Source organism: Ceratotherium simum, chromosome 23, assembly GCF_057802395.1.
Source record: "Ceratotherium simum simum isolate JZ-2026a chromosome 23, ASM5780239v1, whole genome shotgun sequence".
NCBI classification, from domain to species: Eukaryota; Metazoa; Chordata; class Mammalia; order Perissodactyla; family Rhinocerotidae; genus Ceratotherium; species Ceratotherium simum.
The window spans coordinates 38,324,925-38,397,013 of record NC_141922.1 but is presented as its reverse complement, the minus strand read 5'-3'; the positions used below and the strand labels follow the sequence as shown (position 1 = coordinate 38,397,013).

Here is a 72,089-nt window from a genome sequence, read left to right as displayed (position 1 = left end):
ATCTGGACAGCTTCCAAGCTGATGCGCCCCGTGTCTGTTCCGATTGGCGGTGGGCTTGCTATACAGCTTGTTCATTATTTGCATCTCACCGCCCGGACACTGGCATATGCAGTCTTTTTTTTTTTTTTTGTGAGGAAGATCAGCCCTGTGCTAACATCTGCCAATCCTCCTCTTTTTTTGCTGAGGAAGACTGGCCCTGGGCTAACATCCATGCCCATCTTCCTCCACTTTATATGGGACGCCGCCACAGCACGGCTTGCCAAGCGGTGTGTCGGTGCGCGTCCAGGATCCGAACTGGCGAACCCCGGGCCACCGCAGCGGAGCGCGCGCACTTAACCGCTTGCACCACCGGGCGGCCCCTGTGCAGTCTTTTCAGTCAGTTGAGCCGGCTAGGCTGGCTTGGAGCAGGGGATGCTGTAGACGAGAGAGGGAGTGGGACAGTGCAGGAGCTGCCGGCATCTGCTCGCCTGCCGTCCGCATGGACTGGGATGAGGCCCCGGACCTTAGAGAGCCAGAGAGGCTTGGGCAAAGTGTGGCCCAGAGGTGGGGGTGGGCACGTCCCCCCTCTGAATGGAACCAGCATTGCTCGGGCCCCTCAAGGACTGGCTGCCTTGGCAGGTCTCAAGGCCCAAACTTGCACAGCCGTAGGCCTTTCCTGGATGGGCAGTGTCCTAGTGGCAGCGCTGAGACTCCGGCCGCAAGCCGCTTGAGGGCTTGCCCGCAGCAGGGGCAAAGCAGGAGGAGGAAAACACATCCCAAGGGAAACTCTTGACTCCCCCCAGTACCTGTTCTTCCTCCCGTCTGCCCTGTCTCAAGCGGCAGAGGCCAGGATTCTAGGGGTCAGTTTTGCCTCCTCTCCCATACCCATCCCATGCAGCACAATTCAGAGTCTTTTCCAGTCCACCTCCAAAATGTCTCTCAACCTGCCCCCTTTCCACCCGCGCTGCGTCCAGCCATCTTATCCAGGCACTGATATCTCTGACTGGGCCACAGCAATGGCCTTCCACCTTGTTCCCATCCCCCACCTCCACACTTGGCTCTTTCCAAGCCATTCTGCCTGAAATAGCCAGGGTGGTGATAAAACATACATCAAATCACCTTTGAACTTGCTTCATCAGCTTCCCAAAGCGGAAAAGACCAGCCCTTCATTATGGCCCCAGGGGCTCTCCCTGACTGCCCTATTCCTGTGCTTACGCATCCATTCACTCATCCATTCACTGGACACACATTCATTGAAGTCGTCTTTAGACACTGGGGACCCATATACTGTCTTTAGACACTGGGGACACAGCAGTGACAAAACAGACAGAAACCCCTGACCTCATGGAACGAAGTTTTAGTGGAGGGGAGAGGAGACAGTCAATAAACCAATACGTCAGATGTTAGATGGTAAAACTGTGAAGAAAACAGAGCAAGGATGGAACTAGGGAGTGCAGTGGTGCGAGTGGCGTCAAGGAAGGCGTCATTGAGAAGGTGACATTTGAACAAAGGCCTGCAGGAAGTGAGGAGTGAGTCATGGGGACATGCAGGGGAAAACGTGTTCCCGGCAGAAAGAACAGCACTTGTGCCTTAAGTGGGAACACACCGGGATGCCTGGGCTATTTTTAAGGAATACCTTCTCTCCTGTTGGTCACTATCAGATTTTTTAATCATAGCATTTCCACAATTTATAACTAAATATATATGTATCCGATTACTGTGTCTTCTTCCAATAAGCTGTCAGCTCTGTACAATCAGTGATGTGTCTCTCTTGTTGACACCTGAATCACTGGTGTCTAGCACAGGACCTGGTGTCTCGAAGATGCTCAATACATTTGTGTTAAATGAGGCAATGAACCTGGCAACTAACACACTACCAAGGGGCATATGTGAGGGGTCCCTTTGGGGGCTTCCAGAAAATGACTGGGGGATACTTTGAAGCGAGTGAAGTTCTACCTCAGCTTGGGGTTATGTGTGTGTGTGTGTGGGGGAGGGTGAGTCACGGTGAATTGGGCATGTGTGACCCTACTGCGTATACAGGGTGGTGACCTTTGGGATTCCTAGCCATTGTGCTGGTTTATGGGATAAAAGGTAAGGCATGCTTCCTGCTTATTAGCTCTGATAACTTGTTTGAGGTAGTCCTCTTCCCACTGTTCATCCTTTCTAAGGATGGGATAAAACCTTCTAATAGAGCAGACAGACCCTTCCAAGAGACACTCCTTTCTTGTTCCAATAGCTCTCCCACCTGTGGCCATGGGGGCAGTTCTTTATTTATTTTTTGTGAGGAAGATCAGCCCTGAACGAACATCCATGCTAATCCTCCTCTTTTTTGCTGAGGAAGACTGGCTCTGAGCTAACATCTATTGCCAATCCTCCTCTTTTTTTTTTCCCCCCAAAGCCCCAGTAGATAGTTGTATGTCCTAGTTGCACATCCTTCTAGTTGCTGTATGTGGGACGCGGCCTCAGCATGGCCGGAGAAGCGGTGCGTCGGTGCGTGCCTGGGATCCGAACCCGGGCCGCCAGTAGCGGAGCGCGGGCACTTAACCACTAAGCCCGGGGGACGGCCTGGGGCAGTTCTGACTTGTATATTTATGTCACTCCTGCTCTCCCAGCTAGGGGTGTGGAAAACTTGAGAAGCAAATTCTGCCTTACAAGAATTCCTCGCAGACCCTGGAGACAGGTTTATTCTTTTTTACTGTGCAGGTTCTGGCCAATTCTGATCGCAGGAAGGTTAAATACTGATAAAGAGGAGAAGATAAAATCTCACCCGCCTCCTGGGCCTGGAATTTCTCCATTCCTGAGCCCTGGCTGCCCTGGCTGAGAGAGAGACTGCCAGTAGCCTGCTCTATACCCAATTTCCCCTTCTGCCTTGCTCAAAGTACCCGATTTGGGGAAGGGCAGCGACACACACAGCTAAAAGACTATTTCCCAATTCTCTTGAAACTAGGGACAGCCAATGAGGTATAAATGCAAGGAGTTGGATGGGGCTTCCTATAAACTTCTTAAAGGGAGCAGGGAAATGTGATGTCTACCCTCCCCTCCCCAGTTCCTGCCCCTAGAACATTAATGTGATAGCTGGAGCTCTAGCAACTATCTTGGACCTCAAGGCAACTTTGAAAAAGGAAGCCAGCAACTGAAACATTGGCTCTCAGTCTTTAATGTTGGGAAAGGAGAAAGCAGCCCCTGACATCTGGAAACTGGCCTGACACTTTCAGCTAGGCCTTAATGTTGTTGGAAGCTGGCCTAGATGTTCTCTTGTTGGACATAGACAATCTCACAGAACACCAACATCAGACAAGGTCACTCTGTGACTCTAATGAAGTGAGTCAAAATAGACCACTTATAATTTTGTCTAAGCACAGACAAAAACAATCACAAAATACTAAATATCTCCCTCTCCTGGCTAATATGAGTGACAGCTGCTTCTTTTCCAATTAGTACGACTTTAGCCTCCATTTGGTCTGCTTTCCTTAAAGATTTACTAAGATACCAAGTCATAGAATTGTCCTGTTTCCTGACAGCATCCAATCCAGAGCAAACCCCTCCTTCCTGGGACTCCCCCCCCCAACCCCCAATTCACCTAACCAAAACCCAAGTCCTACAAGTCCTTTCAAACACCTTTTGATGGAGCTGGCCCATGGCTGCCCAGGGTGTGCAGTCTCCCTGGCTGCAGCGAGCAATAAAGCCAACTTGTTCAGCTACAGGCACTCGGAAAAATCACTTGGGTATTTAAGATGCTGACCGTGGTTCAGTAAGTCTGGAGTAGACCCCATTTTGTGTTTCTAACAAGTTGCCAGTGACGCTGACATTGCTGAGCCTCAGGCCATGCTTTGAACAGCAAGGCAGTAAAGGTTGGTGGATTCAAATGCTGGAAGGGGTCCCCAGATGAACGCTGGACTGCTTTCCAGAGAAATTATGCCTTATTTGATTTAAGCCACTGCTATTTGGTTCTCTATTACTAGCAACCCAATCCAATAACATTGTCCTCACTTTTAGATGGACATATGGTTTCAGCTGCAGGAGCTATTGATGGGGCCTTGTGGTGGCCAGGCATGTGCAGGCCTAAACCAGGCTTGGGAAATTATTGACCAAATGTGTTGCCTTTGAGGTGAAATTGAGAGCAATTAGAGAAACCAAGTCATTCCACTTAGTGGACTGGAAGAAAATCCTCAAATGGTCCTGTGCTGGGAGAGATATGAGGTCTCAAACTGTCCTGGCATCCGAGGTTGCTGGGCCTGGTCCACCACCCCTCCAGCTCCATTCACACCGTCCCACACCTAACAGCACCAGGACGTTTCATACCTCTTTGCCTTTGCTGTTCCCTTTGCCATGGATGCCCTTCCCACCTTCCTTCGCCTGGCTAACTGCTAACTCATACCCAGCTCAGCTTCCCAATCCCTCAAGGCCAGCTGATTGCCCCTTCTCCCGGCTCCCAGAGAACTCTGTCGTGCTCTCCCCTTGCTCTTTCTCAGGTTACATAGCATTTATTTATTTTGTGTTCATCTTTCCACTGGTCGTCAGCTCCCAGAGGACAGGAACCATGTTTTATTCATCATTGCATCCCCCCGACATAGTACCCAACACTCAACAAAGATGAAACTGAACTGAAAGGTCCAATCCACCACAGCCTGCCCCTTAAGCTCTAACCAACGGAACGAAGGCTATAAAAGAATAGTGAAAGAAACCCTTCACTAACATTTCCCCTTTTTAGGTTATGTGAAATTGGGGGTTCCCAGGGGCTTTAGGTGTGAAGCTGTAGCTCATATCCCCCTCAGAAACTTGGCCTTCAAGAAAAACGTAGGTTTCTGAAAAACCACAGGTGCAAGAATTAGTGTTTAGTAAATGACTATTAAACTGAAAGTTAGGACTCGTCTACATCTGGGCTTCTCGAACTTGAATATGCGTACGAATCACCTGAACAGCAAATGCATTTTAGCCCCCGGGTGAGTCCCACACGCCAAGACCTGCAGCATTGGTATCACCCAGCAACTGCTTAGAAATACAAATTCTTGGAATCCACCCCGGATCTACTGAATCAGAATGTCTAGGGGTGTGACACAGGCATCTGTATAAAACTCCAGGTGATGAAAGCCAGATTCCCGGAAACAATAAAAGAATGGTTAATTACAGTAACAGCTCCCATCTAAACAAGTGGGTTTACACTGTTCTAGGTATTTACTTACTTTCCGATCTCAGAACAACTCTACCTCCACGAAGAGAAGCCATTGAAAATGGAGACTTTGAAAAACTGCAGAATGAGAGAAATGCTTATGACAATCCCTGTGTGATGATGACGACGATGATGATAATAGCAGCATACATGTTGTGTGCACTGGGGCTGTAACTATGTAAAGGTGTGTGGGGAAACATTTGTAAGGAAATAAGCTAAAATGCTCATAGTAGCTGGATGAGGAATTTTTCCCCTTCTCTAAAAAAATTTTTTTTGTATTACTTGTGTAATAGAAAGATACATGTATTCAGTTTAAAAAATATGTTCTTATTTTACACTTTAGGGGACGAAAGGGACTATGGGTTGGGATGGTTTCAGTAGCCTTATGGCCCCTCAAAGAATGAGACCTTAAGCCTTTCTCAAACAGTTGGGGGTTGGGGAGGACAGGCATGTGCAGTGGCAAAGCCATTAGGGTATTTGTTGGAACAATTTTAGTGCAAGAGACAAAAACAGAACTCAAACTGAACTGAGTCAAAATAAACAGGAGAGAGAGAGGGTAAGAAGGAGGAGGAGGAGGGAGGAAGGACGGAAAGCAATTTACTTGGTTCTGTAACTGAAAAACCAGCTGGAGCCGGGAGCTCTGAGGCAGCTTTCAGGACCATCCATCTCTTAGCTTTCCTTCCTCAGCATCAGCTCGTTCTCAGGCAGGCTCTGCCCTGGACTCAAGGCTAGCAGTGCCCGACTCTGACTGGCTCAGCTTGGGTTATGTGTCCCTCCCTGGGACCAGAGAGATGTACTGCTGTGACGGGCCAGGCCTGGGCCATGTGCCCCCCAGGCTCCTGTGGAAGCACCTGAACGGAAAGGGGGGAAGACCTGTTGTCCAAAGGGAAACCAAAGTTCTGTTGTCAGAAGAAGGAGACGCAGGGCAGGAAAAACGGTACGATATCTGCTCCAATCAATCAGGTTATTGGTGCTTAGGAGACTCGCCCGTAGGTGTACCCCAGGCATTTTTCAGACTTGGGCCCGAGAGTTTGGGTAAGACCTAGTGTGACTGCAGGCTTCCGAAGAGAAAAGCTGCCATGGGAGGATGGGGGTGGGGTGGGGGATTCTTACTCACCACACTAAGGTTAACATAGTGCGCACTGTTCTCCGGAGGAAGTGGGAATTTCCACATGGTAAGTTCCCTTCCCTGTACAATGAATTACTATCTTGATGAGAAACCCGTGGGCAGCTGGTTGAGAAGAGAGAGGTATTCTCTGAATGAGAGGGAATTTACCACCTTCCTTTAATGGTGATAGTTCTTCTAGTGTCATGGCAGAGTGTGGATTGATTCATCTACAAATACTTACAAATATGTAGACAGCAGACTGCTAGCCTCTGCAAAACACATGCCTGGAGATCATTTCTGCCGCCACCCAGGATATATCACCTTTGTCACAACCACTTTCTCCGCCACCCCCACACCCTGCAGGCCCAAGTGTGTGGGCCTGGAGTTCCCCAGTTGGAAGCTAGACGAGAGGTCTCTGTGTGCAGAGACTGGGGAGGTGGGGATGGAAGTCGTGGTGGTAACCTGGCTGGCAGTGGCCAAAGTCCCTTCCAGGGCCTGTCCCAGGCCTCTCTCTCCTGGGCCGTCTCTTCTACCCCTGAGTTTCTAACCTGAGCCTCTAAGGTCATTCATATCTCATCCCCTTGCCCTGGGGTGCTCAGATTTGCCTCTTCCCAAGGAGTGGATAGTACAAACACAGGGCCCACTGTTCTAGATCCTGAGTTGGAGCCAAGGAGCTCCATCTGCTGCTTCCTAAGGGAGAATTCTATAATCAGCCCCACAGTCCCCTCCAGAGGGCTCTAGCTGCTATAGCTCCCCATGATAGATATCTGGCTCTTTTCTACCCAAAGGAAAACACGGGCTCTGCCCCAGCCCTGGAATTCTCCATCCTGCACTGGGCTTCACGGGGCTGAGGCGCTGAGGAGGTGGGAATGGTGAGGGCTGGGGAGAGAGGCGATCCCTTCCACAAGCACCAAGGCATTCTGCTGGATGACCAGACCTGCCATCTGGTTCCACGGAGTTCTTAGCCAGTGTGAGGCCATCTATGAAAACTGCCCTGACCTCAGTAGGTCCTCTGACCTCCAATAGGGCCTAAGCAAACTGAATTATGGGTAAAAGTGAAATTTAAAATGACATGAGAAAAAGCCTAGTGGAAACTCTAACAGTGAAAAAAATTTTCAACACTTGCTGAAAAAACCGAAAGAACTCTTAAAATATTTTGCTCTCTATTGGATCATTTCCATCAACATACAAATATGCTGGTATTTTTCCATCTTTTAAAGAGAAAGTTTTCTCTATAATAAATGATTCAACAAATTTATAAATAAAAGAGAAGGAGAAAATCTCCCCTGTAGAAGAATTCCAAATAATACATGTAGCTACTCCCCCGTCCAAGATGTGGCACTTAAATCCCCTCTCCCTGAGGGTAAACTGGACCTAGTGACTGGCTTCCAAAGAGTAGAGTATGGAAGGGGAAAAATAGTAACTTTATAGGGAAGAAACCTGGCGGGCACCATCCTAAGCAAGTGATGAAGGTAACGTCACCAGTGATGAGCCAGGTTGCTATCATGTACCACCTGATGTGATCTAATGAGAAGAGCACTTCACCTCTGGAATGTGCTTCCCCAAAATACATATCCCCAGTTGAATCATAAGAAAACCTCAGATAAACTCAAAATGAGGGACAATCTACAAAATACCTGACTAATACTCTTCAAAACTGTCAAGGTCATGAAAAACAAGGAAAGACAGAGAAATAGTCACAGACTGGAGAAGATTGAGACATGATGACTAAATGCAATGGGCCATCCTGGAACAGAAAGAGGACATTAGTAAGAAACTGGTGAAATCTGATTAGAGATTGTAGCTGGGCTATTAGTATTGTACCAACGTCGATTTCTTAGTTTTGACCAATATGCTAGGGCATTATAAGAAGATAATATTAGGAAAAGCTGGGTGAAGGGTATACCAGAGATCTCTGGCAACCAACCAACCAACCAACCAACCAACCAACCAACCAACCTTTCTCTACAATTTAAAGATTGACAGTATCAAGTGTTGATAAATCTGTGGAGCAACTGGAACACATACATTGCTGGTGAGAATGTAAAATTACATAGTCATTTTGGAAAACATTTTGGTAATTTCTTATAAAATTAAACATACATTATGATATGACCCAATAATTCTACTCTTAGATATCTAACCAAGAGAAGTGAAATTTATGTCCGCATAAAAACTTGTATACAAATGTTCAAAGCATCTTTAATCATAATAGCCAAAAACTAGCGACAACTCATATGTCCAATGACAAGTGAATGGGTAATCAAATTGTAGTATATCTATACAATGGAATACTATTCAATGATATAAAGGAAGGAACTACTGATACATATAGCAACATGGATATATCTCAAAAATATATTGAGCAAAAGAAGCCAGACACAGGAGTACATCTTGTATGATTCAATTTATATGAAATTCTAGAAAAGGCAAAACTAATCTCAGTGACAAAAAGCAGATCAGTGGTTGCCTGGGTCAGGGGATTTGGGTGGTGGTAGTGGGAGGGATTGATTATAAAGGGGCATGAGGGAATTTTGGGGGGTGACGGAAGTGTCATATATATTGATTGTTGTGGTGGTTACATGGATGTATACATTTGTCAAAACTCATTGAACTGTGTACTTCAACGTATTAAATGTAAATTACGCCTCCATAAAGTTGACTTTTTAAAAAGCTTTCTCTTGACTCCACTTACTCTGCCAGCTACGCTTTTGCAAGACTCCTGAAGGAGTTGTGTATACTTACTTGTCTCCAATTCTATCCCACATATCCTCTTTAAGTTCACACCAGTCAGGCTTTTGTTCTCATCATGCCATGGAAACTGCTCTCATCAAGACTACAGTGCCCTCCATGTTGCTAAACCCAGTGGGCAATTCTCATTTCTCAGTCACATCTTACTTGATCTCTCAGGGCTATTCCATATAGTTCATGCCTTCTTCCTTGAAGCACTTTCTTCCTTTGGCTTCCAGGACACACAACATAGTAATCTCTTGGTTTTCCTTCTACCTCTGATTACTCCTCCTCCGTCCTGTTTGCTGGTTCTCCTCATCTTCCCAACCTACTAATGTTGGAGTGCCTTGGGATGCTCTTCTCTGAACTCACTCCTCAGATGATTCCACTGAGCCTCAGGGCTTTAAATTCTATCCATAAGCCAAGAACTCTCAAATCTGTAATTTAGCCCAGGGCTCTCTCTCTAATTCTAAACTCATAATTCCAACTGCCTACTTGACATTCCTATTTGGATGTTGAATAGACATCTCAAATTCGACATGCTCAAACCCTAACTCCTGATCTTCTCCCACAAACTTGCCCACCTGCAGGCTTTCCTATCTCTGAAGACGGCCCTGACGTCTTACCATTTGCTCATATAAAAAGCCTAGAAGACATCCTTGACTATTCTTTTTCTCACACCCCACTGGCTCCACCTTGAAAATAGATCCATAATCTCTCTATTCTTCATCTTCTTCACTGCCACTACCGTGGTCCAGCCACCATCATCTTTCACCTGGATTGTTGGAATAGACTCCTAACTGGTGTTCTAGCTTCCGTTCTTGCCTTCCTACACTCTATTCTCAACACAGCAAGCAGAGTGACCCTGTTAAAATTTAAGTCAGATCATGTCATCCAAAATTCTACAGCTACTCTTCATTTCTCCCAGAATAAAAGCCAATGGCCTGCAACGGCCTGCAAGGCCCTATGTGATCTAGCCTCGCACCAGCTTATCTCTGTGATTTCATCTCCTAATACTCTCCCCCTTGCTCATTCCTCTCCAGACTCACTGGTCTTTTTGCTGTTTCGTGAACATGTCAGGCACATTCCTGCCCACCTGAGGGCCTTTGCTCTAGCTGTTCTGTCTGGAATGCTCTACTGGCCAATTTCCTTACCTCCTTCAGTGTTTTACACACAGACTTCCTCAGATCTCACCCTCTCAATGAGACCTACTCATGAAATTTAATCCTGCAACCTGCCCCACCCCAGCACCTATTTCTTTACCTTGCTCTATTTTTTCCTTTGCTTCCATCGCACTCATCACTTTCTAATACACTATACAATCAGCTTATTTATTTTGTTTACTTTTCATTGTCTGCCTGCTCAAGGGCAGGAATCTGACTGCTTTGTTCACTGCTGTATTCCTAGAACAGTGCCTGGCACATAGAAGCAGCCCAGTAAGTATTTGTTGAATGAATTAATGAAGTTTCTCCACAGAGAGCATACTTCCCACCTCTGGCCTATCAGCCCAGATCTGACCAGGCTGAAACAAGAGACTACAGAGAAAAGGTGGATCTAGAAGGCCTCCACCCCATATTAGGATTGAGAAAACTGGGAGTGGCTCCAGACTCCTCCTTGATTGCTTTTGCTTGTGCCCTTTGATCTCAGGCAGACTTGGGCCTCTGGTTTGTTGGGCTGCAGCTGTGTTCTCAGAGCCACTGCCCACTTTTTAGGGTCAGATCTCATAGGCGAACCCTCCCCTTCCAAGTTAGATGACATTTGTCTATAACTGCACCATCCAGCATGGTAGCCACTAGTCACATGAGGCTACTGAGCACTTGAAATGTGGCCAGTCCAAATGGAGGTGTGTTCAAAGAGTAAAATGTCAAAGACTTAGTACAAACAAGAATGTAAAGTATCTCATTAATAATTTTTAATATTGATTACATGCTACTATTTTGGATATATTAGGTTAAATAAAATATACTATTAAAGTTAAATTCATTTGTTTCTTATTACTTTTTAAAATGTGGCTACTAGCAGATTTAAAATTACATAAGTGGCTTGCATTATATTTCTATGGGACAGTGCTGATCTATGAGGTAAAACTACGCACATTCTAGAAATCAAATCCCATGACCTTGAAAATCCACATTTCCTAAATGCGAACTGATGGTTCCTTTATTTTAAGTAATACTGAGATATAGCTGAATTCCATTAAGACAAAGGCCCCTTCAGGATTTGACTAATTGGGTTAATGGGAACTTTTAAAGAAGCTTTGGCTTTGTTTTCATTCTTCTATCTGGTGATGTTTTGCCTGAGGGGCTGAAAGCCCTCCCAAAGAATATATTCATCTCCTCTGGGGGTTCCTCAGACGTTTACTGAACTGCCACCATGCGCCAGGAACTGGAAGGAGTGGGGAATCGGGAGGTAAACAAGGGCTGCTCCCATGCCCTGTTGGAGAGCCCCCACCCTGATCCTGCAGACAGGGGGCAGCCTAGGGAGCGGGGCGGGTGCCTGGGGCAAAGTTAGGGCACCGATGGCTCCAATTCAGACCCGCAGGATGGCAGCTGGGGGCTGCAGGGGCAGACCTGCATGGGCAGGCACCCCGCAGTGGGACCAGCTCACTTCGTAGGCCAAGGGGCCTTGTGTTCTCAGGACTAAACGCGAGGGGCGTGTTGGCTCTGGAACTGATTTGAGGATGGGAAAGAAGAGGGTGTGAGCGAGTTTCAGGAAAGACCAGCTCCCAGAGCCTGGGAGCACCATGGAGCTGTGACTTCATGAGCAGGCCAGAACCGGGAGAGGGGCACCTCAACAAAGCTGGGAGTCAGGGGGACAGAGAAGACAGAATGAGGAGCTCAGTGATCGAGGGACCTGGTGCCAGGAAGACACAGCGATGGAAGGAGGGGCTGGGTTAGGAAGACTTGATCCTGTCTTCCAAAATTCTGTCATCTTGCCATATTATTTTTATATTATTTTTTAAAAAAGAGAGAGAGATGGACAGGAGGATGCAATATCTCTTGAAAATCTGCCCCTGGATCAAAGCTCTCTGCCCCTGGTCTTTCCTGGCAGTGGTTGTTCCTTTCTGACTCAGGGCTGAAGATCTGGCCTGGGAATTATACTCCTAAGTTTCTTGTGAAAAGTAAAATAGAATTTCATCCTCTGTTTTCTCCCTCTTTCTCACTGTGCCGACTGTAGGAAAAAAAAAAAAAGAATATGAAAAGCAAAAAGGATTCACAAGAAGCTGCAAGGCTAGAAAGTGAATAAGAAGTGAAAACAAAACATTTTTTAATGTTATTTTTAATTTGTTTTAACAGCAACTCAGAAATGCAGGTCAAACATTTACAAGAGGGAAGCGGGTGCAATCGTGCTGGATGCTCCAGGGATGGACTGGGCAGGAGGCAATTTAGTATGAGAACCAGGGAAAACACATCCCCAGCCACCTCGCCACTGGGTTATGGAGAGTGTCCTCAGTGGAGAGGGTGACTGCTGGGGGTCTAGCCAGAAGCGTGCATACACACATCTGCCGAGCAGTAGGGCTGCATGGCAGTTGTGGGGAAGGGAAGGGGGTGGGGAAGCGCTCAGCCTCTCGGGAGGGCTATTCTTCCATCCCAAAGCCATGTCTGCCTGTGAATGTGCTTTCATCAGCTGCAAACTGTATTTATGGCTTCTCGGAATTTTCCGAATGAAGTAAGTTTTTTCCCCACACCATTTTTCTTTGCAACTGAAATCAGATCCCCACAGTCCATGGAGACAAACAAAACAGCATGACATCACTGTCAGGGAGCTGTCATTTCAGACACTGTTGCAGCTTTTTGTTCAAGATCAAATGGATGTGATTTGCCTTGTGGAGGTCACATCTTGCCTTGGCAGAGGAGAGGATGGTCCTCTGAGCTGGGCTTGAGGAATTGGGAGGAGGAGGGCGGCAGGTGCCCTGAGTGGCCTGCAGGGAGAGATTGGACGGTAGGGGCCCCGTGGGAAGGTCTCTCTGCTTCCTCTCCAACTGCAGAGCTTTGCAGGTGCTGCTCCATGCCACAAGTTGTGATGGGGACAGCCCCACCCATCAGGGACACTGGCATCTGTGTCCCTCCTCTCTCTGCCTCCAATGCTCAGGTGAGAGCAGCCAGGTGCAGAGAGCACTGACCCGGAGGTTAGATGGCCTGGACTCAGCTTCTGTCTTCCCTTGCAAAGCTTCCAAGCCTCAGTTTCCTCCTCTGTGAACGTGGGGTGAAAAATCCCAGTTCTGCTACCCTACAGAGATACACTGGGACCAAATAAGAGAATAAGTAGAAGGACCTGCAAAGCACAAGGCCTGCTTCTCCTGTTCTTGCCCTCAGGTCCCTCTTCACACTCAGAGGAAGTGTTCTGTAGCTCATCAAATTGGCTTCCTGCAGGGAGCGTTCAGGGAGATTGGCAGGGTCTGTGGTCAACATCCTCTTGAGCTAATAATTAAGGTATTATTTAATGAAAGCTCAAAGAAGAGCAAAAGCCATTCAGTCATCTGGGAACACAATCAGCCAGCGCCTGAGGGCCTGACCAATTACAAGAGAACAGAAGTTGTCCTGTCTTTCTGCAAATAAATGCTTCTTAAGGTACAGCAGGGGGCTGTCACAGTTCTAGGCAGTGGTTGGCCTAAAGGGGAAATAATCGTATAATTATACTAATACTTGAGAGTCACTGTGCACCAGGCCGGCACTGAGCATTTCACATACGTTATCTCATTTGAGCCTCTGGTTAGTGTTACTATTCTTATTTAACAGATGATGGACCTGAGGCTGGGGAGAGGGGGTGGGCAACCTGCCCAAGGCCACTCCACTATAGTTATAGGCTTGGAATACAAAGCCGGCTTTGTCTGACTTGAAGGCACCATTCTGCCTCCTAGTCACAAATATAAGGTGTTTGTGAAAAGGTGTGCCATGTTTATTTTGTTTTCATATGAATCTGGTAAATAGTGAGGTAGGAAGACCAAGTTGTGTGTTTGTGTGTGTTTCCCTTAGGGTGCTGAAGGTGGGGCATCTCATCTCATACCTTTGTATCCATTCTTGCAACTCAGAAGCATCACGTTGACCCTCTGATACAACTTAGTTTATCCAAATTAAATGAGCCAGAAAAATCATATATCCATACATATTTTAAAAGGCTGACTTTTGAAATAAGTTAAAGGTCTATATTTATTCCACAGCTAGGAATGTTATTTGAGCAGTTGAAGCCAGTGAACCGAAGTTAGGCCACTGTCTGAGTAATTAGGAATCCATTACAGGCAAGAAAGAATTTCAATCAGCAGGAGAGAGGGGGCTCAGCCACATAACCTTGGAATGGGAATAATTTCTTTCTAATAAAAATAAGCCTTTTGATTTAAGAGAAGTTGTATTCTGAGCAGGGTCAGATATTTAGTCTGTACAAAGAGAATGGTAATTTTGGGGGGTAGGAGCTCCCCTTCTATTTATAGCATCTCTGAGTTAGGGCCAGAGAACAAGGTAACTGCTTGCCTTCCAAATCTCTTTCTCTTCCACCTGCTGCTCAAGACTAGGGCAGGGCAGGCCTTGGAAAGGTGTAGGGTTTGTCAAAGGGGAAATAAGAAAAGGCAGAGCTCCTTTGTGTTGGGACTGGGGCTGCCACTTTCCAGAATGAGAATTCCAGAATGGCTGAAAGTTTGTTGACTGACGATCTAGTGCATTCTTATTTCATGTGACCAACATGTACTTTTTGAAGATCATAAGAACTATAGTGGGTTTCTAAGCTCAACCATTAAAACATTTTTGTAATTAGGCAAATTATGATGTCACCACAGCTCTGAGGATCTGACAGCGCCAACATAATTGCAGATATAAAAATCATAAGAGAAAAGCTTTATGCTTCCTAAACAGAAAAAAAGCTCAACTAGAAAGAAAATATAAGTTTCCATAATTCTTATTCCTCCATTCTCATCAAGAGTAGTTCTACTAGAGAACAGAATTTAGCAGACATGGCTACCTATATCCAGATCTTTTCTCATGGAATGCAACAGAAATCATCCTCTTGAGTCTTACAGGGTGTGTATGTGGCATTTTAAAACTTTCTAATTGGTTAAAAAGGTACACTTCCCTTCTCAATTTATACCTGAGATTGGACAGTTCAGGGGTTATGAGCCTGGGCATTTTCCTTCTCCCTGTCACTGGAGATGTCTCTGGGTTCTTTTGATGGCTGAGAGGCTCCTTTATCAAGGAGGGGTTGCCAGCGCTAATGAGATGATGCCTACAAGGTTCTATGGGCTCTTATAAGGCCGCTGCTATGAAAAATCATGGATGGGGGTTGTAATGAATAAAGCAGTTATTAAAGATTCCCTGGCAAAGAAGAATTTGTGTGATAATGTGTAGCTCATTTGCATGTAAAAAGCTAGAGTTCAGTCAATAAATCACATAATTTATTCCACGAAGAGAAAAGAAGAAGTAACTTATACTGACTCCCTATAAAGTACCACGTACTTGCTGATGTGGTGGCTCACTTAACTAGAAGAAGCACCATGTTCTAATGCCACACACAAAACCACTGGAATTAGACAGACTCTTGGTTTGGTCTACTCCATGATATTAGGAAACATACTTAACTCTTTAAGCCTTGTTTTCTTTATGGGGATAACAACAGTATTAACCCTTGTAGGGCCTAGTACACATACATGTGCACACACAGCACCCAAATAAGACAGTTATTATTGTACTCATTATAAGTCTGTGAGGTGGGTATTCTTTCTGTTTTACAGATGAAGACAAAGGTTCAAAAAACCTAAATTATCTGAGCAAGATGAGTCCATATTGAGCAAAGCTAGGATCTATCAACCCCAAGTCTACATGTTTTCCAGTGTAACCACAGCCTCCACTGTCTAGATCCAAAACTTGAACATAAGCTAAAATAACAAATGAATGGGGACGGTTCAAAAAGGTGAAATATACAACTGATATCTGATTGAATATGTCTCCCCTCCCCCAAATCAGGGGCTCTACTAAAATAAAGGAGAATCACCCAAGCCTAACCTTACAGAGTAAAAATTTAGGGATCCTTATATTTTATTTTCTCCTAAACTTGAATCACAGTCTAAAAGAACAGCCTGTGCTGATGGAATTGTACTAACTAGGACTATCCAAAGCAAGTTATAGCTTTTTGCCAGCTTTCTGTGCCAGTGACCTAAAAACTATTTTAAAACCTATTTTTGTTTCTTAGCGGCTGAAGTTTCAGTGAAACAGTCCGGCCAACTCTGACCCAAAGTCTTCAAATTTAGAAATTAATCCCCAAAGAAAGGGAATATTAATTTTTAATGTGACAGAGAATAACCTTCTCATAGCCCAATTACAGGAAGAAATAAGTAACTCCGCAATTCCACACTTCTAAATACTTGCAATTTATAGTGTGAAGATGCAAGAGAATTAGGCTAACAATTATTCTTGAGACTCCAACACGGAATTTGGCTTATGAACACATACAAAAACACATAAGCATTCTGCAGAGCTAACACTGCATACCACACAATTTTATAATTTTATTTATTTATTTTTCCCCCAAAGCCCCAGTAGATAGTTGTATGTCATAGTTGCACATCCTTCCAGTTGCTGTATGTGGGACGCGGCCTCAGCATGGCCGGACAAGCGGTGTGTTGGTGCGCGCCCGGGATCCGAACCCGGGCCGCCAGCAGCGGAGCGCACGCACTTAACCACTAAGCCACAGGGCCGGCCCCCATACCACACAATTTTAAAAGCACATAAAGGAGTAGCGTAAAAAAGAGAAAGGTAAAACAATTGAAATTTGTTAAAATATATTTATTCATAAAATAATATACACACACATTACTTTTTAATGATTCCAGCAAATAAAAAAATCTATCCATTTTATTTATTTATTTTTTTGTGAGGAAGATCAGCCCTGAGCTAATATCCAACGCTAATCCTCCTCTTTTTTGCTGAGGAAGACTGGCCCTGGGCTAACATCCATGCCCATCTTCCTTACTTCATATGGGACACCGCCACAGCATGGCCTGACAAGCGGTGCGTCGGTGCGCGCCTGGGATCTGAACCTGCGAATGCCAGGCCGCCAAAGCACCAAAGCAGAGCGCGCACACTTTTAACGGCTGCGCCACTGGGCCGGCCCCTATCCATTTTTTTTTTTTTTAAATCTCAGGAGTAGATTTACTATGGCACATTTCAGGCTGGAATTACCCTAAAACAAAGCTTATTATTAAATTGATCCTTAGACTAATTTGGACACGAAAAAATAACCCAGATTCAAAACAAAACAAAACCAAAATAAACCTCTAGGAAAAAAAGGGGAGAGAAGAATCTATTGAATACCCCTAAATGAGTGACTCCTAAGCAGATACAACGTCCTGAGTGTGGGGTATTCTCCCATCTTCACACGTTTCTCATTGCCTCTTTAGAGATGCTTCCGAAGATGTGGGAAAGGACACATGGGAACACACACTAATGAGCTCATTTAACACCCCCAAGACATCTCTGACACACTGGAGAACCAGGCAGGGAACGGCCTTGTTCAACACCATCGAACAGGGCATTTTATAACTCCAGGGCTTAAGTTGACAAACGTTCCTGCAATCATCAATCTCCTAACTTGAATTAAAAGTATGCAGCAGACAATGGAATTGAAGCAATAGTTGTTCTAATAAGAAAAAGTACTGTGACTGACCAGTGAAAATGTGGAAATACCATGCCTGCTATGGAAACTCTGGAATCTTCTGCTTGGGTTCCTCACAACATTTCCACAGTGTAAGATGCTTTATAGAGACAGTGCATTATTTGGTGTGGGTTTTGTTTCAGATGTGAAAAGATTTCTCACTTAAAATGTTATCAAGAGAAGAAAATGTTTATCAAGAGAAGATGATAGGTTTGTGGTGATTCTCCTGTTCATAAACAAATGGAGACTGGGGTTACAGGAAAATACATTCTTGGCTTACGACAGTATCAGCTTACTGAACAGGTCAGTGTCTTGGTTAACTATTAAAGTACACAGAATGCAATGTCAAGAAAGTTTATCTTTATGTCTCTAACACCAGATACTTGTATTTTTGAAAAAACATTTAGACTAGCATATGGTGGGTGGTGGGATGGAGACTTGTGAGTAAGGGGCAGTAGTGGAGTAACAGACTATGTCTGGATTCACATAACGGTTCTGCCACTTTCATAATTGTGGGCCCACAGTTATTCAGTCCCTCTTGGTCTTATTCCTCTCCCTAGATGACTTCTAATGTCCCTCCATCTCTGAAATTCTGTGATTATAGTAACTTGTTAATGCTCATTTTTCAGGCTTCCCTCAAATGATTCATCAGAATGCCAGAGTAGAACAATGTAGGACACTTGATTTCCACAGTTCAGAATAATACCGCTTACTCAGCTGAACTTAAACCCTTTTTGGAACAAAGAGAGGCACATAAATAAGGTAAACTGACAACTGCAGGTATGCCAGAAACCATAATCGCATTTTTAATAGGAGGCAGCAAACTATTGTTTCCAATTGCAGAAGGTCAATGCGTTTTCTGCTGTTAGTTTCCAGAAATTGACAGATAGTTTTGTGGTAGTCCTATCAATTCATACTAATAAGAATAACTGTCTAATTATCCATCTCCGTCATGATCCAAAAACAATTTAAGGGGGCTCAAATAATAATTTAAAAAAATGAATAGCATAAATAAAAAGTGAATATTTAAAATAGGAAAATAAAAATAAAGATGAAGATATAAAATAAACCAGGAATGAGGTTCTAATAAATCACCATAATGACCTACATTACAATTGTTTCTGGTGGAACTGAAATTTGGCGTTAAGCTTTTCAACATCCAGTGTGAAAGAGGAATTCTACCTCATCTATTACGTAATTCATAGAGAACATAAGACGAAAGAAAAGCTCAGCAGAAATACAGTTGTTGGTGGTTTTAAGAAGCTAAAGTTCCTCCTCAGGGGTCTTCATAAAGAACTGTGCCAACAGCATCCTCAGCAACTTTCCTCAGAACAGATGCAATGGTTAGGGACACAGGGCTAGTCCTCAAGACAATTCTTACTTCAAGACGACGGCATCACAACTAAGCAGAAGGAGGCATCACAGCACGATGGTTAGAAGAGACTCCAGTCCTACACTGCCTGAGTTCAAATCTCAGCTTGGCCACTTAGCTGTACGACGTTGGGCATTGTTATTCCAACCTACCTCAGGTGCCTTAGTTGCCCTAACTGTAAGGTGGGGATAACAATAGCAACTTGTAAAGATAAACTGAGTTAATAAGCACTGTATAGTGCTCGGTAAAAGCAATTGGGGTGGATACTGTCAAAGAACAGTTCAATATCTAGTTCTACACTAACCTGACTTGAGGTAGATTTTAGAACAGTGCTGTCCCAAAGAACTTTTTGCAAAAATTGAAATGTTCTATATCTATGCTGTCCAATATAATAGCCTCTTGTGACTATTGAACACTAGAAATATAGCTAGTTTTGTTCTAAAACATAAAATGGAGTTGGGTTTTAGGCTTAGATAACTGTGCTAATGATGAAGTGAATTTCTAATTTAATTAACTTAAGACACAAGTGACAAGTGGCTACTGCACTGGACAGCACAGATATAGAACATTTCCATCATTGCAGAAAGTTTGATTGGACAGTGCTGATTTAAAACACCTTCAAAGCAATACTCTCCAAATATTATCAGCTACGTTTTTGATGAATATTAGGCAACAAGGAACTCCAGACTGTATTCCTTGACATCTGGCTGCAGTGTGGTCAAAACTCTGTTGCCAAGTGAATAAAGACCCCTATGCCTTGGGCTGTGGAGCTGTCCCTTTGCTATGTGAAAAGTCCAAGGATGAGTGACTGAACAGAATGCTAGCCTCTCTGTGCTTTAAGGGAAGCCAAGGAGGCATCCATGGCAAGGCCAAGACCCTTGTTTGGAATCTACTTCAGGGCACAAAGGATTTGGCTTGATCCCAAAGTTCTACTTCATCTGGCACAGCTGGAATTGTTTCAGCCTGAACAATTTTAAAGGGTGGTTTAACCAGATGCTGGCCCTTACTTTCCCCTCAGTGTTCTATTAACTTTGAGAAATGCTACTTCCTGGTATATCCTCAAAGATAAAATATTTGGAAAAGGTACACCAAGATGACTAAATAAGAGAAGCTGTAGTATGAGTCCCATACAAAAGTAACAATTGCTGAAATCAATAAAATGATTTCATATAAATCATGTAATATAAAGGCAAAACAAAGGGAAATTGGTAATAAAATGTGTATTTCAATATGTAAATGTTCAGGCACAGTCACACTAGAAGAAACAATGAAGTCATCAGTACCTATACAGAGAATTATGCTGGTGATTCATCAGAAGCACTGCTGTCAATAACAAGATTTTTTGAAACAGGCACAATTCTTGGTCAAGTTTTGAACAAAATAAAGTAGAATCTTCCCTCAATTATCTCATGGTTATACTCTCGGAAAATTCAGTGTATATCAAAACTGTATAAAAAATATTTTGTTTTAAACTGTAAAATGGAGTTGGGTTTTAGGCTTGGATAACTGAACCTTTTTTTTTTTAAGATTTATCTTTCTTTTCTTTTTGTGAGGAAGATCAGCCCTGAGCTGACATCTGTTGCCAATCCTCCTCTTTTTGCTGAGGAAGACTGGCCCTCGGCTAACATCTGTGCCCATCTTCCTCCACTCTATATGGGAGTCCGCCACAGCATGGCCTGACAAGCGGTGCTTTGGTCTGCGCCGGGATCAGAACCTGCGAATCCTGGGCTGCCGCAGCAGAGTGCAAGAACTTAACCGCTATACCACCAGCTGTTCTCTGAACCTTTTTTTTTTTTTTAATGTTTAGCAGAATATTCAAGAATCATGTGAGATGTGGAACAATTCTTTGTTGTGCTAAACTGTCCCATGTGCTGTGGGACATAAAACATCTATGGCCCCTGCCTACTAATCACCAGCATTTCTGAAACCATTGGTCCAAGCCAATCATATTAATTCTACCCACACCCCACCCCCACCGAGGACTGGTTCATTAATCCCGGCCTAATCAACCAGTGCATGGCATTGGTCAGTTTGAGAATAAGGTACATAATATAATGTCGGCCAACGAAATATAGCAGAAGTTTGCTGCGGGCTTCGCAGGAAAGTTTCCTAGAAGAGAACCATGGGAAAGACCGTCTCTTTCTTCTTCTCTACATGGTTATAAATGGATGTGAGGCCTGAAAATTGTGGACTCATCTCAGAAGTAGCTGAAGGATGAAGCCAACAAACAAGAGGGCAGAGCCAAAAGCATAGGGGAACTGAGCTAAATTTGGATTAGGTCACCCTTGGGGTCTACTCCATCTCTGGACTTCCAGTTACATAAATCAATCCATTTCCTCTGGTTTAAGCTACTTTGAATTTAGATTTTGGTTTCTTGCAGCTGAAAGCACTTTGATACATACCTAAACAATTTCACAAGTCAAAGACTGAGGCCTGGTTAAAAACAAAAAAACCCCAATAACAAAAGGTGAATATTGTTCCTGGACTTCTACACCAAGTGGTAAAAAAAAAAGCTATGCTGGTGGAAAGCCTGCATGCTCTCATGTAAAAGAGCTACACAGTATAAGGCTGTGGAGTTAGTTCTTCCGTCAATTAGCAGGCACGTCGCAGAGGAAGAATAACCAGCATAGTTCACACATGCAGTATGTTGGAGGAAACATGTGAAAGGTAAATAACTATTTAATCTGAAAAGAAAAAAACATTGCCACAAGCAAAAAAGTAATACTATCACTATTTGTGTACAAAGAGTTCTACAGGATGTACTGTGGACAGATACAGTTGTTAAAAAAAGACTAAGTCCCCGCTCTCATGAAACTTATAATTAAAGAGACAGATGAAAAAATATACACATGGTTACTGAGTACGGTAAGTGATGAGAAATGACAGGCACAGAAGTGGGTAGTCTTCTGTTAACTCGGAGAGGTTTTCTGCTACGGGTTTGAGCTTGAATTTTAAAGGTTAGTAACACTGGGAGGATGTGGGAAAATGGTGCATTATAGGAGGAGGAAAAGATAAGTATTTAGGAACATGAGTGGAAAATTTAGTAACATGCTGCTGAGTTGGCAGCAGGCAAGGTTCTAGATGGTTCCATTGCCAGATTCACAACAGTGGGGGATAAGAAAGAGCAAACTTATAATTGGGGATAGAGCCTCAATCAAGAATCCCTGTTCTACTATGTCCTAGCTGTCTGACCTTGGACAAGCTACTTAACTCTCTCATGTCAGTTCCCTCATCTTATAAAATGGGTAAATGTAGTTGGGGGGTGATGTAAGGATGAAATGAGATGAGGCATGTAAAGTGACTTGTATTATTAGGAACTGCTTAATCATGATAGTTATTATCATTCTTAAATCCACAAGCAATTCACCCAAATTAATTTCAGAGCATTTATAAGGCAAACATATATAAATTTGATATATCTATTACATCAGGTTTGAAAAAAAGCTCTTTGTTTTTAAACAACCAATTGCAACCCATTAAAAAAACTAAATTAAAAGGAAAATAATGATACACTAAGAAAACGAATTGTGATAAGAGATTATAAATACATTTATTGATAGTATTATTCAATGTTGAATGTAGAGAATAAAATACAAAGAAATAAGCACTTAAAAGGAAACATTAATGTTAAAAAATGCAATTTATTTACATATACATTAACCAATTTTGCATATCTGTTTACATTTACAAACAAATGTAAAGCTAATTCCAAAGCTTTCATTCTGAATATACTTTGATTTCTAGTGTTCTCCATCCTAGAGGCTGCTGTTTTTTGCTGTACTTACACCAAGTATGATTTATTTTGTTTGTATCTAACCTAAAAGCAAGACTCTGTGAGCTGATAATGAAGCAGCCAGGTAAATCACAAATGTTAAAATGGCTCTTTAAGAGAGGATAAAGCCACAGGAAAGAAAATCCCTCAATCCTAGATACATAAACACGAAAGAGAAAATATCAAGAAGCAAAAAGAATCACAGAAATACTAACTCTATTCTAAACTGTAATTTCTAATTCTAGCAACAATTCAACTAGTAGTAGCTTAGATGCCTTTGTTCTAAAAAATAAAACCATTAGTTCTTTCACTATGATTTTCTGACAATACCCGATGAATAATTATCGTTTTCATATTCTTTAACAATCCGAGAATATGACTTATACCTAATAGAATCATTAACAAAAGAGGACTTCAAACATACTGCTGAAAGCTGCAATACAGTTTGGGGGCCAGATTTCAATTTACATAATATTATCATTCATAAAGATTTTACGACACCCAGTACAATAGTGTTCAGCATTGTTAACTCAGAGATGTTCCATCCGTTCTTGCCATCAGAGAATTAGTGACATGGACGGAACTGTTATGACAGTTCCTACAGCCCTCTAAATAGGACTGCACATGAAATGAAATAATTATGAACTATGATACAATTGTGACAATACACCTAGCTTATTTTTTTTTTTTTTTTAAAGATTTTATTTATTTTATTTTTCCCCCCAAAGCCCCAGTAGATAGTTGTATGTCATAGCTGCACATCCTTCTAGTTGCTGCATGTGGGACTCGGCCTCAGGATGGACGGAGAAGTGGTGCCTCGATGCGCACCCGGGATCCGAACCCGGGCCACCAGCATCGCAGCGCACGCACTTAACCACCAAGCCACAGGGCCGGCCACACCTAGCTTATAGAACTGAATTTTTCACAATAATAGCGCTATGGAATTATAGTGACAGTTAAATATCAGAATTATTTTTCCCTGCTAACTATTGAGTAGAAAAACAGTTTTCTGACTGTATTTTTAATGAACAGGGTATTGAAATCAACACTAGGGGAAATTGAAAAGTGAACAAAATGAATTCCTCAAGTTCATTTTCCAGATATTAAGAAGCAAAGCAGCTGACACAAAAAATTCAAAATTATCCTAAAAACAAATGAACACAAGATCAATCATTTTTGAAGAAAATATAGCTCATTTTCAAAAGTTCTGTTTGTGACTAGACTTGAAAATACTAAAATGAACCAAAGAGATTCCAACAATGCTGCTTTGCTATATAGGATTTGAAAAAAGCACTTCAAGTTTTAAGCTGAATGTTTCTTTCTCTTCCCTACCCCCAGAGAAAGTAAATAAAAGGAGAAAAGGGACTCCTGCAAAAATAAACAAACAAAAACAAAATAAAACTACCAACCTAAACTAATCACATAGGAAAAACCTTTATCTTTTTGAACACTTTAGTTGGTCTTATATTAGGGTAAGGTTCTATAGTGAAGACTTTCTAGTCTTTTACTTCATGTTTCATTCTTTAGCTATTTCCATGTTTTTATCAACAAGGCTATGTGTAGGTTTTCCTAAGAAGTCAGGGTGAGTCAGAGGTAGCTTTAGGATGCAGTATATTTGACCATAGTGTGTAGTTAGTTCAAAGGAACATGTCGTTCTTTTAAAAGGATTATAATATGTAAAAATGCAAAAAGAAAAAATGTACATCCCTCACTGCCTTGCACTAAGAGGAAATTTCTGAGAAACTGAGAACAAACACTGGAACCCAGCATTTGCCTCATCTCCCATGAACTCCTTTAATGCACCAGTTCAGGCTGGTTTTCCACAAAGGGTAGCACCCCACTCACATAGTAGGCAATGCCAAGAGACAGCAAAGCAATGACGAAGATCAAGAGCAACACCCTCCAGAAGCCCAGATCCTCTACGAACTCCTGCCACGTGGTTCGGAAGCTGGACAGGACTCCTTCACCTTGCTGCAGGCTGGGACTGAGGAGAGAATGGCTTTCCATGGCACTATGAAAGACACAAAGAGAAAAGAGAGAGCATGGAACAACACACGGCACCCATATCAAAAACATGAAACCACAGGAACTGGATTATTTAGGAAACTAACCATACAACACAACACTTACAAGAAGAAAACTTACAAATATATACAAATACTCTCATACACTTACATACTGAGTCATCTCGACAATCTACCTTAAACTGTAAACTGCTAACCCGTAATGATTATGTTTCTTGGTTTAGTATCTAGAAGAGCCAAAGTTAAAAGTCCTTTTCTAATAAAAAAGTCCCAAGCAGAAGTCTTAAAGTAGGTCAAATGAGTTGTTTCCATCAGATACTAAACCAAAACACATTTTGGTTATTTTAAATTTAGAAGAATTCAAAATAAGGATTCATAACTTGAGAATTTATGTTAATAAAAATAAGCAAAGATGGCAAAATTTAAATCGTTTTATACAGTGTGTGAATCTTAAAGTGAAAAGATAATTTTTATTAATTTAGTTCAATAATCTGACCAGTGAAGGAATTCCTTCTTTTAACTGTAATCCTCTAATAATGGATGCTTACTCCTCAGTCTGTTACACATGTGGGCAGGTCTAGTCATTAGCAATTCTTCTTAATAGTTTCCTCCCATTGGTTCTAGTTTTATCTTGTACAATAATACAAAATAAGTTTATTTCTCTTCTGCATAAAGGCTGAGTCTAGTTGAAAATAAGGTAGTACAAATATCATAAAAACACTGATTTTGGTTTTCAGAACTCTGTCAACAAGAAATATGACCACTACAAATAGAAAACAGTATGTCTGACGTTGGTATCTGGAAGGCTGCACTGTGATGAATTCAAAGCGCTAAGGAATTAGCACCCACAACTATATCACAACACACAGGTCCAGTAACAGGGTATCATTTAGATTAAAGCCATAATGACCAGAATCATACATATCAACTATCTATTGCTTACAAAAGGTCATTACTATCCACCCTACACCCCTCACCTCATATTCTTCCAACCATCTGGGCACAGAACAATAGAAACAGCATGAAACAAAGTCTTAGAGTCTGGTTCACCATGCAAAATTGGCAGTTATTTTAACATACAACTTTATTTTACTTCTTGACCAGAGGCCCTTCCACCCTTACTAGTATCAGAGGTCTTCTCTAATTATGGGAAGCTGACTTCCTCGGGGACTAATCTGTTTGACAACCAAACTTTTTTAATATTGAGATGTTTATTCTCTGAACAAGAGAAGGCATTTTCAGTGGGAATCTACAACCATATAGAAATTTAAGGAAACTGAAGCAAGTTCAAAAATAAGATTAGAACCTGAGAAGGTTTAAACACATAAAACCATAAACAGATAAACAGGTTCAGGAGAGGTTAATTTTGACTTATATGAAATTTATTGACTATGGCCGAGTTAACATGCTCTCATAATCAAAGATGTTAGATATAAAATGAGAATTCAGTCGAGCATTCTTCTAGGAGCTCACGAAGCTCTGCCTATTAAGAGTTTTCTACGGTGACTTTATCCCATGAGATGTTTTCTACTGTCCAGTTAATACCTGATGCTATCATGATGGTATGTATGTGCGCATATGTATGTAATATTTTTTTGTATAAGTGTCATCTACACTGTCTTTGTCAGTACAAAGTAAAAAGCAACTAAATTAAGCTTAGGATATGGGGGAGCGGGGAAATATTTTTCATCAACTTGATTTATAGACCCTTATGAAGTTATCCTATATCTCAGGGAATCCTAAGGGAAATGGAAAATACTAAATACACTGAAAACTTTGCTTTATTTTCTGCTCTAGAGAAGGCTAATCGTGACACATTATGGCGATGCCATAATGCCACATGCTAGCCCATCCCTTTAAGCTTTTCTTTCCTACTTTTTTTATTGATATAATGCACATATCAGAAAATTCATCTTTTTAAAGGTACAATTCAGTGGTTTTTAGGATATCATAAAGTTGTACAACTATTTCAACTATCTAATTTCAGAACATTTTTATCACTTCTATAATACACTCTGTAGCCTTTAGCAGTCACTTCCCATTGTACCTTCTCCCAGCTCCTGGCAACCACTAATTTACTTTCTATTTGCTGATTCTGGACATTTCATATAAATGGCATCATATACTATGTTGCCTTTTGTGACTGGCTCCTCGTACGCAGCATGTGTTCAAAGTTCATCCATGTTGTAGCATGTTATCAGTATTTCATTCCTTTTTATGGTGGAATAATATTCCACTGGATGGATAAATGACATTCTGTTCATTTATTCATCAGTTGACAGACTTTTGGGTTGTTTCCACATTGTGGCTATTATGAATAATGTTGCTATGAACATTTGTGTATAAGTTTTTGTGTGAACATATGTTTTCAATTTTCTTCGGTATATACCTAAAAGTGGAATTGTTGGGTCATATGGTAACTCTGTGTAAGTTTTTGAGGAACTGCCAAACTGTGTTCCAAAACAGCAACACTATTTTACATTCCTATCAGCAATACATGAGGGTTCCAATTTCTCCACATCCTTGCCAATACTTATTATTGTCCATCTTTTTGATTATAGCCACCCTACTGGGCATGAAGTGGTATTTCACTGTGGTTTCGACTTGCATTTTCCTAATGATCAATGATGTTGCCTTTAAGCTTCTTAATTTAAACTTCAACATTGCATTTCTATCATGACACTGAGGGACAGGAGTAAGATAGGACAACCAGGTAGTAGAAGTATTAATAACTTAGTTTTTGAAGAACTGGCTTTACACAATGCTGTAAAAAAAACCAAATTCTCATGCTGAAGTGAAATGGCAGGTATGTGAAAAAAGCTGGAGTAAATATTTCATACTGAGCTGCTCAAATGACTAATCACTTCTTAGTTAATAAGTAATCACAACTGAGGCTAAATGAAGTCAAAAGCATATTTCTGATAAAGAGGTGCCAAGAAACTGGCTATTAACAAAATATACCAAGCAAGGTTCATAAAATATACCAAGCAAAAACACATTCTTGGACATTTTTCATGGCAAAGAAGCTTAAAGAATTATGAAAATAAATTTCAAGTTATTTTGGAAGAACATGATCTTTAACAAATAATAGATAACTCAATGTTATTAAATTGCTTATGGCATTCTGACTGTTGATCCAGAGTACACAGGAGAGAGAAAAAGAGCTTGCCAATGCATCTTTGACTTCTATCTACTTGTCAGCTTTTGGTGATAACTCATGAAGAGCATGCACTGTTCTAGAAGTAAAACACTTTAACTTTTTTTCACAGTAATAAATGCTTGAAAGTATCTAAAGAAAACAGTCCGAAGTTTGAGAGTGGAATTAATGGTCCCCAAGGAGTACACCAGCCAGCACGTGAAGAGGGAGGAAAGCAATCACCGGTACAAAGGAATCAAATAAAGGGAGAACTATGGAAAATAAAGAGGATTTCATTTTGAACTCACAGAAACAACGATCCCAATAAGTGAACCATATGATCCTAATGCCAAGTCCTGGTCAGTCAGCTACTGGGTCAACAGCTGATGAGGGCCTTTGAAATATATTTCACTGAAAATTTTGGGAGGAGACTATAGTAAGCTCATCACCCTTCTTACCTGGTAACATCTGGAAGGCTGAAACTCCACGGTGGTCAACCAAACTACATGCTAGTACAACTAAGTCTGGCCTACTGACTTCACCTGCTGAGCCAGAGAAGCCAGAAAAAAGATAATTTGTTACCTTCTCAGTGCTCCCTGATCTGTGTTCTAAACTGGTTCTAGATGAGAAACGATGAGATACTTAAGACCCTGTCAGTCACTACATCTTAGCTTCAATTACTTATAGGAGCCCAAATTAAATTTCATTGTTCCAAATCATGTGAAAATCACTTTCACTTTCATATTACTGAATTGTATATGCATTAAATCTTGTATTACTTTCTCTCCTCCTGTTTCACTTTTCCCTCAGCACTCTACTTCCCTACCCTTGAAACTACCTTTTGGTCTTTTCTAATACTGTCTAGGTTTTAGCCTTACTTGTTTTTCTCCTCCTTTTTTTGAATTCCATTCTTTTTGTGACCTGTACTTAAAATTCTCAAACTCCTGTTTCCTTCCCTCATATTCAGCTTTTAACTACCTCTTCTCCCTTGGACTGCCAATACAGCACATTTCCTTGCACAGTGGCTAACAGAACATGATGTGCATGTGGGCACGTAGTACTTTCTTTTTTTTTTTTTTTTTTTTAAAGATTTTATTTATTTATTTTTCCCCCAAAGCCCCAGTACATAGTTGTCTGTCATAGCTGCACATCCCTCTAGTTGCTGCACGTGGGACGCGGCCTCAGCATGGCTGGAGGAGCGGTGCCTCGGTGCGCACCCGGGATCTGAACCCGGGCCGCCGGCAGCAGAGAGCACGCACTTAACCGCTAAGCCACGGGGCCGGCCCATGTACTTTCTATTAATAGCTTCTCAATTATAATCTGGAGCCATAAGGACCTATATAAAGTTCAAAGAAAATATCAAAGCTCTGTACTTGAAAGCAAATAAATCAAAAGCTCACAAATTGTCATTATAGATCCAAGTATCTAAAGTGACTTGCCCTTAAAAAACTATATCTTAAGTACCTTTCACTCTCAGCTGTCTGCATGGTCTCCAGTTTTGAGTGGGTTCCTCTGTTAAATCCTTTTACCTCCTGTTCTTCCAAAGATTCCAGCAATCGGATGACATCTTTATTCACTCCCCTGCGCTTTGCCAGAACTAAGGGTGTAGCACCTTGATGATTGCTAAAAAAGTTCATGAAAATAAAGAGGTCATTTTAGCAGTTGTATTATCTTGTTAGCAACTATTTGTGTAGATCTCAGTGAAGAAGGCACGGGCTCAATTAACTCTAAATTTAAAACTCAGCAGAACCAATGGCTGAGCTGGAACCTGAATTTTGAGTTAACCTATTTTTTTTCCTTCTAGGGAAAAAGAAAAAAGAATATATTGGCAAAAGAGTGGATAAAAGAGAGTAAATAAAAGAAAAAGAAGGCATCTTTCCAGAAATTAATTGGAAAGTCTAGTTCTTGATTCATTCTTATCTGACATTTACATTTTATTGGAAGAGTGTACATAAAAAAAAAGTCTAAGAATTAAAAAAAACCCAAAAACCCAAAAGCAACCAAATAAGCTGCTTTGATCGACTAGCTATTTAACACCAACAACAGGAGAGAGCCCGCTAACACTGAGGCCCGGAGTCAACTCCCACCACATTTCGTCCTCCGCAGTAGCAGAACCATTTAATGTCCTATTCAGATTTAGGGACATTATAGCACCAATAAATTAGGGCAATATGTAACTGTAGTTTAAAGGTCAAGCTGTTTTAAAGGTGGCCTGACATCTTTTCCACTCAAGACAGAACGTATCACTAACACAAACAAAAAAACCCATGACTTCTTCAAAATGTTCAGTATAAAAAGGACTTTGAGCCCCAGAGAGATTATGAAGCTAGCATAGTATATTATATGATAGAAGGCAAACAAGCTTTGGAATCAGGTGGAACTAGGTTCAAATTCCAGCTGCATGACCTTTGTTAAGTCATCTAACCTTTCTTGTCTAACTATTTCATCTGTAAAATGAAGATAATACCTATTGCAAGAACTATTCATTCTGAGGATTAAATGAGCTAACATAAGTAAACACAGCGCCCAGCCCATAACTGATTTTCTTTTTTTTTTTAAAGTTTTATTTATTTATTTATTTATTTATTTATTTATTTATTTTTCCCCTAAAGCCCCAGGCGATAGTTGTAAGTCATAGTTGCACATTCTTCTAGCTGCTGTATGTGGGACGCGGCCTCAGCATGGCCAGAGAAGCGGTGCGTCGGTGCGCGCCCGGGATCCGAACCCAGGCAGCCTGCATCAGAGCGCACGCACTTAACCGCTAAGCCACGGGGCCGGCCCATCATAATTGATTTTCAACAAATATTAGTTTTCTTCTTTTTCCCATATCTTACAATACACAATTAATTAGTAGTACATCCTAGCCACTATTTTCATAGAAAAACTTACACTGCTTCAGCATAAATCTAGAAGTCAGCCCCTTGTTCCCTCACTTCCCTAACAAAATTACACTGTCCTCAATGCCTTTCTGAACTTGTCACTACAACTGATCAATAAGGAAACAAAATCAATAGACTCTGAGATTACACTATGGGTTGGGAGACTAATGGAAAGAACTGACTAGACTTTAAAAACCACAGGGAACTTACCAAATATCAATTTTGAGTCCATTGGAAACTAAGAATTGAATAGTATCCACATGGCCACAGAGATGAAGAGCTGTGTTTCCTTGATAATCCGTGGCCAGAAGATCAGCACCAAATTTATGCAACAACTGGCAGATGTCTACATTTCCTCGGGCTGCTGCGAGGTGAAGGCCTGTTCTGCCCCTGCTGTCACGAATGTTTGGGTCAAAGCCACTTTCCAAAAGCCGCTTGGAATAGTTAAAGTCTCCATCAGTACAGGACTGTAGCAAGGGCACATTAGTCTGAGAAGAATCATTTACAAAAACGTAGGACATTGTTTTGATGTGGCAGTTAGAATACGCCTGTAATGAAATATGAGGTGAGTGAGATTTGGTGAAGCCAAACTAAATCCAGACAATGAAGTCATTTAAAAAAGCACTGTTACTTATTCTTCTTGGCCTCCTGCCTCTAATAAATTACCTCACCAAACAGGAACCACAACAAAGTTATCAATAATATTTTATTTTCCATTAAAATGTCTTATTTTTTTCATATATGCTGGATCAAAATTGCAATGAAATTACTATACAGTTCTATTTTGCTTTTCATCATGTAAAAAAACTAAGAGAGATTTTTAAAGTTAAGTAAGATATAACTGCTTAGATTTAAGTTTACTGCATTGTCAGAAGACATAGATATGTGATCCTTAAACTTCAAAGACCTACCTACACACACACACACACACAAATGCTACTGCTGGTAGAGATTCTTCTTTAAAACAAGTAATCCTCTTTCATATATTTGCTTATTGTATTTGAGGTATGCTATGTGGTAAACACAACTACCTGCTTAAAAGTTAACTAAATCAGCATAAAAAAAAATAAAATAACTTCATTCACATTCAATGAGGACCCACTGAATGTTGTGTTTATAGCACTGACTTCAAATTTTAATAGAAAGAGAAAAGCTAAGGAAAGCAACAAACTGAATTTAAAAATTGGAAATATCATAAAATCAATTTAGACTGTCTGTCTTTTTACAGTATTCCTGCTATTCTGCACTGTTCTGTGGTTATCTAAATATCTGATTTTGCCAAACTTCCGTTGTCTGAAGACTGAGAGCTGAGGAAAAACAGGTCTGTCTGGGAATAGAGAAGTGGGACAACAGCAACAATCCCACTGTGTCCACTCTAATATTTCATCCATCTGAGTAACCTAGCTTCACCAGTCCGTTGGTCCACATCTCTCTCATTGACACTTCCCTGACTCAGAGGTTTCTTTGTGTGTGTATGTCTCTCTCTCTCCTCCCCTTGGTTCATTTAAGCAAAACCTAAAGCCTGACAACAGAAGCTTTACTAAGAAATTGAAGAGAAAACAAACCAAACCAAAAAACATAAAGGCAGAGACTGATGTTTTGATAGAGATGGTTCCCGTTACAAAAGCTTAGTTACAGACAGGCTTGACTCGTAGTTTATTATGCAAAGTCTTTCTCTCTGGAACACTGATGCAACTGGATGCCAGACCAATCTACTCTTGTGCCTATCCTTAAGGGGATTCAGGAAAGCATGGCTCTGGAGTTTGGTGAGATTCTTGACCCGTATTCCTTTCAGCCTGGTTTCCCAGCAGAGCCACTGTCCCTCTAGTCCTGGGCTCCCCTAACACGAGAGCTCTGCTGCTGCCATGGGTTAATCTGTGCAAACGGGAAATATTAACACATACTGAGGGCCTGTTCTGAGCCAGGCATTGCACTAGGGGTTCTTAATGTATTTTATTTAATCTTTCTAACAACTCCATGGTAAGGTTTTTTAGACCTGAATTTTAGTAAGGAGTCATTGAAGGATTTTAAGCCAAGGAAATGGTATGGTCTTATTATATTAATCTTTCAGAAAGATTATTTTGTTGGCAATATGGAGAAGTTAGATTGGAGGGGTCAAGACTGGAGACAGGAAGATCAGCCAGTAGATCACTGTAGAACTCTAGGCAAGAAATGATGACAGCCTGATCTAAGGCAGTGGCAGAGACAAGGGGGCACACTGGAGGGAGAATATGGAAGATAGAATCAGCACAACTTAATGACCCATTGGTTATAAACAGTGAGGAGGAGCTGTTAAGGATAATTCTAAATAAGGGGAAAATCTGCTTATGATAAAGAATTACAGAGATCAAGATAAAAGAAACTTCAGATTTTGACATTAAACAATGATTTTTAAAGAAATTAACTCATGAGAAGAAATTACTCAATAAAGTAGTCAAGAATTCTCTTTTGAGGGAAACTCCCTATCTTCCCCTGCAGTATTCATTGGATTGGATCATAAAAAAGACAAAGCTATCACAAACTTTTTAAAAAATAAAATACCACATATCAAGTGCTTTTTAAGAGGTAATGTGTTTTGGTTAAATTCTGTAAGAATAGACAATGAAAAACAATCTACTTGGTGTTTTGGTTCAAACACAGTAAGAATTCTTGTGGTTTGCAGACTGGGATTCTTTTGAATGTTGGCTCAGTAAAAAGGCAAGCCTTTCTTGTCTATTTTTTAAGTGAGAATAAGTGTGATGTATTTCATGAGTTTCTTTGTGTCCTTGAGAAACTGCTAACCTTACCCCCAAATTTAATACGCCCAATGATAGATAACATTTTCATCTTAATCACACAACTGAATCTGCCCTAAAGCAAGGCCACAGTTCAATGAAGCTTTCACATATTGTGAGGAAGTCCACAGTAGAAAATACTCACGTAAGCCTTAAGATCAGATCTTTCTTTCAGTGGTCACCCGGCAGTTTCTCTGAATTCTTAAGGAGGTTCAATAGAATATTCAGATATGTGCAGGCAAGGATCTACAGTAAACAAAAAATTCAATTATAACAAAGATGTGGCGTGAAAAAGGACTTGCTGTTCTATTAAATACAGACAAGCTAGTGGGGCCTGTAGATATTCTCCAGAAAATCTGTGGGTGAGGCATCAACTTGTGAGGCTAGTAAAGTAACTAACGAATAATAGAGTAATGAAAAGGAAAAAGAAGGGGGTTAATAAGGAGTGGCTCTGCTGCCCACAAACAAGAAAGCATGGTCAGAAAGATAAAAGAAAAAGAATCAAATTATGTGCCATCAGTAGGGAACAAACTGGGCTCTGAAAATTCACTCTAAGTCACTGGAATTCAGAATGCATATTTTTCACATTATAAGTGGTGGCTAGATCTCAGATTTGCCCACAAAAGCATTTTTATAAATAAAATGCTACTTGCAATGGGGTAAAAAGTAAAAACAACCAATACTTATATTTAAACCAAAGAGGATACATTTAAGAAAAAATATTTCTAATCTATCTTGAATGCTGATACTTAAATCTCCTCGAGATTGCCCACCACCCCCCTCCATCTTTTCTTTTCAGTGTGAAAGAAAAACTGGCTCAAATCTATCTGCAGTCTTTCCCACATGCCTGACCCTGCTCCTCCCAAACCATGGTGCTGTCTCCATGCTCTCCCTGGGACCCACTCAGTATCCCCTCTATGCACCAAGAGACATTTCGAGAATACCCTGTCTGCCCCACTGCATTCTTCTCTTGAGGGATCATGGAAGTGGGGGTCATGGACTGGCAGTCTGGGCCACAGAAAAGCAATATTAATTTGTTCAACAAATATTTACTGTGTGCCTGAAATATTCCACATACCCACACTTGGTGGTGAGCTATAAAGTCTAAATCCCAAATTTCTGGCTCAGCCTGAAATTCAGGTTAACTTTTTACTGGTCATTCATGCTGTCATCAAATCTCTTTAAATAAACTTATACAGGGAAACAATTAATAGTATTTCATGAAGCTCCATTTACAATATGTAAATCAGGTTGTATCAGTGTTAGGCTGGAAGTGAAGACCAGGGCTAACAAACTACAGTCCTGCGTCGCTCAACAACGGGGAAACATTCTGAGAAATGTGGTGTTAGGAGATTTCCTCACTGTGTGAACATAGAGTGTACTTACAGAAACCTAGATAGTATAGCCTACCACACACCTAGGCTATACGGTACTAATCTTACAGGACCACCGTCGTATATGCGGTCCATCGTTGACTGAAATGTCGTCATGTGGCGCATGTCTGTATACGTGAGGACCAGTCCCACAACAGTGTCAACAAATATCATGAAGACATGGTGATACACAAAACATCTACCCTCCTCTACTGCTTCCTAGTTTTCTGCATCTATAATACCAATTTAGACAAACTTGACATCACTGAGCCACTTAATCTATTTCCTTAATAAATATTTTGAGTTCACTCAAAGCCTAGTATTTTTCCTTTTTTTGTCCTGACCACTGCAGCTGAGTCTTCATCACTAAAGCCTCTCTCTAATATATGAGTTGGCTTTAATTTTTAAAGTTAAAATGGTGCAGGGGGGTTATTCTGAAGATAGTAGAGTTCACATTATGAAAATGATAAGTTTTGCTTTTTGTTTGGAGATAGAATTATAGATTATAGTTATGCCCCCCCACAATGATCCTAATGTTCCCTTAAATCCACAAGAAAGACAATGCTTCTGCCATTTTCTTTTGATATGACAAGGCCCCCTAAGAAAATAAATCAAATTACGGATTTATTTATGTGATTTCAAACTTAATATTACACAAGTGCATTAGAGTTAATTACTAGAAGCCTGCCAAGAAACTATCTGAGACCCCAATTAGACCTTAATCACTAGAAATCTAGAAATAGCTTCCCCAAGGTTCTCCAACTTATAAAAGTGAATAAAAATCAGGATACATATTAACTATTGTCCAAGGGTGAACATTTAAAGATTTTTTAAATTTAACTTTTTATTTTGATATAATTATACATTTAGATTCAGTTGTAAGAAATAATAGAGAGATCCTGTGTACTTTTTACCGTTTCCCCCAACAGTAACATCTTGCAAACCTATAGTACAGTACCACAACCAGGATATTGACGTTGATATAGTCAAGATATAGAACGTTTCTATCACAAGGATCTCTCATATGGCCCTTTTATAGCCACACCTACTTTCGGCCCATCCCCAGCCCTCCTGAACCCCTAGAAACCACTACTCTGTCTTCCATTTCTATAATTCTATCATTTCAAGAATGTTATATAAATGGGACCATATAGTATGTAGTCTTTTGCAATTGTTTTTTTTCATTCAACATAATTCTCTGGAGATTCATCCAGGTTGTTGTCTGTATCAGTTTATTTTTTATTGCTGAGTAGTATTCCATGGTAGGGACATACCACAGTTTAAGTGTGCACCTATCACAGGACATCTGGTTGTCTACAGTTTTGGGGTGTTATGTTAAAGCTTCTAAAACAGTCAGGTACATATTTTTATGTGAACTTAAATCTTCATTTCTCTGGGATATATGGCCAGGAGTGCAAATGCTAGATCGTATGGAGTCCTGAAGATTTTGACACAAGGACTGTTGAGTCTGAAGCTGCCAATCTTCCCCATGCAAAAAGAGAAAGAATGTAAGGTCTTTTGGGGGGTCATTTGCCTGAGTGCCTTAGGCAACCAGGAGAGTGAGACGTTATTTATGGAAGAGCTTGTAGGACCAAGCATTTGGTAGGGCTCAGGTGGATGCCCTGGTATTTACCAGAGGGAGTGTGCAATAAGAACCATTCCACAAGCAGAGTTAGAGGCACTCATGTGTGAGCGTGAGCAGTGAACTAGTATCTTTCAAGATTCACAGAGGATGTGAAAGCTAAGCATACTGAAGGCTGCTTTTAGAGGTGGAGAATGCAGAAAGGAGAGAGATGTGATACAGTCTCACTCGCCGGAAAGGGGTTACTTTTAGGAGTGTACAGTACTCTAGACAGGCAGTTTTTCTACTGTCAGAGGCTGTTAAAAGAGCTTGGCTACTCCACCCAGAGTGTATCAGGAGCTAAACTGCCCGAGTTTGAACCTCACTTCGGCTCCTTACTAGTTGTATGACTTAAGCACCCAAAAAATAATAGTTACCACCCTCTCAAGGCTGGGCACCGCTCTGGGGAGGCCAGTCCTCTACGGTACTGAAGACAGCTTGCACAGAACATTGACTCCTGGCAACACAGCAGCTTCTAACAATGGAGAGACCTCTAGTGGGGAGTAAAGACCTCCGGGAAAGAAAAGGGAACTGGTTCCTGACCGAGGAAAAACCACAAAAACAGTCAATAGTGTGAAAACGCAAGCCCCAGAAAGCCCTCTGGTTGTTCACCATGGCCTGGTTCCTAAGGGACAATGTCCACTGACTGGTTCAGAGGCTGACTCCCTGGGATTGTTAAAACCAGGACTCTGGGTGTCAGGTGTCAGAAGGCTGACACAGCTTAGCATTTAAAACTCCTAACTCCATGCTCTGTGGCACTGCCCAAGAAACTTCATGAGGACAGAGTCACTCATCCTTCTGGATGAGGCAGTTACCTAGATCTCAGTAATAAGAGCTTCTAACACCAAACAGCACTTGTCTCAATCCAAATAACAAAACAATAAGGAGACTGTGGTGGAAGCTTGTGAGTCACTGACTTGATGGAAAGTTCTAGTTAATGTTTTTTTCTTTCATGTTAATCTTAGGTCAATCTATGCAACTTTAAGATGGTATTCTTGATGGTTAAGAACTAATGGGGAAAACATGTTCTATTTTAACATATACTTATTATACCATAACTTTCTTTCTTTCCCTTTCTTTCCTTTCTTTCTTTCTTTCTTTCTTTATCTTTGTGAGGAAGATCAGCCCTGAGCTAACATCCATGCTAATCCTCCTCTTTTTGCTGAGGAAGACCGGCTCTGAGCTAACATCTATTGCCAATCCTCCTCCTTTTTTTCCCCAAAGCCCCAGTAGATAGTTGTATGTCGTAACTGCACATCCTTCTAGTTGCTGTATGTGGAACGCGGCCTCAGCATGGTCAGAGAAGCGGTGCGTCGGTGCGCGCCTGGGATCCGAACCTGGGCCATCAGCAGCAGAGCGCGCGCAGTTAACCGCTAAGCCACGGGGCCAGCCCCACCATAACTTTAAATTGGTCTACTAAATCCAGTATCACCAACCATACATAATGTATTGATTTATTTTCATTTTGAAAGGTCACTGGGAAAGGCAAGACTAAGTGCTACATTCCTGGTTCAAATGGACTGACCACATTATGCCTACATAGCAACTTTGATTAGAGATCAAAGCACCAGAGACTTCAGCAAAATGCAAGGAAAAAATGGCACACCCGGAGAGATACATTATCAGGTATCCTGATATGCAATGAGGTACCCTCATTGCATACATTTTCTAATGTCAAAGAAAAGCACTAAAACTGAGAATGACACAGTAAATGGAACCCCAAAATCTGGATTCTCTATACCTCGCCTGGTTATTCTTATCTTTTAAAAGGACCCAGTTATTTTAAAATATAAAATAACCTCAAAGAACCATAAAAGAAGAACATCCAATGAAGTCATTAAGTCTTAACTGCTAGCACTTTCAAATTATGGTTCTTAAAATCTAAGCACTGCACAGATCCACAGATATTAGGCAAGGAAAAAAGCCATATCTATAAGAAATCTAGCTGTGAGCAAGTAAGAATTTTAACAGTAACTTAAATCCCTCCCAAAACATTAACAATATATTTCTTCAGTAGCTATAGTGCTCTAATAGAGTGGTCTTAATTTCTAAGGCTCAGAGAGGTTAATGAGTCTAAGGCCACACTGCTGTAAGTGGTAGAGTGGGCTTCAAAGTTAGTCTATAATGTTTCCAATATGCCATGTGACCTCTATACAGTTATCAAGATGATCAACAGAAAAGGGTTGATACAAAGCTTTGTTGCTTGTTTACAATTGTTTGCAAAAATTCCTGCCAGACCATGTCTTTTTTTTTTTTTTTTTTGGTGAGGAAGATTGGCTCTGAGCTAACATCTGTTGCCAATCTTCCTCTTTTTACTTGAGGAAGGTTGTCCCTGAGCTAACATCTGTGCCCATCTTCCTTTATTTTGTATGTAGCTCACTGCCACAGCATGGCTTGATGGGTGGTGTAGGCCCATGTCTGGGATCTGAACCCACAAACCCGGGCCAGCAAACTGGAGCACCCCAAACACCAAACGCTGGCCCCCCGAATATGTCTTTAGAAGGCAAGAAATGGGTCTGATACATCTGTGTGTCCTGGCAGATTACATAGCGCCTGGTGCATTATTTCTTGAAATCTAGACATAAGAGAATCCAATAATTCTGTGCTGAATGTACACTCAATTAAATTCACTGTAACAGGATTTTAAGGTAACATTTTTCTTATGACTAGTTCTACAGTTCATTGTAAAATTTTAAAGAAAATATTAACAAAGAGAAGAAAATAAAAGTTACCCATAAACTTACCAACTAGAAATAACTATTATTAATATTTTGGTGCTATGGTCCTCCAGTGTTTTTCCTCCATATGAATATACATTTTTAATTTATACTATACACACTAATGTTAATTTTTTTTAACTTACTATACAGTCATGCACTGTATATAGCATAATGACACTCTGGTCAATGATGGACCGCATATATGACAGTGGTGCCATAAGATTAGTACCATATAGCCTAGGTGTGTAGTAGGCTCTACCATTTAGGTTTGTTGTAGGTTTGTTGTAAGTTTGATGTTTGCACAATGACAAAATTGCCTAACAATGTATTTCTCAGAACGTATCCCTGCTGTTAAGTGACACATGACTGTATTGTGAATATCTTTCCATGTTACCAATCTTCTATAACAATATATGTATTTCCTGCAATATTTATGTTACTTTATTATTTGTTTGCATTGTTAAAATTTAGTTACAATTCAACTTTTAGAAAGATATTGGCTTAAGATAAATCAAAGTTAATCATTCACAAAGGGAATATCAGTTACCTTGGATATTTCATTTTATTCTAATACTTTTCAGTATTTTCTAAAATCTTTACTGTCTAATTTTACCATATTTAAAATTCTTAGTAAGGGACTTCCTCCCATAGGAAGTTTCCAGTTTGTAATTATAAAATAAAGACATTAAATAAGCACTGGGAGGTCAATCTGAAGTCTTTCACGCACAAGTGTTACTTTCGTAATAAAGTTATTTGATTTTTTTAAAAATCAGTCTTTTCTAGCTGCAGCAGCACTTTATATGGCCTAATGGTGCCACCTTGTGGTTTACCTGGGCTTCAAGTGCAACTTTAGCACGTAGCACAGGTATAAAGCAAGCGGAGCACCACTGAAGTCTCTGTTTCATTTCAGTTACTTATCATCATAATTCTCACTAATTCTGAATTTGTGATAAATCAGAGTTGGGATGAAGTTAAATTTTCCTTTAAAAAAAGTTTATCAGGCAAATTAATAGCATAAATATGATTTCAGGCCTATTCCAAAATCTAAACCTCATTAAATTCACCTCAGCAGACTTCATTTATATAGAACTAAAGTGCTACAAAAATGATATTCTTACTTATTCATTTATTCGGTGTTATTTAAAGATATAGGACCTACAACTTTTGTAAATTATTCTTTATTTTTTAAATAGTCCACAAAATTTAAACTAGACTTCACCTAAGATCTTAGGAGAAACTTAAATATTTCCATGAAATTTTTAGAGCTGGAATGGCCATCCAGGATCATCTAACCCAATCTCCTTATTTTATAGATAAGGATATTGAGAACCAGAGAGGCTGTAACTTTACATGCTACTTCACACAGTACCCCTTACCCACAAGGTTCCAGCCTTACTCATGATTCATGGCAGAAATATAAGGTAATCAACATCAACAAAATAGCTTATTTTTCACAATTCTGTTGTAATCTGTCCCCTTCCACACTCTAAATCATGCGCTAGATGAGTGCTAGCACATACTGGATCCTTCATGCAAAACACCCATTCTAGTGACATAGAGATCCTCCCTAGGCTACAAAACCCCAGAGAGGGTCTCACAGAGGTGTGACTGCACGTGAAGCTATGCAAATCATCCTAGTCAAGAGCTCCACGGTTACATTTATGGCCTAGGCAGACCCTCAAAACTCAGGAACTCCTTACACGTCTCGTTATAAGATCCACATTCTACTCCACTCGTTCCAACCTCTAGGGACCCTGGTAGGTAAGAAGGCTATAAAATGAAAAAAACGACTCAAGACAAAACTAAGGAACCACCTTAGCCAAACAGCCTTAAAAAATGGCATGTTATGCATAGCCACAAAAGGACCCGAAAATAAGAACTAAGAAATAAGAATTAAGGATGAGACCTTTGGGAGGAAGTGAGTAAAGAGTCTTAGTAAGAGAGTTGAGGAGTGTCTGAGGCTTTAAAGGGAGCCTGTGGTTCTTTTCCTGCTGTCCCTCCTTTGGACTGGGGGTAACCGATTTTCGGGAGGCATCTTTTGATACCCAGGGAAAAGAAAGCAGGGAGTTACATGGTTAGAAACGGCTCTAGGTTCAAGAAGGAGAAATAGGGACTTTTCTCCCCTAGGTTTTCTAGCCCAGTTTACAAGGATAAAATAAGTAGAGGATTACAGGCAGAAGTTGTATTTATTTTGGATGGAGCTTCATGCTGCCACTTAGGAACCTAAGATGTGGAGCAAGAAGCAGGAAATGCCAATATTCTAAAGCAGAGCTGAATTAGCAGTTCTAATTACTTCTTCAGTAGAATAATAATTCCAAGTGGGGGGGCAATGCATTACAACAATCCTCTTGCTGACTGAGACCTAGCCCCCACACAGCCTCTCCTATTAAAATGGCAGATCCATGAGTTGGCTCACTTTACATCTATATCAGAGTTCTAGGGAACCTTTCAGAAACCAGAATAGGGGCTGGCAAATCCCTATTATCAGTTTCCCATGGAACTATTTTTACTGACTGCCCAGAGACCTAGCAGGTCACTGTGACCAACATGGGAAAGAGTGGTAAGTCACTAAGGATCTCAAGTTTTAATAGCTACATGGCTCTTCCATATTTGCTGTTTTCCAGGAAATGTCTTCTCAATAGAGTTTTTTATTAACACTGTGAATTAAAATTGCTTGTTAGTTTTAGCAAATACAAACCTCTTTTTCCTTCTGGTCCTTATTTTCAATTTCTCAAAACTATTCCATATTTTGTCATTTGGTCTACAACAAATACTAAGGAGATTGGAAATAACATGGTAAATGTCTGCATTTCAAAAATTTTTTTCTACATGACCAGTAGATAGGGGCATGTTATTGTTAGTGCTGTCGAGTTGATTCCAACTCCTAGCGACCCTGTGTACAGCAGAGTGGAACCCTGCCTGGTCTTTTTGCCCCATCCTCTCACCCTCCAGCGCTGTATCAGACAATGCTCCCCTGCTATTCACAAGGTTTCACGACCAATTTTTTTGGAAGTGGGTGGCCAGGTCCTTCTTCCTAGTCTGTCTTAGTCTGGAAGCTCTGCTGAAACCTGTCCACCACGGGTGACCCTGCTGGTATGTGAAATACCAGTGGCATAGCTTTCAGCTTCACAGGAGCATGCAGCTGCCACAGTATGACGACAACAGACTAACGGGGTGGTTCCCTGGTCAGGAAACAAACTCAGGCTGGGGAGATGAGAGGGCTGAATCTTTTTTTTCTTTTGTAATTATTTTTTGAGGTCACAATGGTTTATACCACTGTATAAATTTCAAGTGTAAATGATTATATTTCAGATTCTGTATAGACTGCACTGTGCTCACCACCAATAGTCTAATTTTTATCCATCACCATACATAAGTGCCCCTTTACCCCTTTTGCCCTCCTCCCACCCCATTCCCTTCTAGTAACCACCAATCTGTTCTCCTTATCCATGTGTGTGTTTACCTTCCACATATGAGTGAAATCATACAGTATTTGTCTTTCTCTGTCTGATTTATTTCACTTAGGATGGACCCTGAGGTCCATCCATGTTGTTGCAAATGGCACGAGATTGTCTTTTTTATGGCTGAGTAGCATTCCATTGTATATATATATATACCACATCATCTTTATCCATTCGCCTGTTGATGGGCACTGGGGTTGCTTCCAAGTCTTTGCTATTGTGAATAACGCTGCGATGAAGACAGGGGTGCATATATCTTTTTGATTAGTGTTTTCATGTTCTTTGGATAATACCCAGAAGTGGAATAGCTGGATCATATGGTATTTTATTTTTAATTTTTTGAGAAATCATCATACTGTTTTCCATAGTGGCTGTACCAGTTTGCATTCCCACCAGCAGTGTATGAGGGTTCCCTTTCCTCCACATCCTCTCCAACACTTGTTATTATTTCTTGTCTTTTTAATAATAGTAATTCTGACGGGTAAGGGGTTAATTTCCAAAATGTATAAAGAACTCATACAACTCAACAATAAAAAAATGAACAACTGGATCAAAAAATGGGCAGAGGATATGAACAGACATTTTTCCAAAGAAGATATACAGATGGCTGTTAGCACATGAAAAGATGTTCAATATCATTAATTATTAGAGGGCTGAATCTTAACCACTAGAACACCAGGGCTGGGATGACATACTATAAAACTGTTAGGAAGAGTACTTTTCTAAAAAGTTTGAACAATTGTGACTTTGAACTTTTGTCCTTGTACTCAAGAGAACCACACTGTCAAGCAAAGATAATTATGATAGGAAAATTGTTCTTTAAAATGCCATCAAAAGATAATGATTTCATTGTCTTCAAACAATAGATGGGAGAATAAATTTCTTATATTTGGATAAATGAAACAAATTACATTTTCAGAGTTCACAAGCTTTGGATTTGGGAAAATGATCTAGGATATGAAATGTTTAGCACCTTAAACTGTAGAGATGTATAAAAATAGAGACAAAAACAAATTAAAGGCAACTTTTAATTTCAAAGTAACTATTAAATGTACCAATGGTATTTTAGCATGTCTCCTCCAGTGACACAAATGCAAACAAATCTAAAGTATTTTCACCAAATATACAGTCTTTTCATACCACTTCCCTTCTATCTTCTCTGGCCCAAGTTTTAGTTTTTAATTATATTTTATTGGATGATTTTGTGTGTGTAACGTATCACTTAAAAAAGATTAATCCAAGAGTTCCTCAAACTTCTCAGTGTCAAATATGACCTTTATCTCTATTTCACTTCAGTCACCCTTACTTGGACTTTGTCCACTGGAACTTGGTTCCACCATCCAGATCTTAACCCATAACTCCACCTTTTGACAACTACCTCCAGACCTTCCACCTTTTCCACTCCTTCACACCTTATGAAATGTCTCCCAATTACATCTCTCAACCTCTCCTTTAGTCCCCTTTTGGCTATGTCAAGCAGGAAAAAATCTGTCTACACAACTGTCCCTAACTCTCTTTAGCCAACTTCTGGTTCCTTCTAAGGCTCAAAGTAGATCACTCCCACTTCTACCAGGGAAGAAAATACCTTTCCCCTCCAGAGGAGGAGGACGTATAGAGGCAAGGACAATGAGCACAAACATAAGGTCAGAGAGGAAGGCCTAAGGGGACTAATAATTGGAGAAAAGACTAAAAACAACTTCTAGAGGGAATTGAGAATTGGATCAAATCTCTGTGTCAGGGTGCTGCTAACCTAAAGGTACCACTTCCCCCTCAATCGAGACAAAGTTGAAGCTAGGAAAAATAACCACTTGGGTAATCATAAGCTATAAACAGTGAAGGCAGACTTAAAGACTTGATTCAAGAGATCTGTGGTCTATGAATTTATCAAGAATTATTCTTTAGGATAGGCACTGAGGACTAGACAGCAATCAAAAGATTTGTATCTTAGGTTCTGACAGCCATTTTCTAGGGTACAATCTTGAGTAGTTAATCTCCAAGAGCCTCAGTTTCCTCATTTGAAACATTGGAATAATAATATCTGTCCTATTCACTTCACAGAAGAACTTTGAAAACTATAATGCAATATACAAATAGAAGATGCTACCTTTTTTTTTTGCTTAGTTTCCTAGTAAATGTTCCCCTTAAAAAAGTTCAGCCTGATCATTATTCACAATAGCCAAGAAGTGGAAGCAACCCAAGTGCCCATTGATTGATGAATGGATAAAGATGATGTGGTATATATATATATATATATATATATACACAACGGAATACTACTCAGCCATAAAAAAAGACAAAATCGTCCCATTCACAACAACATAGATGGACCTTGAGAGTATTATGTTAAGCAAAATAAGCCAGACAGAGAAAGACAAACACCATATGATTTCACTCATAGGTGGAAGATAAACTAACACATGGACAGAGAGAACAGTTCAGTGGTTACCAGAGGGGAAGGGGGTGGGGGGGGAGGGCACAAAGGGTAAAGGGTCACATTTATATGGTGACAGACAAATAATGTCCAACTGAAATTTCACAAGGTTATAAACTATTAAGACGTCAATAAAAAAAAACAAAACTTCAGCCTGAATTAAGGGTAAAAGGATTTCTACATCTTGGTAACAACAGGTAAAAAGATTTCTGCCCTGCAGGAGGTCAGGGGCTGATGGGAGCAACTCTTTAGAGTTTGGTGCTCTGCAAAGGCAGAGTGAGCGAGCAGAGAAATCCAAAGGGATAGTAACAGTACTGTACATTGGCACGTGAGTACACAGGCAGTTCTATAAACTGTCCCATCTGGGTATCTTGCCTTCACCTCAACATCACATCTAAAACTCAATACTCTACACACACACCGCACCAAAGACACTACTCCAAATTTCTGTCAATGGTACTAACACCTTCCTAGTAACCCAGACTTCTAGCCATCATCCTTGATGCCTTCTTTTCTCCTGACACTAAATCAGATACAAAGTCCTGTCAACTCTGTCCTTTCCATTCACACTGCCTCCACTCTTAATTCCTGCTCTAAGAAACCACCTTACACATGAAGTTTTCAATTGCCTTCCTAATTGGTCTCTCCGTCTCATTCTCTCCTGTCACCTCCATCCCAGTCAATTACATTAAGTCGCCATGTTCATTTTCTCACCCCATGCTGTCTGAACATCACTTCCAAGGTAAAAAACTTTTTAGTGGCTCCAGTGGTCCAAGCATGACCTTTTACCTAGCCTACTATAATAAACTCCTAACCGTTCTCCATTTCTACTTTCACCCCTGTACAATTCATTTCTCCCCACAGAAAAAAAATCTTTCAAAAACATAAATCATTTCATGTCACTCCTCTGTAAGTCAATGGCAATCCAATACATTTAAAATAACATTCAAAATCCTTACTGTGGCCTACAAAGCCCTGCATGATTTTGCTCCTGCCTATCTAATTTCCTCTTTAACCACCCCTTCCCTACTTCTTGTTCTCTATACTCTAGCCTCACTACCTTCTTTACATTCCCTGAAGCTCTTTCCTGCCTCAGGGTCTTTGCACTTACTCTTCCTTCTGAAGGAATGTACTTCCCCTGGATAGATCTTCACTCAACTGGCTCATTCTCAGCATGCAGGTCTCAGCTAAAATGTACTTATGCCCACAAGTTACTTCTCACATCACTCTGTTTACTTCATTCCTGGTTCTTATCACAATCTATAATTTTCTTATTTGGTTAATCATTTACTGTATGTCTCCCTCATTTGAACATAAGCTCTTTGAACAGGAACTTGTTTGTCTGTTCAACATGATCCACAGTGTCTAGCAGTGCCTATTACATACTAAGTGTTCAATCTATACTTTTTTGATTAAATTAATGTAAGGTCCAAATGTAAAGTATGCATTCAAATAAGTTTTTCTTTCTTTTTTTTTTTTTTTAAAGATTTTTATTTATTTTATTTTTTCCCCCCAAAGCCCCAGTAGATAGTTGTATGTCATAGCTGCACATCCTTCTAGTTGCTGTATGTGGGACTCGGCCTCAGGATGGACGGTGAAGTGGTGCCTCAATGCGCACCGGGATCCGAACCCGGGCCACCAGCATTGCGGCGCGCGCACTTAACCACCAAGCCACAGGGCCGGCCCACAAATAAGTCTTTCAATGGAGTCTGGAAGTTAGCATAAATGCCTAAATGTTGGCAACAGGAATGAAGACATTCATTGAAGCTGGCCAAAGAATACAACTAGACTAAAAATGTATGGCTCAAAATGGAACACCAATAAAACTGATATCATAGTTAAAGAGAAATCATGTTCATATGACTATTTCTTGAATGTCTTTTAATGTCCAAGAAGTAGCAATTATTTAGAAAAAATAAACCAACATTTGTTGACTCCTTCCATAAACAGGCACATGCTAGAAAGAAATACAATATTAAAGCAAAATGATAGCATGGGTATTTCAATACTTATTTTATATAACATGGAAACATTAGCATTAATACTGGCTATTTTATTTTTTAAAAATCAGAATTCATGGGGGCTGGCCCAGTGGCGTAGTGGTTAAGTTTGCGTGCTCCATTTCGGTGGCCTGGGGTTTGCAGGTTCAGATCCTGGGTGTGGACCTATGCACTGCTTATCAAGCCATGCTGTGGCAGGCATCCCACATATAAAGTAGAGGAAGATGGGCACGGATGTTAGCCCAGGGCTAATCTTCCTCAGCAAAAAGAAGAAGATTGGCAACAGATGTTAGCTTAGGGCTAATCTTCCTCACCAAAAAAATAAAAAAGAAAAAAAGAAAATCAGAATTTATGATTTAATAAGTAAAATTAAAATTTCAATACATTCTAAATTAAAAAAATAGTAATATTGCAGAACATCAAGTAAAAATATAAATTTACAAAAATACATGTTAAGCATACACTGTCATTCTAATATAAATTGGCAGAAAAATAAAGTGAAATATCTAAAAATAAACCTCATAAAAATGAAGAAAATTGAAATAATCATGAAAAATGAATTTTTTTTTGAAAGCACAATTTTACAAAACACATTACTAGCGTTGTAAATAAGTTGTAAGCACATTTTTATGCAAATTTTTCTAGCTACTGAAAAACCTCTTGATATTAACTGGAAGCAGTAATTGTAATATAATTCCACATCTTCTGATTCTTTCATCTTCAAACTGTTTCCTCTCTCTATCCTTTTAATTACTTCTTTATTTTTGCAGAAACTGTAATCTTATTATTGATAATGAGCTTTATTAGCTTGTGTCAAACATTTCCAATTTGTCATCTCTCAATTTTTTATCAGGGATACCTGAATGAATTTCAATACTGTCAATTTCACATTTTGCTTATTTGGAAAGTCTCTGAACTAGTTAGAATTATTTTTGTAACAGAAGATTTGCTTTGACAATTTTCTTCCTTCTTTTGAGATTATGGAAATACAGAAGAATACATTTTTAAAACACATACACCATTCATTTTGAAGTTATAATAGAACATATTATTCCCTCATGACGTCCCAAGACATAAATACTTAAGGTCTGAAAAAAATAACCAAAAAATCCTACCGAAATATATTACCAAAAACACTTAAAAACAGCACTAAATACTAGAACTCCAGAATGCTGAGAACCAATATTGCAGTTATTAATGCTAGGCACCTTACATTTAACACTTACATAGCCATACGTGGTTGTAGCCACTGTATTGGACAATGTGGCTCTAACATATAACAAATTTCTGTTTATGTGTCTGTCTCTGGCTCTCTATTCTGTTTCAATAGTCTATAGAATATATAAGTGCCAATACCACACCATCTTAATTACTTTGGCTTTGTAATAGTTCTTGATATCTTGTATGACAAATCTCCCAATCTTGATCTTCAAAATCATTGTAACAATTATTTGCCATTTTATACTCCATCTGAATGTTAGGATTACTTTGTCATGTATCACAGAAACACTATTGAAATTTTTGTTTACTACACTGAGTCATCTCATTCTTGAACATGGAATATCTGGGTGTTCTTTGCTATCTTTTTTTTAAATTGAGGTCATAATAGTTTATAACATTGTGAAATTTTAGTTGTACATTTTTGTTTGTCAGTCACCATATAAATGTGTCCCTTCACCTTTTGTGCCCATCCCCCAACCCCCTTCTCCCTGGTAACCGCCAAACTGTTCTCTCTGTCCGTATGTTGGTTTATCTTCCACATATCAGTGAAATCATGTGGTGTTTGTTTTTCTCTCTCTGGCTTATTTCCCTTAACATAATACCCTCCAGGTTTATCCATGTTGTTGCAAATGGGACTATTTTGTCTTTTTTATGACTGAGTAGTATTCCATTGTGTGTGTGTGTGTGTGTGTGTGTATATATATATATATATATATATATATATATATATAGCACGTCTTCTTTATACAATCATTAGTCGAGGGACACTTGGGTTGCTTCCACTTCTTGGCTATATGAATAATGCTGCAATGAACATAGGGATGCACAGGCCTCTTTGGATTGTTGATTTCAGGTTCTTCGGATAAATACCCAGTAGTGGGATAGCTGGATCATAAGGTATTTCTATTTTTAATTTTTTGAGGAATCTCCATACTGTTTTCCATAGAGGCTGCATCAGTTTGCATTTCCACTGGCAGTGAATTAGGGTTCCCATTTCTCCACAACCTCTCCCAACTTCTGTTATTGTCTTGGTGATTATAGCCATTCCAATGGGTGTAAGGCGATATCTTAGTGTAGTTTTGATTTGCATTTCTTTGATGATTAGTGATGCTGAATATCTTTTCACGTGCCTATTGGCCATCTGTATATCCTCCTTGGAAAAAATGTCTGTTCATATCTTCTGCCCATTTTTTGATCGGGTTATTTGTTTTTTTGTTATTCAGTTGTGTGAATTCTTGATACATTATGGAGATTAAGCCCTTGTTGGATATATGATTTGCAAATATTTTCTCCCAGCCGGTGGGTTGTCTTTTCATTTTGATCCTGGTTTCATTTGCCTTGCAGAAGCTCTTTAGTCTGTTGAAGTCCCACTTGTTTATTTTTTCTTTTGTTTACCTTATCTGAGTAGACACAGAATTTGATGTCAACGAGTGTACTGCCTATGTTTTCTTCCAGGAGTTTTATACTTTCAGATCTTACCTTCAAGTTTTTGATCGATTTTGAGTTAATTTTTGTCTACTTTCATTCTTCTGCACGTGGCTGTCCAGTTTTCCCAGCACCATTTATTGAAAAGACTTTCTTTTCTCCATTGTATGTTCTTAGCTCCTTTGTCAAAGATTAGCTGTCCGTAGATGTGTGGTTTTATTTCTGGGCTTTCAATTCTGTTCCATTGATCTGTGTGTCTGTTGCTGTACCAGTTACCACGCTGTTTTAATTATTATAGCTTTGTAGGCAGGAATTGTGATGCCTCCAGCTTTGTTCTTTTTTCTCAGGATTGCTTTAGCTATTTGGGGTTTTTTGTTGCCCCATATGAATTTCAGGATTCTTTGTTCTATTTCCATGAAGAATGCCATTGGGATTCTGATTGGGATTGCACTGAATCTGTAGATTGCTTTAGGTAGTATGGATATTTTAACTGTGTTTATTCTTCCAATCCATGTGCATGGGGTATCTTTCCATTTCTTTATGTCATCATCGATTTCTTTCAATAATGTCTTATAGTATTCATTGTATAGGTCTTTCACCTCCTTGGTTAAATTTATTCCTAGATATTTTATTTTTTATTGTGAGTGTAAATGGGATTGTATTCTTGAGTTCTCTATTAGTTCATTATTCGAGTATAGAAATTTAACTGATTTTTGTAAGTTAATTTTGTACCCTGCAACTTGGCTGTAGTTCTTGATTATTTCTAATAGTTTTCCAATGGATTCTTTAGGCTTTTCTATATATAAAATCATGTCGTCTGCAAACAGTGACAGTTTCACTTTGTTGCCTATTTGGATTCCTTTTATTCCTTTTTATTGCCTAATTGCTCCGGCAAAATCTCCAATACTATGCTGAATACGAGTGGCAAGAGTAGGTACCCTTGTCTTGTTCCTGTTCTCAGAGAAATGGTTTTCAGTTTTTCCCCGTTGAGTATGACGTTGGCTGTGGGTTTGTCATATATGGCCTTTATTATGTTGAGGTACTTTCCTTCTATACCCATTTTTTTGAGAGTTTTTATCATAAATGGATGTTGGATGTTGTCAAATGCTTTCTCTGCATCTATTGAGATGATCATGTGGTTTTTATTCCTCGTTCTAAAGTGGTGTTATCACAGTGATTGATTTGTGGATGTTGAACCATCCCTGTGTCCCTGGTATAAATCCCACTTGATCATGGTGTATGATCTTTTTAATGTATTGCTGTATTCAGTTTGCCAATATTCTGTTGAGGATTTTTGCATCTATGTTCATCAGCGAATAGTGACCTGTAGTTTTCCTTCTTTTTAATACCCTTGTATTCCTTTGGTATCAGAGTCACATTGGCCTCATAGAATCTGTTAGGAAGTATTCCATCTTCCTCTATTTTTTGGAATAGTTTGAGAAGGATAAGTATTAAATCTTCTTTGAATTTTTGGTAAAATTCTCCAGAGAAGCTATCTGATCCTGGACTTTTATTTTTTGGTAGGTTTTTGATTACTGTTTCAATCTCTTTACTTGTGATTGGTCTATTCAGATTCTCTATTTCTTCTTGATTCAGTTTTGGGAGGTTGTATGAGTCTAAAATTTATCCATTTCTTCTAGATTGTCCAATTTGTGGGCATATAGTTTTTCATAGTATTCTCTTATAATCTTTTGTATTTCTGTGGCATCCATTGCAATTTCTCCTCTTTCATTTTTAATTTTATTTGAGCCTTCTTTCTTTTTTTCTTAGTGAGTCTGGCTAAGGGTTTATCAATTTTGTTTATCTTCTCAAAGAACCAGCTCTTTATTTCACTGATCCTTTCTACTGTTTTTTTTTGGTTTCAATTTTATTTCTGCTCTAATTTTTATTATTTCCCTCTTTCTGCTGACTTTGGGCTTTCTTTGTTCTTCTTTTTCTAATTCTGGTAGGTGTGGTTTAAGGTTGCTTATTTGGGATTTTTCTTGTTTGTTAAGGTGGGCCTGTATTGCTATGAGTTGCCCTCTCAGGACCACTTTTGCTGCATCCCATATGAGTTGGTATGGTATATTTTCATTTTCATTTGTCTCCAGATATTTTTTGATTTCTCTTTTAATTTCTTCAATGATCCATTGGTTGTTCAGTAGCACGTTATTTAGTCTCCACATCTTTGTCACTTCCCTAGTTTTTTCTTGTAGTTGATTTCTAGTTTCATAGTACTATGGTCGGAAAAGACGCTTGTTATAATTTCAATCTTCTTAAATTTATAGAGGCTTGCCTTGTTTCCCAACATATAGTCTATCTTTGAGAATGTTCCATGGGCACTTGAGAAGAGTGTGTAATCTGCTGTGTTTGGATGGAGTGCTCTATTTATATCTATTAACTCCATCTCGTCTAGTTTTTCCTTTAAGTCCATGATTTCCTTATTGACCTTCTGTCTGGATGATCTATCCATTGATGTAAGTGGGGTGTTAACATCCCCTACTATTATTGTGTTGTTGTTAATATTTCCTTTTAGGTTTGTTAATAGTTGCTTTATGTACTTTGGTGCTCCCGTGTTGGGTGCATATATGTTTATAAGTGATATGTCTTCTTGGTGGAGCATCCCTTTTACCATTATATATTGCCCCTCTTTGTCTATTATTACCTGTTTTATCTTGAAGTCTACTTTGTCTGATATACGTATGGCAACACCTGCTTTCTTTTGTTTGCCATTAGCTTGGAGTATTGTCTTCCATCCTTTCACTCTAAGCCTGTGTTTGTCTTTAGAGCTCAGATGTGTTTCCTGGAGGCAGCATATTGTTGGATCTTGTTTTTTAATCCATCCTGCCACTCTGTGTCTTTTGATTGGAGAATTCAATCCACCTACATTTAGAGTGATTATTGATATATGAGGGCTTAATGTTACTATTTTATCGCTCATTTTCCAGTTCTTTTGCATTTCTTTTGTTTCTCGTCCCATGTGTTTCAGACTACCCATTCAGTTCAGTAGTTCTGTATGATGGTTTTCTTACTTTTCTCTTTATTTATCCTATGTGTCTCTGTTCTGATTATTTGTTTAGTGGTTACCATGAGGTTTGTATAAAAAAATCTTGTAGATGAGATAGTCCATTTTCCTATGGCCTCTTATTTCCTTAGAATAAGTCAATTCCATCCCTTCCTCTTCCCCTTCTAAGTTATTATTATCACAACTTATTCCATCTTGTGTTGTGAGTTTGTGTTTGAAGTGATGAGGTTATATTTATTTTTGGTGTTTTCCTTCCCTTAATCTTTGATGTCATAATTAAGTGTTTGCTAACCTATTCTGATAGAGAGCTGCAATTTTTCTGATTTTGTCTACCTATTTCTCTCCCTGCTCAAAGCTTTGTATCCCCTTTCTCTCTCTCTTTTTTTTTTTTAGGCATGAGGACCTTCTTGAGCACTTCTTGTAGTGGGGGTCTTGTGGCAATGAACTCCCTTAGCTTTTGTTTATCTTGGATAGTTATTATTTCTCCATCATATCTGAAGGATATTTTTGCTGGATAGAGTATTCTTGCCTGAAAGTTTTTGTCTTCCATAATTTTGAATATATCATTCCACTCTCTCCCAGTTTGTAAAGTTTCTGTCAAGAAATTGGGTGAGAGCCTGATAGGAATGCCTTTGTACATTATTATTATTATTTTTTGTCTTGCTGCCCTTAATATTTTTTATCATTGACTTTTCCCAGCTTTACTACTATATGCCTTGGAGAGGGTCTTTTCATATTGATGTATTTAGGAGATCTACTGATTTCATTCACTTGTATTTCCAGCTCCTTCCCCAGGTTTGGGAAGTTCTTCAGCTAATATTTGTTTGAACAAGCTCTCTGTTCCTTTTTCCCTCTCTTCTCCCTCTGGAATATCTATAATCCTTATGTGGCATTTCCTAATTGAGTTGGATATTTCTTGGAGAATTTCTTCATTTCTTTTTAGTCTTAGTTCTCTTTCCTCCTCCGTCTGGAGCACTTCTGCATTCCTATCCTAAACAATGCTAATTCTTTCCTCCATATTTTCAACCCTGTTCTTGTAAGATTCCAGATCCTTCTTTATGTCCTACATTGTGGTTTTCATCTCCAACATTTCTGATTCATTTTTCTTTATAGTTTCAATCTCTTTTGTGAAGAAGTTCTTGATTTCATTTAATTGTCTATCTGTATTTTCTTGTAATTCATTGAGTTTTTTTAATAATAGCTATTTTGAATTCTCAGTTGTTTAGGTTATAAATTTCTGTGCCTTCAGGATTGATTTCTGAGTGTTTGTCATTTTCCTTCTGGTCTGGAGATTTAATATATTTTTGCATACTGCTTGAGGGTATGGGCTTATTTTTCCTTATTCTGAAAATATCTGGTTGCAGCTTCCACTTACCACCACTAGGGTGGAGGTCAAGAGCTATGTATTCTTAGCATGCTGTGATTGCAGGTGCTCTGGCCGACTGGCTGTGCTGGTGCTCGAGGTCGGGGGAGGGGCTCTTTCTTTCGCCTTCTCCATCCTGGGGGCTTCTTGTTCTTCCCTCACTATCTGCTCTCCTGGGGTGCTAGCCTGATGAAGACACCCCCACAACAGTTCAGTCACCTCCGTATGGTAACTTCCCACAGGCTGTGAGAGCACTTGGAGAGTGACGGTTTTCCCGTGGAGGGCCACCCCTCCCTCATCTCTCTCAGAGAGCCTCATGGTCCCAGTCCCAGATTGCTGTCACTGGGGAAAGAGAGGAGTTCTCTTTACCTCCTGCCACTTCCTCCAGGGGTAACAGCACCTCCACCTTCAGATGTAAGGCTGCGTGGGTCTCTCAGAGGTCTTTTGTGTCGTGTGAATGTCCTCTGTTGGTATATGAATGTCCTTTTTGTTGTATCTTGGAGGGTAAGCTCACTCTGCCATGATGCTGACATCACTCTTCTTTGCTATCTTTTAATAAATTTTTATAATTTTCTCCATGGAAGTCTTGTACATCTTTTATAAGTTTTATTTTTAAATATCTTATTGTTTTTATTCCTGCTATGATTGGGGTCTTTTTTATTACAGTTTTAACTTGGTTATTACCAATACTAGGAATTAAATTAATGCATGTGTGTTGCCTCACATCAGCAACCTTGCTGAACTCTTACTAGTTCTAGTAGTACATTAGGCTCTCCTGAATTTTCTATGTATTAATCAAAACACAGAAGTACAGTGTGGTAGTTTAAAAACGTACCCACAAATTCTTTGATACACCTCCCTTTCAGAAGTGGAGTTTAAATCCCCTCCCCTTGAGTATGGGCTTACTAATTCACTTCTAACAAATAGAATATGGTAGAAGTGACTTCCAAGATAGGTCATAAAAGATACTACAGCCTCCTCCTTGCTCTCTCATGAATCACTTACTCTGAAGGAAGCCAGCTGCCATGTCATGTAGACACCCAAGTAGTACTACAGAGAGGCCCATGTCATGAGTAACTGAGGCCTCTTGCCAGCGGCCAACAAGGAACTGAAGCTTTCTGCCAATGTGAGTGAGCTGTCTTGGAAAAGATCTTCCAGACCCAGTCAAGCCTCCAGATGACTGCAGCCCTGGCTGAAATCTTGACGCAAAGACTCAGAGCTAGAACCACCCCGCTAAGTCACTTTCAAATTCCTGACCCACAGACACTGATATAATGAATCATTTTTATTTTAAACTTCTTAGTTTTCAAATTTACTGGCATAGAGTTATCATTATATACTTTCATGAATAAAAAATAAATCCCTGCTACATCTGTAGTATTTCTTGTTTTGTTTCTGATGTTGTTTATTTGTGCTTTTTCTTGTTTTTTCATTCCTTGATCATTACTGGTAGAACCAGTTCTGTTGTTTTACTGCTTCTGGTTTCTCTTTTGTTATTTTCTGTTGTTCCATTTCTTTTTTCTACTTTAAATTTCATATGTGGCTCTTTTTTTACCTTCTTGATTTATATCTTTAACTTACATTTATTAAAAGGTAAGATTAAAAGTATTTAAAGCTATAAATTTACATTGAATTACTAAGTTAAATGGACCCCACTGGTTTTCATATATTTTACATTGTTGTTTAATTTAAATATTGTATAATTTAAGTGATGTCCTCCCTAACCTATTTATTATATAGAAATGCATTTTAAACACCCAAATATGGTACAGTCATGTGTTGCTTAACAAAGGGGATACATTCTGAGAAATGCATTTGTTAGGTGATTTTCTTGCTGTGCAAACATCATAGAGTGTACTTACACAAACCTAGATGGTATAGCCTGCTACAAACCTGGGTTATATGGTACTAATCTTACAGGACCACCGTCATATACGTGGTCCGTCATCGACTGAAACGTCATTATGTGGCACATGACTGTATTTAAAAAACTTTTTGTTGTTAATTTGTAATTTACTTGCATTGTAGTAAAAGAAAATGGTCTCTGGAACAAGGATTTGTTAAAATTCACAAACTTTCTTTTGGTGTCTTTTAACATGCCATGTGTACCTGAAAAGAATGTATAAACTATGAGTTGAAACCAAGATTCTAATCTATATGTATAAATGCATTTGATCAACCTTGTTAACTTTGTTGTGGAAATGTTCCATATCCTTCTAAATTTTTGCCATCTGATATATTGGTTTCCAAAATAGTGTTAAAATCTTTCACCATGATAGCAGATTTATCAATTGTCTTTATAATTTCATCAAATTTTTTGTTACATTTTGTGACCATGCTTAGGTACATGCAGTTCATAATTGCTCTGTCTTAGAGAATTTTTCCTTTTATTAGTGTACTTCTTTATTCCTACTAATGTTTCTTGCCTCAACATTTGACATTAACGATACTATTACACTAGCTGCTTTTTTCTTTTTCTTTTTGTGGTGAGGAAGATTGGCCCTGAGCTCACATTTGTTACCAATCTTCCTCTTTTTGCTGAGGAAGATTGGCCCTGAGCTAACATCTCTGCCAATCTTCCTATTTTGTATGTGGGATGCCGCCACAGCATGGCTTGATGAGTGGTGCATAGGTCTGCGCCTGGGACCCAAACCTGCAAACTCCGGGCCACCGAAGCAAAGTGCGCAAACTTAACCACTACGCCACCAGGCCAGCTCCTATACTAGCTTTTTATGGTTATAATTTGGGGAGATATTTTTCTATTTAAATCTTTCTGTATAATTTAAGTGTGTGTCTTGTAAACAGCAGGAAACTAGATTGCTTTCTAATGGTTTTGAAGATGTTTTTTTCATAAGTGAATTTAATCAACTTACATTTTATGTGAATTTCTGACCTACTTGGACTCATTTCCACCATCTTATTTTGTTTTCTGTTTATCATCTTTTTTGCTTCTTTCCTACCATCTCTTGCATTATTACTTTTTTCCCTGTATTCTCCTCATTCCTCTGTATTGACTCAGAAACTATTGATTATATTTCTTTTCTTTAACTGGTTATTTAAAAACTTTTAACATAGACACTAATAATTTTTCTCAGAGTTAAAATTATCCAGAAATTTTATTCTGAACACAATAACCACAGCATGCTACCACAGAACATTCCATTTCATGATTGTTGTCTGGAGTTTTAGCTCTACCTTTAAAAAATACCAAAAGAACCTTCTAAAACTCTAAAAAAAAAATGGTGAACTAAACTTATTAACATTTTACCAATCGGATCACTCTTTTTAAAAAAATCCCATGCCTCCCCTCTAGATTCACTCTTCTGGCTGAAGTTCATCCTTTAGTTCTTTGGGTGAGGATCTGTGAGTAGTAAACTATTTCAGTCTTTGTAAATTTGAAAATGGCTTTATTTTTACTTTACTCCTGAATAACAGTTCAGGTGATTATAAGGCTGTAGTTGCCTTTTCCTTCAGCACTTTGAAGCTATCGCTCCACTGTTTCCTGGCATCTATTATTGCTAGGAGATGTCTGCTTCAGTCTAATTGTTGTTCTTGTGTAAAGAACATCTTTTTCTTTTTCTTTGGTTTAAAGTTTTTCACTTTATCTTTAATGTCCTACAGTTTCACTGAGGTCTATTTAGGAGGATTTATTTATCCTGCTTGGAATTCAGAGTGCATTTGTAATCGGCATAATAGTCAACATGCAAAACACAGCCAAAAGATGCGGCAGGGGCAGAGAGAGATTTAAAGGAAAGAAGCAGTGTCATTTGGATATTGGAAAAACTGACTGATATTAAGACTAAAACTGCCACCAAAGTTAAAACGTCTAGACAAACTGTTCCAACAATGTCACACTCAGGACATTTTTTTAAAATTAAACTTAAGCTACAGGAAAAAAAGACACCATAATGCAATAAGAGAAAATATAGGCTATTTGGCTAGTTTTAATATACTTAGTTTAAAATACAGCAGAGTATCTAGTCTCATAAAGACCCCACGTGGAAAAGGTAGCTATATAAACCATTTGTGTTCTTGCATTTGTTTCTGACTGACTTGGTACATTCCCTAAATAATAATGTGTACATATCTTTTAACTTATTGTAATTTATTAAAAAGTACCACTTACTGGATAGCTTATTGAATACATAAAAATATCAGCATTTCTTTGGCATATGTGTGTTTACGGCTACATGAAAGAGAGCTAGGGACAAAAAAAATCTGTCCATTCTTTAATCCAATGGGTGTATGTCTACTGTTTATTGAACAGTGTTTTGGTCTTAGAATTGTTTTGTTTCTCTAATAAATACTGGCAAGTCAGACATTAAATTATTTAAGATTTCTATACACTGGCTTAGAGGAAGTGCCAACAATCCTAGTGAACAAAGACAAGCTTCAGAAAAACTGAACAGCACTAAAAAAAAGACCAAGTTTCCACTTCTGGGTATTGTCAAAATTAGTAAGAGGGGATTCTTGTTTAAAGTGAAGTCAAGTGGCCAGAAGGGAGAGCTCCAATGCATTACAATTCCAGATCAATTACATGAAAAATAGTCAATTATAGAGCCCAACAGAAAGAAGTCAACAGGAAAGAAACATCAATTACAGGAAGAAACGTACATCGCATCTCAAACAGAAATTGATTACCCCAGGAATTCAGCCAATGAGAATCCATCACCACCCTGAACTTTTGCTTTTCTCCAAAACAAACCTTTCCAATTTCCTCCTTTTTCTCTATAAAATAACGTTCCTCTCTCGTTTGTTGGATTTGCCTAAGGTCCACCACAGCACGCACATCCCAAATTGCAATTCTTGAGCTATTCCCAAATAAATTTGTGTTGCTGGTAAAATAACTGGCTGTTTTATTTTAAGGTCAATAGTATATATCCACAGGAAATGAAATCACTATCTTGAAGAGATATCTGCATGTTCATTGCAGCATTATTCACAATAGCCAAGATAAGGAAACAACCTAAGTGTTTGCTGACAGATACATAATAAAGAAAATGTGGTGTATATATATACAATGGAATATCATTCAGCCATTAAAAAAAGAGAAATCCTGCCATTTGCAACATGGATGAACCTAGAGGACATTATGCTAAGTGAAATAAGCCAGACCCAGAAAGACAAATACTGTACAATCTCACTTACATGTGAAATTTTAAAAAGTCTAACTCATAGAACCAGAGAGCAGAATGGTGGTTGTCAAGGACTGAGAAGTGGGGGAAATGGGAAGACGTTGGTCAAAGTGTACAAACTTTCAGTTACAAGAAGAATAAGTTCTGAAGATCAAATATACAGCATGGTGATTATAGTTAACAATACTGTATTGTATACTTGAAATTTGCTGAGTAGATCTTAAGTGTTCTCACCACACATAGACACACAAAAATGGATGTGTTAATTAACCTGATTGTGGTAATCATTTCACAATGTATAAGAATACTAAATCATCACATTGTACACCTTAAAAAATCATGTTGTACAATCTAAATATATATAATTATTATTTGTCAATAATACCTCAATAAAGTTGGGAAAAAAAAGAAAAACGAATAAGCATCTATTTAATTTGGAAATTAGCTGTTCCTTCATCACTGATTTTATTCTTATACATAAAGTTTAAGTTAAGTTGATCATTCTTATGTCTGTTTATTGGTTTGGAAAAAAGGATTTTATTATAAAGGTATTACCATAAACTTAAGTTCTAATAATACTGAAAATTATTTTAAATAGGTAAATCTTTTACAAACACCAGAACAGAGTCCTCTATGGAATGTCTACACAAAATCCAATTCTCTAATTATTTTCCTTATAAGAAATCTAGCAAAAGTCTTTAGTAGAATGGTACTGAGCAAATTTGGTATGACAAATTCAATAGTATAGTGACAATCTCAAAAGTTCTTTCATTTTTAAAGGATGAATAACAAAGAAAATCAAAATGGAGTCAATGAAAAAGTTCTGTACCAGAAGAGAAGAGGTTCATTAGCTCTACATGGAGAAAAGCACATTATTGAAAACTATTTACAATAAGAAATAGAAAACTCCAGAAAAAATTGTGCTCTTAAAAATATACAAAAAAATTAAGTCAGAGTCAGAAAAAAATAGTATTAGAAGAAGACTGGGATAAAAAGGACTATAGTTAAATACAAACATAAAAGAAATTTAAAATCCAAATTATAAGCAGTAAGGAACAGAACAAATATCACTGAAAATCAAATCAGTGATGGAAAGGTCTAACTTAAGAAGCTATGCAGGGGCCGGCCGGTGGCAGAAGCGGTTAAGTGCGCGTGCTCCACTGCAGCGGCCAGGGGTTCGCCAGTTGGGATCCTGGGCGTGCACCGACCCACCGCTTGTCAAGCATGCTGTGGCGGCGTCCCATATAAAGTGGAGGAAGACGGGCACGGAGGGCCCGTCTTCCTCAGCAAAAAAACGAGGAGGACTGGCAGATGTTAGCTCAGGGCCGATCTTCCTCACAAGAAAAAAAGATAATAAATAAAATAAATAAATAAATAATATATATATTAAAAAAAAAAAGCAGCTATGCAAAAGAAAATAAAAAAGTTAAAAAGGATATGTGAGATGATTATGAGAACTAGAGAGCAGAGCCAAGTCATGAAAAATTCCCAGAGAAAAAAACAAGAACAAAACAAAGGCACAAACTTATACTTTCCTCAGCTGAAAAATAGATTTCAACCTGTAGATTGAACGACCTGTCATCGTCCAGATAAAATTAATGGATTAAAAAAAATCAGTAGATATAACTCTAAACTTGAAAATATTTTATTTAATCACTTCAAATGTTTACAATGTAACAGATGGCTGTATTTGCTATGGAAAAAGTACATGACAAGAACGCAGAAAGGGCTTATATCCACAGTCAAGGTGGTATAAAATCTGGTATATACTGTAGACTCTGAGACTATTTCGCTCTTGGAGTTGGGCATTAACTTGCTGAGGGCAGAAACAAGAACCTAAACTCATGTCTTCAGATAAAAATTGCACTCTTTAGTACATTTTACTACCTTTTTAAACGATGCTGCCTTATTTAACCCATATTATTTACTTTCAAGGAAGTATTAGTCTTAACATTTTATAAATAACAATAGATAAGTGTGGTTTTATTTTGTTTCTTACAAAATTAATTCTTATAATAGAAATGATGTACACCAGCACTGTCTTTAATACTACTGAGATAGCATACTTCAAAATAAGTCCCGGTTCTCAATTTCTGTGTGCATGTCTTTTGTTTTTAAATGCACAGTTTGTAGCACCTCTAAGTTAATTTTTCAGCCTAAGGTAAGAACAAAGACAAGGACAAAGGTAAGGACAAAGGAACACACTCCACACCCAAGCACTTTCATGAGCCCTGAAAGGTATTATGCAAAAAGGACAAGCTTCACTGTGTATTGGTATTCAAGGTTAATAATACTTTATTATTATCAGTAGTAGTAGTATAGTTATTTTATTTCCACCAGTCATTGATAAAATAATCCAAGTCTGGTTGCTAAGTAGCTGAAGCTGGAAATAAAATTATTTACTGTGGAAATGACTACAGCATTTTCAAATAATTTATGTATGAAAAAATTACGGCTAATTTCCTCTAAAGAGTTGTCCATACCTGCAGACTCCAATTCCTCTCCTCCTATTCTCTCTTTAAACCACACCAATCAGCTTTTTCTTCCCCACTATTCTCCCTGCGTGGTCACCAACAACCTTCACATTGCTAAATCTAATGGTCATTTCACACTCCTCATCTTACTTGACTTGGCAAATCAGCAGGAGGAGACACAGTTGATCACCTTCTTCTACTTGAAACACTCTCTTCACTAGACTTCCAGCAGGCCACACTCCTGCCTTCAAATGCTCTTCCTCCTCAGCTTCCTTTGTGCCTCTTCATCTCTCCAACCTCTGAACGTGGAAAGTCCCCGTGCTCAACTCTCATTTCTTTAGACTAGATCTCATACAATCTCACGGCTTTAAATACTACTTGCTAACGACTCCCAAATTTCTATTTTGAGTCAGGACCTTTCCCTTGAACTCCAGCCTCATACAACCCCACGTGAACAGGCATCTTAAACCTGACATGTCTAAAACTAAACTCTTGATTCCTGTTCCACCCACCACCCCGTCTTTCTCCACTTTCAAGTCTTCCCCATCTCAGTAAACAGCAACTCCATCCTCCCAATAGCTCAGGCCAAAGGCCTTGGGGTCATGCTTCTCTTTTGCACACTCACACTCCACATCCAATCCATCAGCAAACCCGTCAGCTATATCTAGAATATGACCGCTTCTCACCACTTGACTGCTACCACCTGGTCTAAGCCCCCATTATCTCTCCCTTGGATTACTGAACCAATCTCCTAACGCATCTCCCTGCTTCCATCCTTGTACCTACAGTCGATTCTGAAACACAGCAGCCAGAGCAATCCTTTAAAAATGTTAAGTCAGATCCCCTAATTCCTCTGCTCAAAACCCTTGAACCATCTCCCTCCTCACTCAGAGAAGAAGCCAAAGTCTGTACCAGGACCAGTAAGTTCTGGAACAACAGCCCCATCTCTCCCTCTACCCCTCCCCCCCTTACTCTGCTCAAACTCACTGGCCTCCTTGCTGGTCCTCCACTAAGCCTGGCAGTTTCTGGGCTTTTGCACTTGCCTGGTGTTCGCCTAGATAGCTGCGTGGCTGTCCCGCACTCCTTCAGGCTTCACTCAAGAGTCTTCTCCATGACACTGCTCCTTCCCTCATGCTCCCTAGCCCCCTTCACTACTCTATTTTTCTTCTTAGCAACTGTTACCATCTGACTGGATATATTTTACTTTAATTTTTAAAAATTATTTTGTTTTTTGTCTTCACCCCCACCATCCTCTAGTGGAATGTTAGCTCCATGAGGACAAGATTTTGCGTTGTATTGTTCACTCCTGCATGCCCAGAGCGTAGAACAGTGCCCGGCCGTGGAAGGCACTCAATATACATTTGCTGTATGGACGCTGAATATGCAAACTCTTAAATCCTGATAAGGCTAAGAGATTTGGGACACTATAATATCCAACTTCTTTCCACAATGAGAAAAATTTCTCTTCTGACACTGACAGGAACTGTGAAAATTCTTTATCTTCCATAGTAAGTAACAATTTGCTCTAATACGCCAAATTTCTCTTTATTCCTCTTTACTTCATCTCTCTGCAATGGTTTTCTTACATCCTGTAAAACATTAACCATCATGGAAAAATCTTTCATTTCTGCACTACTGTCAAAATATCGCAAAGGCCAAGTGAACTCACTAAAAATGGTATCGAAACACAAATAATGAAGGAAAGTAATGAAGCTTGTTAACAACCAAATAAACCCCTATTTCAAATGAAACTGTATGGGAGTGGTGAGGGCCCTAGTCCAAGCTTAACTTTATCATCACTATAATCCTTCATGAGCAAACGTTTTTCTCATTAAACTCCTTTTAAACTAAAAAGGAGTTGGTATAGGACTCTTGCATACAGCCATGAAAATTAAGCCCGAGAGAAATGAGTTGAGACTACAAATCAAGTTAATATCAACAACAAAATCTTATAGAACATGTCCGGATAAGTAACAGAAGCAGGGACACTGAAACAAAGAAGAGGAGGCTCAGACCCCAGCTCACTCTTTGCTAGCTGTCTGACCCTGGACTAGTTAATTGAGACTCTCTGTGCCTCAGTTTCCTTACCTGTAAAATGGAAATGGTACCTCACAGGGTTGATGCAAGGATTAACCACAGTCACTAGGTGTGTAAAGCACTCAGCACAATGTCTGATGTGTAGTAGGCACTGAAGAGGGCTATTACTGTAACATAATTCCTACACCACCGATATTATAGCTTTTTAAACTAGGAGCTCCTTGATACCACCGCTGTTTTTTAAAGAATGATAGCTGTTACTATTCAATGGTTTATTTTTTACCTCATTATATTCAGTAGCCAATTCTGAACACTGTGGAATATTTTAAGAATACGTCTTTTTCCCGAGGCCGAGAACTGCGTTGCAACATCTGAGGAGTAAACACTGGCACGGCCATGCTGGGCCGTGCACTCACATCTCAACAGCCGCTGCGTACGCGTCACCTGCGGGTCCTGAGAAGGGGCCACGTCCTGTCTGCGCTAACACGGCGACAGCACGCGGCCGGGCTGCGGCTCGGCCCTCCGACCTCCCGATTTCCCGCGAGCGCGCCCCCCACCCCAGGCCCGCCGGCCGCGGCCGGCCAAGCCAGGCTGGCAGCCCTCGGCGGACCACCGCAGCCTTCCCCGCAGGCACAAACAAGAAGCCCCGCTGGCCTTTCCCGAGCCCCGGAGCAGCACGGTCCCGCGAGGAAGCCACCCCGGACCCGCGAAGACCCGTCCGGCTCCCTCCGGCCGCCGCGCCGGTGCGGGGAGCCCGGCGGCCTCGCCCCTCAGGCCCCGGGCCCGGGCCTCCGGTGCTTCAGGGCCTGCAGGGGAGGTGTCAGCGGCTTCCGCCCTGGGGCTGGCCACGGGCCCGTCCCAGCTACCTTCGACTCGGCCGAGCAACGGCGACAGCAGCACCTTCCCGCAGGAGGCGGCGGCGGAGCAGCGGCGGGCGGAGGTGAGGGGCGGGCCGCGGAGACAAGCGGAGCCCCAGCTGGGCCAGAGCGGCCTCACGCCTCGGCGGCAGGCGCGCCCCCTGGAGGCGGGCGGCCCACACGGCGGCTGCGCCGGCTCTGAATCCGAAACTCACGAGTCTGCTCTGAATCAGGGAGATTCAAAACTGCAGCATGGGGAGAGGGGGAAAACGACCTAAAAGAGGTTTCTCCCATCTGAGTCCAGGAGCATTTTGCACCTTTCACGTCCTTTTCTAAATATACATCACTCCCCATCAGCTAAATGAAGGCTTCCAAGGCAAGGACAGTGTTATTAAGTGCTATAGGCATCAATTAATAGTTGCTGGCCGCTAGGTAAGTCTTCCATATAACCCAAATTGATATATTAGTAATCGCAACTAATGACTGACTGCTCTAATTCTAAAATATGACCTTGAGTTTTATTTTTTCAAAAATGATTTCGACATTTACATCCCACTTTTTTTTTTTTAGGGTTCCCAGACTAAATGCAACATGTGTACAGCCAAAACTAAAAAATATAGTGGGTGGTGGGAAGTTCATTTACTGGAAACATTTTTTTTTAGTTTACCAATCCCGTTCCTACAGCCAAGAAGACTTCCGCTGCACAGTGATCATCCTTCTTCTGAATTCTAGTATACTCACCCGACAAAGCCACCCTCTAGGATGTCTCATATCCATCCATTCAAGGGCTATTATTCAGTCTAACAGTTTGTTCTTGGAAATGTCATGTAAATGTTTAGGATTATTGTCAAATTTGAGAAAACCTCCATCAAATTTCTTTCATATAAGAATTCAAGGGGCCGGCCCCGTGGTGCAGCGGTTAAGTGCCCGGGCTCCGCTGCTGGTGGCCAGGGTTCAGATCCCAGGCGAGCACTGAGGCACCGCTGAGGCGGCGTCCCATATAAAAGTAGAGGAAGATAGGCACGGATGTTAGCTCAGGGCCAGTCTTCCTCGGCAAAAAGAGAAGGATTGGCATGGATGTTAGCTCAGGGCTGATGTTCCTCACAAAAAAAAAAAAAAAAAAGAATTACAAGATTTCAGGGCATTTGACATTTTCATGTGCAGTGGCTAATCACAAATATTAAATATTCTTTGAATTGATTAACCAATTTGTCACGGATGTCCTCCTTGTGGTTGAGTTTATATTTTCATTGTTGCACGTAAATTGTGTAAAATCGGCAAAGAATTTGAACCTTTTCCCAGTGTCTTCATAGCTTACTCCTCTTCATTAATTGGTTTATCAAACAATCTGAGAGCCTATTCAAATGTATCGCTCTGTCTTCATGAATTAATGCTTTTGTTTGATCTGAAAAAATGTAGGGACTGTACAGACAGCTTTTTTCTCTAAGATTAAAACTGCATGCTACCATATTCTGTGACCCCTTCATGTCCCCACACCTGGGAAATTTTGCACCATGGGCATTAGCAGTGTTGATGGAAGCCATTCCCACACTCCAGCAATAACTTAACACTGCATGGAAATGACCATGAGCCACAGGAACATATCCCGCTAAATGCACACCAGAGTATCTCCAACTGCATTTCTGCTTAGCCAGAGCCCAAAAATGTCTGCAGCCATTCCACATTACTCAACCACAGGAGAAGAGAGCCTTGGGAAGTTCGAGTGCAAAGAGCAGACTTAATCAATTGCAGTGAAAATATTTTAATTTTGCAAGCTTTACAGAAACATTTGACCATGTGAACGGACTTCCAGAGTCCCTTCTAGGGTCTTGGAAGGGGCCTGTCCAAGGGGAGGCTGTATTAGTTCCCTATTGTCACCATAACAGATTACCACAAACTTAATGATTTAAAACAATGCTAATTAATTCTCTTAACAGTTCAGGAGGTCAGAAGTCCAAAATCAGTTCCACTGGGCTAAAATCAAAGTGTAGGCAGTGCTGCATTCCTTTGAGGAGGCTCTAGGGACAATCTGTTTCTTTGCCTTCACCTTCTAGAGGCTACCCACATTCCTTGGCTCACGGCCCCTTCCTCCATCTTCAAAACCAGCAGTGTAGCATCTTTCCTTCTCTCTGACCTCTGCTTCCATCTTTGCATCTTCTCTAACTTTGGCCTTCCTGTCTCCTTATAAGGACCTTGGATTTCATTGGGTGCACCTGGATAATCCAGAATAATCTCTCCATCTCAAGGTCTCTGACTTAGTCACATCTGCAAAGTCCTTTTTACCATGCAAAGTAACATAGTCACAGGTTCTGGAGATAAGGACATGGACATCTTCAAGAGAATGTTATTCAGCCCACCACAAGGGCCCTGAAGCTTAAACTCTGTTCCCTTCTGGTAAATCTGCCTCCTCTTCCTCATTACCAAAATCTACTTGGTCCTGAGTTCCGATTGTGAGAGTTCCAACGGGGAGGAATGTGTGTAATTACGACTGAGATAAGTGTTACGAAGGAAACGAGGAGAGATGCTGTATGAGGGCAAACAATATGGAACCCAATTTAGATGGAAGGGCCGCAACACCTTTGAATAAGAGATACTTAATCTGAGACGCAGAGGATGAGAAGTTAATTATGCGGTGAACAGGGAAGTGTTCCAGACAGGGGGGACAGTATGTGTGGCCTGGGCATGGGATGTCAGAAGGTCACCAGTGAAGTTATATCCGTACCACTGAATCCTAGCACTACCACAATGAATGGCTCATGGTAGGTGCTTAAGAACATTAGTTTAGTAGTTCTCAACCCTGGCAGCACATTACAATCACCGCTGGAGCTGAAAAATACCAACACCCAGGCCCTAGCCAAGACCAAGTCAGAACTGTTTGGAAGTAGGACCCACCATCTATATTTTTAAAAGTTGCTCAGGGAATTCTAATGTGCAGCCAGGGTTGAGAATCACTGTATTAGAGACAACTAAATGAGTGAATGAATGAATGGATTACAGAAAACATTTGCTTGGGGTAGGATTTTGTTTTAGGAGGTTTTCTTCTGTTTAAGGAAAAGAGTTTTGGCTTTATTGATTATATATTCAGTCTTAGAACATGCAGAAACGACTTTCAAAACCATAACTGAAATGCTCATCAGAAGAGACTCAAAGTGATCTAGCAACCATACCTGTGTAACCAGTTGTCTCTGTAGAAAAGATGTGTTGGAATGGGGAGGCGTTTAGAAAACACACCCTACCTACAAAGGAGGAGGCATTTCTTCTTGTTTTTGAGCGCTACTTACCTTCCAGAAGGCATTTTGGTTTTCTGTAGTACTAATGAATGACCATCAGAGGGAGACATGCTCCTGGAAAGCGTTGGTTCCACAGGCTTCCCATCTCTCACACCCGACTGGCCAGAATCAGGTGTTTTAACAACACTGCAGGTTCTCAAGATATACCCATTGAATGAGTAAGTCACAGGGTCTGAGACAAGTAGCATGTATTTATCTACACCAGGGTTAGATTAATCTCAGTTCCCCAACAATTTAAACATTTAAACAGCCAGAAAAAAATGAAGTGTGTATGTGTGTGCCAGACATTGTATTTGTAAAACTATTTGAGGAAAAATTTTGAAGCCTAGGAGGAGGTTTTCCTCCAGCAACCAGCACAACTAGAAATTAAATATTCAAGCAAAACTTTCAGAAAGGGCTCTCTCTCCCTTTGTTAATTGCAAAGTAAACGTCTTAGATGTCCTTGAATATCTGGAGTTACTAAGATAACAGCTGGACCCCTGGAAAGAAGAAAAGAGCTTGGCTCCTTGCTGTAACATTTGTTTTTCTTTGCACTTACCCACACATGCCAGAATCACACAGATTTTCACACAGATATTAGAAGAAATAGTGTATGTGACAGGAACGTATATTGTGCCTAGCCCGGATTAACCCTCCCTTCCAAAAGTTAAGTAACTGATCATTAGTAAAGGAATACATTTTGCAAAGCTTTAAGCAAATGCATTGCTTTGCAAAGGCTTTTTCAGTCAGGGAAGCAGAACTACTGTGTTACAGGATAACAGATTTATTATAGGCATTCCACCTCACACAACTGTGGGAGGAGTCCAGGAAGTGAAAGTTTGGAAGAGGGTGTTGGAGGATCAGATGAAAAGTCACAAACTAGTCTGCCTGAAGATTCTGGGAAGGCAAGCGTGGCTTGGGCCTCACTCCTCACTAAGGAGGAGCTCATGGAGAGGTCTATGCAAGCTGATGCCTCCGTGTAGCTACTGCTTCTGTGAGTCCACCACCAAGCATCTAGAGGTGGTCCTGGGGCTCTGTTGGTCAGCAAGGCCAGCAGACAGGAAGAGAGCTAGATATGGAGTAGAGGGGGCAAGAACAAGCTGGAAACTGCCCAGCACCTCACATTTGCATGTCACTGTATCTGATTGTGAAAAGACCTTTGCAAGGTCCTCGTTCTGCCTCCCAGTTCTCATGCCAGGTCCTCTTTGTGCTAATTCTAAATTGGAACCATACAGGAGAGGGGACTCTGGAAACAATTCCAACTTAACCAGTTGACAAAGAAAAAAAAAAATCCAGCACACACATAGGTTCTTACCATGAATTTTACAAATGAGAAAAATAAGGGCCACATAGTTAGGTAACTTGCCTAAACTCACATTGCTAACTACAGGCAGAAGCAAGCTCAGAATTCAGGTCAGAGGGGTCATCTTCCCCTCCCACTGTCATGCCTTTCATCCTTTGTGGAACTTAAATGCTCTTAAGTAGTTCAAGAAAATTACAGAAAAATTTCATGCATCACTTCTGAGTTCCCTTCCTAGGCTCAGAGTCTATGTGTAGCCTGCACACCATCACTATATATAAATCATACTATCTTGATTCCATAATCTCAGGGCACCTGGGATTACACGGTGAGAAGTTATGCCTGTGAACATCTGATCTCAAGAATCCTTCACTGAGTAATGAGATGTGAGCTCTTAGGCATGTGAAAGTAGTGTCTTACTTGGGGTGTAGGATTAGATGAGGACTTGGATTCCAAAGCGCCTAAGAAATGATCTCCCAAAGAGCACTGCTGCTTATCATTGAAAAAGTCAATAAGAACTCCCCAAAGTACATATGAAAGGATGATGTCCATATATTTGGTCATTTATTTTATACTTCAAAACAAGCACCAGAAACTCAGGAAGTCCATAGCTTTATAAATTTTCTCAGAAGCGGGCAAGGAAAGGCAACAGGAGATAATGTGGGAAAAGCTCCTAGCCCCGGCTAGCCTTGCCTTCTCTCCATTCCTTTCTGGCCCTAAGCTTCCTTTCTAACTCTTTAATATTCCCACTCCTTAGAGACCATGCTAGCCCGGGGTTGTTAAGTCTGGGCAAAGGAGAAGCTAAGGAGGGGCTCATGCTGTCCCCAAAGGCCCTGGGATGTCTGCTTGGTCCAGATAACGAGCAGTTTAGATGACTCTAGCAATCTGGATTGTTAAAGGGTTCGCTTTTCCCCTAGAATGGTGCCTAGCTCACCCCAGGGGCTCACAATGAACTGCAATTTTAGGCTTAGAGGGATCTTAACTCTCATGTTAGTCTCAAAACACACTCTTGGCAATCCTTCAGACAGAAGCAAAGCACGTCTTAGTCCCGCAGTATACTCCAGGAAGCGAACTTTACCAGAACTTGCCTCAGTTCTGCTCTCTTCCTCTCAAAACAGTGATCTGTGCTTTCATTTCCACCTGTACAAAAGTGTGATGCCAATGTCAGGATAAAGCCCGAGGCTATTCTACTCTGACAACTATTTTCTGCAGGTACAGCTGGACTAACACACCTTTCCAACTCACACTCCTGACCAACCAGAGAGGAAACTAAGACATTTTTATAGGAAACAAAGGTGGATGAGTCGTGCAAATTGCTCTTAGCCTATGCGTTTGTTCTAAGGCAAACAGAATGCGAAAAGACTAACAAATGATTTTTATTTTTAAAAAACTTGAAAAATTATTTTACGTCTATCTTCCAAGCTCACAAAGTATATTTAAAAAAAAAAACAACAAATGGAGCTAGTTGCTTTTTGTGTTTTTTTTTTTGTTTTGTTAGTCATCCAGCAGGATTTTTTATAAAAATCCCAGGTAAGAGAGTTTGCAATAGGGCTGTAAGGGTTTAGCATTTTTCTACAGTGAATTCACTGCCCAAGATCTCAGCCGATTTTCATTGTGATCCCTAGACTGCCTGTCACCTGTTTTAATTTTGACAAATGAAAAGGGAAAAGAGATGAGGTAGGAAAAGGGGGAAAAAGAACACAAACAACAGATAGTTAATTGCTAGCTAATATTACATACATAATTGATATAAATCCAATTACCTGTAAGGTTAGGTTTAACCACTATGTGTACATTCAGTCGACACATGAAGATAAACTCTGATATACAATCTCCCTATTTTCTTCCTTAACATGGTGCTGTACAAGCGATGGGGGAGTGGAGCCGCTCTCCCTCTGTGCATAAGTAGGTGTGCTTGTTGGCCTAGTGCCTCTGGAAAGTGTGATGCCCCACCAACCACTGTGAAGCACCATCTGGGAATCAACTCTATAGTTAATTAATTTTTGAATACAGCTTGTCTCCAAATAGTTGACTTTTGCAATATAAATGTTTAATACCTGCCATTTCACTTGTTTTACTCATCATTTTTGCTCTGTTGAAAAACCAAATTCTGAACTTCTCGATTGAGACCCAGAAGCAGTAGATTTATATCCTCTTCCGCTGCACACTAGACCCCGTTACAAAAGATTGGAGCTCCTCAGAAATTCCGCAGGGACCCGTTTCCTGTGAGAATAAGAGCACGCATGTGCACAGCAAAGCCAACCCACACTCACCAGTTTCAGCCTGCTGCTCCGAGCGCCTCCACCCGAGACAACTCCTGCACCACAGAATCCCTCAAATATGTGGACAGATGGAAAAGGCATTAGGAAGTACAGCCAACTCTGTGTTCCCACATTTCCGGGAGAGAAACCACATTCGGTGCAAGAGCAGTGCAAAATCACTAGGGGCAGTGGCTTTAAATCAACGGAATGTCTAACCTCTTCCAAGATACTACACAAGCAAAGCCTATATGGTTAGCTAAAGACTTTGCCCTACAGGAAAGTGCATGGGCTACAGCTAGACCAAAGACCCAAGCCTGCCATGTACTTTTTCCATAGCTCTTATCTTATCTGGAAAATTGTTATGCAAACGACTTACTTCTTAAGAATACAATAAACAGCTATTATAAAGCAACCTATAAGCAAAGTACAATTAAAACTCAGTAAAGTGGAGAAAAAGTGCAGTTATAAGGCTTAAAAGCCACCTACTAAGGGATTATTGCTTAGCCGTACTTATTTCTAAGTTAGCTCAGAATGTCTTATTTTTGGGTGATAACAG

General features: G+C 40.1%; 1 protein-coding gene across 1 annotated transcript; it reads right to left on the bottom strand.

The window, feature by feature from the left end:
- Positions 1–22,521: 22,521 nt before the first annotated feature.
- ANKRD46 (ankyrin repeat domain 46) lies at positions 22,522–64,811 on the bottom strand. The gene is made up of 5 exons (XM_087447579.1): positions 64,713–64,811; positions 33,727–33,827; positions 31,018–31,355; positions 29,393–29,551; positions 22,522–24,779 (listed from the first exon to the last, which is right to left on the bottom strand). The coding sequence occupies exons 3-5, from the start codon at positions 31,326–31,328 to the stop codon at positions 24,563–24,565; spliced, it is 687 nt and encodes a 228-aa protein (XP_087303705.1). The 5' UTR covers positions 31,329–31,355; positions 33,727–33,827; positions 64,713–64,811; the 3' UTR covers positions 22,522–24,562.
- Between the last annotated feature and the right edge of the window lie 7,278 nt (positions 64,812–72,089).

Bases quoted from the DNA above. Each gene is read 5' to 3' on its own strand.
- ANKRD46 (XM_087447579.1), bottom strand. From the start codon at position 31,328: ATGTCCTACGTTTTTGTAAATGATTCTTCTCAGACTAATGTGCCCTTG. The intron at 29,552-31,017 runs GTAAGTTCCCTG...GAACTTTTTTAG, and splicing joins GGACTCAAAATTGATATTTG to CAATCATCAAGGTGCTACAC. The intron at 24,780-29,392 runs GTACTTAAGATA...TGTCTTTCATAG, and splicing joins CAGACAGCTGAGAGTGAAAG to TGCCATGGAAAGCCATTCTC.